General features: G+C 35.3%; 1 protein-coding gene across 1 annotated transcript; it reads right to left on the bottom strand.

Annotated features, from left to right (window-relative positions):
• Positions 1-18,436: 18,436 nt before the first annotated feature.
• LOC130240243 (melanin-concentrating hormone receptor 2) lies at positions 18,437-36,834 on the bottom strand. Its single transcript, XM_056471674.1, has 2 exons — positions 36,157-36,834; positions 18,437-19,737 (listed from the first exon to the last, which is right to left on the bottom strand). The coding sequence occupies exons 1-2, from the start codon at positions 36,555-36,557 to the stop codon at positions 19,098-19,100; spliced, it is 1,041 nt and encodes a 346-aa protein (XP_056327649.1). The 5' UTR covers positions 36,558-36,834; the 3' UTR covers positions 18,437-19,097.
• Between the last annotated feature and the right edge of the window lie 35,255 nt (positions 36,835-72,089).

The raw sequence follows: 72,089 nt of genomic DNA on the forward strand, positions 1-72,089 counted from the left end.
CAGTTCAGTTGAGCTCAGTTCAGTGTGGTTTAATAATCACTACTGAGAGTCCAAACACTGAAGAGCAAATCCAACGATGGGCATCTCTACAGATCCCGAACCATGTAAGCCAGTGGCGACAGCGGAGAGGGAAAAAAAACTTCACTAAAGGCGAAAGTGAAGAAAAAAAACCTTGAGAGAAACCAGGCTCAGTTGGGCACGACCATTTTAATTTCTCCGCTGGCCAAACGTCTTGTGCAGAGCTGCAGTCTCAGTGGTGGAGGCTGGAAGCTGGCCTCAGCGAAGACTCGTCTGTCTCTGGAGCGTCACAGGAATCAGTCTCATGTTCTCCACTCTTCCATGACCACCACAGTAGCTGCTCAGGATATGGCCCGGTCCAGGATATGGAAACCTTGGGATCATCTCGTCGCTGGTCTTGGATCGAATCAGTGACTCTGCATAGTCTGAGGGCCTCGGGAAGAGTATCCCCAGGAGGAAATGGAGAATAAAGAGAATAATTAGTGTAGCTTCTGTTCACAGTGTATATCAACAAGATGCAGAACCTGTGTGGAAACCCGCTAAGTGGTGCACTAAGTGTATGCTTTACTGAACAGATAGGTCTTTAATCTAGTTTTGAATTGGGAGAGTGTGTCTGAGCCTCGGACGTTATCAGGAAGGCTATTCCAGAGTTTAGGAGCTATAAATGAGAAGGCTCGACCTCCTTTACTCGACTTTGCTATTCTAGGTACTACCAGAAGCCCTGAGTTTTGAGATCTTAAAACAGTGATTAAGGAGAACTAAAAGCAAAAGAAAATAGACAGGTCTTTAAAACAGACTTAAACACAGAAGTGGAGGGGGAAAGTCTAATGTGAATTGGTAGACTGTTCCAGAGTTTAGGACCAGCAACAGCAAACGCTCGATCACCTCGTTTTTAAGGTGTGTTTTGGGCACGATGAGTAAATTGAGATCATAAGACCTCAATGATCGAGAGGGGGCATACGGACAAAGCAAGTCTGAAGTACTGAGGAGCAAGATTATTGACTGCTTTGTTAACTAATTATAACACTTTAAAATCAATTCTGTATTTAATGAGTAAGCAGTGAAGTGCAGCTAAGATTGGAGTTACCGACTCATGCTTGCGGGTGCCAGAGAGCCACATTTTGTACCAGCTGCAGACGAGAGAGAGAAGACTGAGAAATGGCAAAATAGAGAGAGTTCAAGTTCAGCGGACATTCGTGCTGCGTTAACCAATCAGGAGCTTGCTTTTGTGGGGGCGTGATTATGACGTAGCACCTGTTGTTGGTATCCTGGGGGAAAATCCTCCTGCCTACACCAACAACAGTTCATCAAACTGGGCTCGGCTCAGTCAGAAGCACCGCTAAATGCTTCCATCATCCAGGTTAAGTTTCAGGAGGAGTTTATGAGCTCACAGAGCTGGCTGCACCTCTGAAAGGTTCTAGTGGATTCAGACACTGCTCCAAACAAATCGACGCTGTTTATCAGCCTTCATAAAGCACATAAACAGTTATTCTCTCAATAAAATCCATGTTAGCCATTTAGCAACAAAGCTAGAGTCACTGGGCAGACAGAAGCCCTGCCCATGACACAAATCCGCGTCTGTTCTAAAGTGAATTTGACGCGCAAATGAAGCAGATTATGATGCCTGAATGAAGCGAGTACACTCAAATTTCACGCATATATTTACACACGAATATATTTACACGCAAATTTATCTGTGCGTTCCGCATCTGGTGTGAACGCAGCATAAAACGTATTACCACCACCCCCCCCCCCCTCCGCATTTCAGATACGTTGCGCAACCGGCCCCAAACACCCACCTCACACCCCCACTCTACTGATATGTCATGCACCAAATATGTTGCGCAGCCCCCGCCCCCGCACTTCAGATATGTTGCGCACCCACCCCCCTTCTGGATAAGTGCCGCAAATAATCTATGTCCCACTCGGAAATTACTTTTCCCAACTTGGGATTTCGGACACACAGACACATACACGCACACACACAAAGCGCGCGCGTTGTAATTTATTACAAACATGCACTGATTTAAAACATTTTAGGCTTGTGAAACTCACTCTTGATCACATTTGATGATGATTGATGATCACAGACAGCTGAACAGATCTTTTAATCTCAGTTTCTTTCGCGCACGTCCTGTCTTGTTGATATGATTTTATGCGTTAGTATGAAGACATGTTAATGCGTGGCTGTCAATCAATTGGTGGGTGGGGAAGAGGGGTTGCTTGGTAATTTCCAAAGATCTAATCCTTTTTATTAAACTATATTTTATCCATAACCTACTGAAGAACAAAATAGTAGTTGGTAGTTACATTTAAAAAAAAAAAACAACAAAAATAAATAAACAACAGCATGCAAATAAAAAGCCATCAGCATTTAATAATTTTTTCCCCCTCTATTATTGTGACTCCTGAGATGATAACGTTATATTAAAGACACAGCCATAGCATCAGATGCAGCAGATTGATTTTTATGGCACCAGGTTAAAATGTCGGACATTTTTATGGCACTCAGATACATTCAAGGGGGCTTATAATATTGACCTTAAAATGCTTTTAAAAATATTAAAAACTGCTTTTATTCTAGCCAAAATAAAACAAACAAGACTTTCTCCAGAAGAAAAAATATTATCAGACATACTGTGCAAAATTCTTTCCTCTGTTAAACATCATTTGGGAAATATTTGAAAAAACACTTAATTCATAGTTCACAGGAGGGCGAATAATTCTGACTTCAACTGTACTGTATATTTGAGACTTTTGACTTGATCTTGATCCACAACTCTGCTCAGCGTATCCAGCCGTTTTTATGAGGAGATTAACATGCCGGAAAAGAGAAGAATGTTTACAACTTCAGCCGCACCTGGCTCTGTTAAATAGCTTTTACAGGATTAAGCAGAGCAATTACAGGACGTAATGAGCTTCATAAAATGTTCTGCCCATATCATTACGAGTGAATTATCTCACCATGGATGAACTGAACAGGTAATAGATGTACAGTGTGACCAGAAGATCAGTCGTCAGACTCTATTTGTACATCATTATATAATGTAAAATCCTATCAAATTTATAGGAAATAAATGACACCTTATTAAAAAATGGCTTTAACGGTAAAAATGCTACAGTAAAAATGTAACCTGGTTAACGGTAGACTGAAAAAATGATTAATTGAATTTACTAATTGGTTTAAGGTATGTGGTTGCGAACAATTGATATATTTTCAGTGTATTTAAGTTAATAGTTAGCTAAATATTTCCACTTTCGTAAGTCGCTTAGAACCAAAACCTCTGTTATATGAATAAATGTAAATATATACGGTAAATACCCGTAAATTTACTTTTTACAAAATTCCCTCGATGACACTTCCCTTTTTATTGAGCTTCATAAATGTTGAAACTGGACGGACACAGTTTCAATTTACTAGAACTTCTATGTTGAGCTGCTTTGACACAATCTACATTGTAAAAGCGCTATAGAAATAAAGATGAATTGAATTCAAAAGTTCTGCCCATATCATTGTGAGTGAATTATCTCACAATGGATGAACTGAACAGGTAATAGATGTACAGCATTACCCGAAGATCATTCTTCAGACTCTATTTCTACATTACATGTGAGGAATAAATGTGAAGCTGTAAAAATGGCACATTAAAAATCTGTAACCTGTTCAACAGTTTTTACATTAATATTGTATATATACATTCAATGCAATTTAAGATTATTTCTATGGGGCTTTTCACAATAATTATAGTTTTGATAATATTTTCTAGATCTGGTAAGAACTCTGGCAGCTGCATTTTGCACTAACTGAAGTTTAATAATAGAGGATGCTGGGCAACCAGCGAACAGAGCATCACAGTAATCCAATCTTGAGGTCATAAAAGCATGAACTAGCTTTTCTGCATCTGAGATAGATAGCATGCTTCACAAGTTTTGTAAATGCTTCATAAATTTTGAAAATGTGCATAAAAACATGTGCATAACTGAGTAAGATAAACTTTTTATTCGATAAGAAAAGATGCGCGTGTAAAACTACGATGGAAACACTTTTACAAAACAAGTTCCAGTATGGTCATGTAATTTTGTTATAAGAGATCATGCGATTGATAAAAATGTGTGTGAATGGACAAACCAGCAGGCCGAGCACATTGTAGAACATCTGAAATGTTGCTTTGGGTATTCCAAAATGCTGTAGCCATTTCAGTATTAGTGTTATTATATTATTAATGACCTCTAGGATCAAAAGCGTCCGTGCTACGCATTTCACACTTTTAAATGCCACCGCATGTTCAATGTGTGTCAGCATTGACTACGTTTAAGTAGACATCAGTAATGCAATGATTTGCCTTAATCTGAATAAGACAATAATATGATTAAGGTGTTTACATGAGTTGCTTATTGAATGTTCCTTTCATGATCCAAGTTTACATGTTAAAGTACATAGATTGATTATTGTCATTGTGACATCAGGCTATTACTCAGAAGTTTCATGTAATTTCAGGTATTTTATTTTTCATTTGTTGACTAACTGCAGTTTGGCACTTTTACTTTCATTCAGGAACATTTCATGCATGCCCCCTGTGAAAAAAGAGATGTTGGATGCGAGTTTGAACTGCTGGAAGAGTGTTGTTCTAATGAATTTTGATACAATTAGAAAAAAAAACTCTGCATTTCGTGATGTAGGTGTCTGTGGTCCTTCACTGACTCAGTAGGTGCAGACAATAGTGTCAAACAGACATCTGTGTACACACTATCCTGTCACAAAATGCAGTAAAAACCCTACAGTACACAAAGGTAATAATTTGATTAAAGTGTTTACTTTACTGCACTTCAATAATGCCACTAAAACAGGAATACTCCACATGTCTTAATCCACTTTTAGTTCGATTTTGACTTTAGTCGGATTAAGGGGATCAAAAGTCGCTGTTTACATGGTAGGCTCTTAATCAGAGTATTGTCTTAATTGTATTAAAACTGTATTGGTGAGTATTGAGTATTGGTGTCCATGTAAACATACTCATTGTCCTCTGAGGCACAAGCAGGGCCGGAGCAAGCTGAACTGCCGCTCTAGGCAAAGGAAGATCACTCAAGCCGAAAGTGAAAATGAAAGTGACCCATTAGCAAAGCGGTGTGTCGTGGATATAACTGAGGATACGGGTGTTGAGGGAGGTGTCACTGGACGCCACCCTCTCTATTCTGCCGCCCTAGGCGCGGATATAACTGCTGAGGATGCGGGTGGTGAGGGAGGTGTCGCGGACGCCGCCCTCTCTATTCTGCCGCCCTATGCATGGATATAACTGCTGAGGACGCGGGTGGTGAGGGAGGTGTCGCGGACGCCGCCCTTTCTATTTTGCTGCCCTAGGCGGCCGCCTAGGTCGCCTCTATGGACGCGCTGGCCCTGGGCACAAGTCTCATCTAATTTTCAACTGCTCTTCCGGGGCCGGGTCGCAGGGGCAGCAGAACCCCAGACTTCCCTCTCCCCAGACACTTCCTCTAGTTCCCCCAGGGGGATCCCGAGGCGTTCCCAGGCCAGCCAAGAGACATAGTCCCTCCAGCATGTCCTGGGTCGTCCCCAAGGCCTCCTCATGCTGGGACATGCCTGGAACACATCCCTAGGTAGGCGTCCAGGAGGCATCCGAAACAGATGCCCGAGCCACCTCAGCTGACTTCTCTCGATGTGGAGGAGAAGCGGCTCTACTCCAAACTCCTCCTTTGTGACTGAGCTCTTCATCCAATCCATAAGGGTGCCCTGCCACCCTGTGAAAGAAACTCATTTCAGCCGCTTGCATCAGAGATCTTGTCCTTTCGGTCATGACCCAAAGCTCATGACCATAGGTGAGAGTTGTAACGTAGATTGACCGGTAAATCTAAAGCTTTGCTTTTCGGCTTAGTTCCTCCATTACCACAACGGAGCAGTACATAAACCGCATTACCGCTGCTGCTCCACCGATTCGCCTGTCAATCTCACATTCCACCCTTCCCTCACTCGTAAACAAAACCCCAAGATACTTAGTTCTTTTGGACTCATAGACTCTGCTTTATTCGCACGTCTTTTATGTGATATTCCAGAATTGTGCATACATTTCATTTGCATCTTTGGAGGAAAACATAGCTAATGTCATTCACATGACTACTAACACCATCATAGTATCACACACAATTAAGGTAATGCAATAAACATTATTTATCAACATCAGATGTAACCTAAAGCTCTAATGTGCATTACTGAAGAGCAAACAAAACTAAAAAGGACCACAGTCATGTCAACAAAGAAGCATAAAATGTGAAGTGTCATGCTGGGAATTCTGTGAAAGTGAATTTATGGTTATTCGCTGTACGTTAACCAGGTTACAGAATTTCACTGTAGCATTTATACTGCCATTTTGTACGGTGTAGCTATAGCAGATTGAACAAATAAACTGGGGATAGGAATAAAAGATGCATTGTGTAATCAATGGCATAATATACCATAGGATATGTTTAAAAATGTTACTATAGAAGCTTTGTCTTCTGACCTTTTTCAGCAGCACTGCTTTCAGATGTATTTTTACCATTCGTTTTGCCTCAGGGGGTTTAAAGAAGTCTATTTTGAGAGCTTATAGAGACTCAACTATGCCTTTAATGTTTCATTATGTAATGCTTCGTGGAAATGGGCGGAGCTGAAGTTGTTTTTTGGTGCACTTTTCTTGCTGCAGCTCTGATTGGTGGGAATATCTGCATGGCATCATGGGTAATGTAGTTTTTCCAGCACAAGTTGTGCTGTTAAATATGATATGTGATCATGGGCTGGCATGGTTCCTCAGTGGTTAGCGCTTTCACCTCACGGCAAGAAGGTCGCTGGTTTGAGTCTTGGCTGGGCCAATTGGCACTTCTGTGTGGAGTTTGTATGTTCTCCCCATGTTGCCGTGGGTTTCCTCCGGGTGCTCCAGTTTCCCCCACAGTCCAAACACATGCGCTATAGATGAATTGGATGAACTAAATTGAACGTAGTGTATGAGTGTGCGTGAATGTGATTGTGTATGGGGTTTTTTCCAGTACTGGGAAGGGCATCCACTGCTTAAAAACATATGCCGGAATAGTTGGCTTTTCACTGCGCTGAGGCGACCCCTGATATATAAGGGATAGTGCTGAGCCACCATGCAGCCCTTTACAAGTTATTCATTCATTCATTCATTTTCTTTTCGGCTAAGTTCCTTTAATAATCAGGGGTCGCCACAGAGGAATGAACCACCAACTATTCCAGCAAATGTTGTACAAAGCGGATGCCCTTCCTAGCCACAACCCATCACTGGGAAACACCCATACACACTTATTCAAACACATACACTACGGCCAGTTTTAGCTTATTCAATTTACCTACATTATATCGCATGTCTGTCGGGGAAACCAGAGCACTCAGAGAAAACCCAAGCCACCACGGGGAGAACATACAAACTCCACACAGAAATGTCAACTGACCCAGCCGAGGCTCCAACCAGTGACCTTCTTGCTGTGAGGCGACAGCACTACCCACTGCGCCTCTGCACCGCCCACAAGTTATTATTAAAAAAAAAATTTCCTATAGAAGTTTTACATGCAGGAACGTAATTGTTTTTGAATTGTGCGTATCCTCAAATCATATTTGCAAAATCTAATACTTTTATGGGTCACACTTTATTTTGAGGTATAATCCTTGCTATTACCAAACAATTACCTAAGACTTTTACCTCAATAAACTACTAACTAGCTGCTGATTAGCAGTTATTAAAGGTTTAAGACTCCCTGGAGTACTTTTTTTGAGAGTTTAACAGAGTTTTGAGTGTGTTGAGCATCAGTGAAGACAACGTTAGCACCTGTCAGCTTTAATTGAGGGGAAAACTTGATCATTTGGAGCTTTTGTCAGCTATTTTCATCATCCGAGTTGAAAATAATTATTCAAAATCAGTGACGTAGCGCACATCTGCTAGTGGAGTGGTGACGCGTCGGTTTCTCATTGTTATTCATAGCTGAGTTTTCTTATCCTATGAGAAGACCCTGCTTCTTAATTATTCATGACTACCAGTGCTTTCTGATGAGAGACAAACCACATACCTGCCAAGCTTTGAGACCGCACACGACACGTAGCATTTAGCCCTCTACCACATGGTGTTGCCATATGGCAACATGATATTTATGTTCATTTCCCTGCCCCTGTTTCTTTAAGACCAACATTGTATTTTTTTGTTTGAAAGACAAGACCTTAGTGTAGCCAATGATGTGCTTTGGTTAAGTCACATGACATGCAGTGTTTTTCTGTGGCGCGATTTCAGACTGGCGTTTATTGTGAGTAGTTGCTAAATACAAATGTAAATGTCAATAAAAACAAAAGATCAAATTATGTCAGATTCACAAAAAATCTGAGACATCACCTCCAGTAAGTTACGATGACATATTCACAACTCAAGTTTTTATTTTAATCAAATTAGTTTTTTTAAATCGATCAAATGTATGAGCTGCCAAATGGCAACAATGTGCAAAAGTGGAACGTGCAATATTGCGATAGGTTTGCTAGCTAGCAAGGTCAGCGGTGAACTTTTGAGTTGTAACAATAACAACATGAATGCTAGTAATATAATTCTGATTAGTCATATGTTAATAGCAATTGCATTATGGGTAAAATTTAGTTGTATTGGCAATACTACTTTTGAATAGATATGAATACAGGGAACGGTGTATTAGCGAGCACCACCATGCTCTATGGTGAGTGAAACAAGAAAAGGACAGATCTGGCTCTTCCTGCAGATGAAAGTGAGGATGAGATGGGTTTTAGTGACCAGGGGAATTATGTAGATTGGACATTTGATAAGATCAGTGATGAAGACAGTTCAAGTAAGTTAGCTCTGATGCAGATAAGACAGGCGTAGTATAGTATATAGTATAATATATAAACATTGTTAGCTAGTAGCTACATTATTCTGATGCATCTGGATATACCAGACTTGTTATTAATATATTAATAATATTTATATTCACTATGTTGTATACATTGTGACGCTTTGCACCGGATAGCCGCTGGAAAAAAGAGCTTCGAGACGATAATATCATTTCAGACTCAAACCTTTATAGTCAGCCTCCTTCAGCGTCACAAGAATTACAATTCAAAACACAAAATAAAAGTAAACAATATTTAAAAGTAGAGCATTTTGAGGGGAAGAGCAGCGCACACAGTCCTTTCTCCCTCTCCTCACACACGCAGACTGCCTCCCGCAGCGCACACGGGGTGCAGCTCTTAAAGGGCAACACACATACATAATGTGATGCATACACATACAGCAGTGGAGAAAACTTTTTAAAAGTAAATACAAAGGAAATAATCTTTGATCCCAAGTGTGTTGTCGAGCATTTACCAGTGTTTGTACATAATCTAGAAATCACTCAGGTACGGTCATACAAGTATTTGGGAATTTACATAGACAGGTCTCTAACATGGGACACTCACGTAAACTGGATCTGTGAAAAGCTTCACCTAAGACTGTATTTTCTACGAAGGTTATGGTTTTATGGTGTTGATAAGAAAATCATGTACTTATTTTATCAAGCTGTATTTGAAAGTGCTATCAGGTGTGGTCTATCTACATGGTATGGCAATCTTTCTGTAAATCTGAAATCAAAAATTTTCTATATTGTCAGAATTGCTACAAGACTAATAGGATCTGAAACTTTTACTTTTATACAAACACTCTACGAGCAATGCACTCTAAATGAAGCGAAAAGAATTTAAGTAACCCATCTCATGTACTCTTTCCATTTTACGATCTTTTACCTTCTGGTAGAAGATGCGGAACAGACTGAAGAACTCTTTTATTCCAGTGTCAATCAGACTGTTGAACACTGATCGATTATGCATGTAATTCTTTAGCATGTTGACTTATTTTTAATTGTTATTATGTCAGAACCTGCTGATGTGCTGTGTAAATCCACAGAAAATTTCCCCTTGAGGGACAATAAAGTATACAAACAAACAAACAAACATAGTAGTTAAAGTTTGTTCATGTTTTATGTTGCAGAAAGCATCATTTGCTGCTGTTTTTCTGGCTTCTCTTTTCTTATTTTGCACTTCACTCTTGCGTCTGTCCATTTGTGAAAGGATTGGATATCAGAGCGTTTCAATGATCACAAGCACGTTATTAATATGAGCTCAAGAAGTTCGTTATTGTAAATATTGACGTGCGGCAAGTGCACACGAGAACGTGAAACCGCTCGCACTATTAGATGGCCTTGTAAAACAACAACAGGACACGGCAGATTTTGTTCTTCTTGGCTTTGTGGCTGTTCATCAAGATGACAACAAGGTTTGTTTGAGCTCGGATCAACCATGGCTTGTTATTATATTTATATATTATTACAGTGTAATGTCTCAGCTGTGTGTTTAAAAATAGCACTTTTGTTTTCATGCTTCTGCGAGTGACGTATCTCTGTAAACCAGTAGCTTTCAGTTACGTGTGTAGCTCCGCCTTTTGGTACCCTTTTGGCGTGCTAGGTACCCTTTGCAAAGGGTTACCAGAAAGTGGTACTGTACGTTTGCTTTAGGTGTTCCCTTTGACAGTGAAAACAGCCATAAAAGCATACCAAACCTAACTGAACTGTACCGTACCACTCAGTGAAAATGGGCCATTTAGGTATTGGGTAGGATTAGGGATACAGAATAAGAACATTATATACTAATAAACGGTCAATGTTATAATAATACGCAGAACAAGCTGGTATTAATAGTGAGAATTGATATTAAAATTAAAGTGTTACCCTTTTATGTTTTACAAAAATAACAAAAAATGAAGATTAGGCGAATTAATAAGTGATTTAATCATTTATATTGTGGTTATTTATTTACAAATACACACCAAAGTGATACGAAAACCCACACCGAAGGTTTATTTAGCACATTAATAGCACATAAACTGATGGTACAGACAGGGAATATAAAGATGGTACAGTTAAAGTCAGAATTATTCACCCTCCTGTGAATTTTTTATATATTTTTTATATTTCCCCAATTACATTTAACAAAGCAAGGATTTTTTCACGGTGTTTCCAATAATATTTTTTCTTCTGGAGAAAGTCTTGTTTGTTTTATTTCGGCTAGAATAAAAGCAAAATTTTAAAGCCATTTTAAGTTCAATATTATTAGCCCCTTTAAGCTATATTTGTTTTCAGTTGTCTGCAGAACAGACCACTGTTATACAATATTGTGTCTGACTCCATCATGAGCTTGGAGGACTGCATCCATACATCTCTGCACTGACTCAAATCACTGATTAATAAAGTCATCTGGAATGGCAAAGAAAGCCTTCTTGCAGGACTCCCAGAGGTTATCAAGATTCTTTGGGTTCATCTTCAATGCCTCCTCCTTTATCTCACCCCAGACATGCTCAATAATGTTTATTTCTGGTGACTGGGCTGGCCAATCCTGCAGCACCTTGACCTCCTTTGCTTTCAGGAACTTGAAGTATGAAAAGGAGCGCTATCCTGCTGAAGAATTTGCCCTCTCCTGTGGTTTGTAATGTAATGGGCAGCACAAATGTCTTGATACCTCAGGCTGTTGATGTTGATCATCCACTCTGCAGATCTCCCGCACACCCCCATACTGAATGTAACCCCAAACCATGATTTTTCCTTCACCAAACTTGACTGATTTCTGTGAGAATCTTGGCTCCATGCGAGTTCCAGTAGGTCTTCTGCAGTATCTGTGAAGATTGGGATGCAGTTCAACAGATGATTCATCTGAAAAATCCACCTTCTGCCACTTTTCCAAATGATCAACTAGAAGTCCAGTTATTATTTGCTCCTCTTACAACTGGGATCGACGACAAGACTTTTATCAGTTAGTGTATGTTAATTTCTTCTCCCTGAGTATCAAATGACCTAAAAATTTGTCATCTGCATCCCTGCAAAAGCGACTGTTGTCAGAATAGAGATTATTAGAAATAATGCGGGGTGTTTGGTTTATTTTCCAGGCATCATAATATGTTGATTGAGGGTGAAATGTGACCAGTCACACATAGTTTAAGTGTCACACGTTAACAGTGAACATGACTGTTCTCAGATGAGCCGCAGGGGCTTGGTTAAAAAAAATATAGAAAATATGGGAAAACAGAAGCACACGAGGAATTTCACACTGGGTATCTTTGTGAATTCATCTAATAAGACGCTTAGAAGCATACAGTTATGGATGTTTAATCTGAGTCAAGATGAGACGGACATGCATGACAGAAAACTGAGGCAATAAGTGACAATTAAATGTGAAGTACTTTTAAAACACAATGCCAGGTGTATCTTATATTAGGTTTGTGTGTTATATATTTGCTTATTTACTCACTTATAGACTTCTACAATGCAGTACATACTCACAAAAACACTGAATTTATGTTATTACACATATATGATTTCTTTGACAGGCCCGTAGCCAGCCTGGTGAAAGGGGTGGGTCTTTTTTTTTCAAGAAGTCAACGTTTTTGCACTCATTTGACTCGTTTTCTATTTAATTATGAATTAAATACTGGATTTTAGTAAATGCTGACATTTTAAGCGCTATTTATTAGCTGCATTAGCTTGCCGGGTGATCATAACAACACTATTTGATGTATAAAATATTTTATTAAGATTTATAATGAATAAATATGTATAAATACTGATTTAAATACTAATTTATCACATAATATATCATTAGAAAGAATTAGGAATCTGTTAGTTTTAGATTAAAAACTGTAGCCTATAGGCCAGCACATTCAACTTTCCTCAGTCAGAATTTGGCCACTTAAATAATAAAAAATTAAAACATAATAATAATAATAATTACATTAGGTAACACTTTAAAATAATGGTTCATTAGTTAATGTATTTACTAACTTGAACAAACTATTAGTTATATATAGGGATGTCCAGATTCAATCACGTGATCGGAAATCAGGCCTGTTTAGCCGGTTTCAGATTCAATCGGAATCGGACGTTACCTCCCATTCAGGACTCGAATATATACGTGTGTGTTTGTGTGTGTGCGTGTGTGCGTGCATGTGTGTGTGTGTGTGTGTGTGTGTGTATAGAAATCTTTCTTGACTTCACACAGAAACAGCAACATGTGTGGCATGACATCACTTTGTTTCAGAGATGCTATTGGTTAAATGCCGGCAAAGTAAAACACGGAAGCAGCTTGAAGTGGAAAGCGCGAGTCTGTCTGTGGTCTGGAGATTGATGACGACAGCATTGCCATAGCAAACTGTGAGATATGTAAACTTGGGATTGCCTGCCGGGTGTTTTAAGTTGAGGTGCTATTTTTTTTATATATTAGATTTGTTTTATATTTAGTGTTGCACTAAAGTCCAAAAGTGAAGAATTGATGTAATTTATTACTTGATTGTTCAAGCTACCTCACAGAAGTGCTCTGTTTGTTACCAGAGTTGTTGAATGTTAAAATAAGGTGAGTTAAATAAGAAATCAGGAACATCCTGGATTCGTTTCTTCACTCTTATTTTATTCTTTTTTTAATGTATTATAGAAGTATCGGATCGGGTTTCAGCATTGGTGGATACTTAAAATCAAATGACTCTGACTCAGACTCAAGGGCAGGAAAACCTGATCGGGACATCCCTAGTTGTATATTTATTACAGTACTTATTCATCTTTGTTAATGTTATTTAAGTTAAATAACGTTAGTTCATGTTAACTAATGGACCATTATTCTAAAGTGCTACCTAATAATAATAATAACAATAATAATAGTAATGTAGAGCTTCACAATTTTACATTTGAAAATTCATGCATAACAAAAATAGCCAAATTAGTATTCAAATTATCTTTAAAATGGGCCGCTTTTGGTGCTTCACACCTTTTTATTGGTCATTTTTTTTGTTCCAAGAATAAGGTCCAAGATTTAGAATAAAAGTTAGCTGTATAATGTTTTTTTCTTTTTAAAATCAATACATTAGGTCAGTAGTGAAAGATGATTCACTTATGTCAGATTATATTTTTCTTGCACAGCTGGATGTTGGACTAAAAAACAATTGTTTGCATTGGTTAAAACTGGTTAGCTGAAGTCACGCAGAAGTGACAGTCAACAGAGAATTTGGCTTGCTCTAAAAGCCTATTTTAATGGGGTTTTTTCCACAATTTATGGTGAAAAAAATACTGTACTTATTCTGTCAAGACAAATGAGCTCATGTATGGGACAAATTCTGGGTCAGTGAGGGCTAGGTTTTTCAAACCACCCAAACCCCCTCTGGCTACGGGCCTGTTTGATGTACATAAACATCAATTCAGATATTTTTTTTTTCTCATTTGGTTTATCAATTGCCAACCATGCAAACAGAAGCCAGCTAAAATGATTAAAAAAACAAGACATTTAGTTGTCTTTAAAGGGATGGTTCAGATAAAATACAGGTTTTGTCATCATTTACTTACGTATGATTTGACATTTTTAATGAATTTTTAATAAACGGTCACTTAGAAGAATAATAGTGACATTCACTGTTCACATTCAAAATATACAAATATACAGTTTGGTGTAGAAATATATTTCCTTCAGCAATTGCTAGAGAATTTCATAATTAATTATAAAGAAATGGCAAGTAACAAACTGAATAAAGTGTGACATTGTAAAAGTAGAAAGGTTTAAAGGGCACCTATGATGAAAATCAACTTTTGTAAACACTTTGGACAGAACTGTGTGTAGGTAGAGTGTGTCCTCAGTCATACTGGAGTGATATAAACACAACAAGTCTCTCTTTTTTTTAGTTTCCTGACATTAAAATAGGATCCAAATCCCAGTGATTTTGAGGTCCACCACAACGTGATGTATCCCCGCCCACTGAATTGATTGACAGGTGTCATGTTTCCATGATAACATGTGTACACATACCCACAAAACATTTTTTGCAAGGAAACTGAGATTAAAACATCCGTTCAACTCTCTGTGATCATCTCCACGTCAAGTTTAAGATGTTTGTAATAAAGATAGTAAAGTCATTGTAATTCCTAACAGATATAATCACCACGGCTGCATGGTGTCAGTAAATATGCTGTACGTACGTGCATGCGTGCGCGTGCGCGTGTGCGTGTGTGTGTGTGTGCGCGTGCGTTTGTGTGTGACTCATAGTTTCAGAAAGGCTTGAATAAACTCCACCACAAATACATGGAATAAACTTACTTGGTAAGTTTTTTTATCACTGACTGCTGTTTATCTGATGTAATACATTATGAGAAGCAGATGCGCATGTGGGAGCGATGGGCGGGAAGAAGCAACTCATTTGCATTTAAAGCCACAGGTTACAAAAACAGTTACACTGTACTCAGACACCACAATGGGCAGATTCTGGAGGCTATAATAAATGATCTGATGAGAATTTTGAGCTGAAACTTTACAGACACATTCTGAAGACACCAAAGGCTTATCTTACATCTTGTAAAAGAGATAAAATCTTCTAAATCTTTTCCTGTAAAACTGAGTCAAAAGGATTATTCGTATATTGAAATATTTAAAATATTTAATTTTTAAAAAATTATGTATTTATTTTTATATAAAAATAGAAAATATGACTCAATGCACAACATTTTACCATCTTTTCTTTTCTGAAGTTTAATAAAAATTCACTCAAAACAACAAATAAATGTAAATGTATGAAAGTACATATAGAAACACTTAAAAAGGAAATCCTTGCACTCGATTAATCTTTATTTACAACTAGTCTCTAATTATTACCTCATAAAAAAACTTGTTTTTCTTATATAAGACAATAAACTCTTAAAAGTAGCTAAAGGTACTGTCTCGAGAAAATTTTTTGCTTGCACAAAGAACGTTTAGTGAATTGTTAAATGTTCTTGGAGCCACTGATGACAGTAAAGAACCCTTTAATATTTACCCTCTTATTTTTAAGAGCGCTGAAATATACCACATTATATAAGGGCGACATGGTGACTCAGTGAAAATGAATGAATACATGACATACAAGATCATATTTAGATAAAAACTGTTATTGTATGCAATATAAATATTTTTTCAACTATTGAATTTACAAATATACATTAATCAACATTTTGAAGTGGATCAAAAATGTTTTTCAAAATTACCGAAGACAAAAATGGGTGTAGTTCAATTGTTTTAGGACAAATTTGATGAAAGGTAATGATTCACTTCAAATGTTGACCACTGTATGTTCAAATACATTAGCTATAATTTCATGTTGGTTCATATATGGTCATAAATAAATATGTGTGAGCATATATTTGAACACATATTTACATATTCGTAACTCCAATGGTTGGGAAATAATATTTAAAAGCGGCAATTTCCAAATATATATTGTTTATATGACATATTTTAGAAATGTGAAATCCAAATATGGTCAAATATGAAATGTGCAAATATCATGGGTCTCAGACTCAATTCCTGGAGGGCTGCAGCTCTGCACAGTTTTGCTTCAACCTTAATCAAATACAGTCCAACTAATCAAAGTGTTCAAGACTACTAGGCTGTTTTTCAATATGCGTTCTTGTCTGTACATGCGTTCTTGTGTCCTCGTTAAGCGTCACATCAACCGTCGCCAAAGTACTGTTCCAATTCAAAGTTCACATCTTGCCAAGTACAGATAAAATTCCTGAATGTGTACTTGCTCCGCCCATTTTGTCGAGGATGCATCGAGAGGTGACTTGTGCAAACTTGCAAAGCGCAGGTTTCCCAGAATGCATTGCAGCCCAACCCAACCAGCAAAAGCTAATGGCGAGGAGAAAACCCGCACGGTTTTAAAAATACTCCTCTGTTGTGTTACAAAATAGAGTTTTTCAGGTGAGAATTTTGTTGTTTTAAACTCGAATTGGAAGTTTATTCACAAAGATAGAAGTCTTTGACGATGTGCCTCAGCTTGTGCAGACTGACCCCCAGCCTGCCAGCCGGGGCTCTGTCATCACCTCCCTCACTGAGAGCAGCTTTGCTTGGCCAGTCCATCAGGGATGTACCGCTGGATTGCATCTGTTCATTGTAGTTATAACACGATATTTAATACGTCTTGTTTATGTCTAATGGACTGTTTTTGGCTTGTAAATCTGTTATTTGTTCTCAGGTGTATTATTTTGGCCGTGTTTGTTATGTTTTATAATTGCCTTTAATTATGTTACTGAGTTGTATGCTGTTTGTCTTTGTTTACCAATTATCTTAATGTTATCTTTATTTCCTATTATTTACGTTTTGTACTTTATGCTTGTGTAATGTCCGTTGTAGTTTATTATGTCTGATAATCAAAGACACAAGTCTGTGTATAATAACACAATTTACTTCACATTTTTAGTCATTTATGATGACATTTTCTTAAAACAAAAATATATATTTATAATATCAATAAAATATTAATTAGGCCGTTCTTTATATAATTAAAGAGCCCCTATTAAGGGTTTTTGAAAATGACCTTACATGTAGTGTGCCACACATCTCTAAGTGAAGTAAAATATCCAGCTAAGGCTTACATCTGAAAGTGCGTTGTGTTTAAAACTATTGATTCATTTATAAAAGAGTCGACTCGATGCTTCAAATGAATCATCTTGATAACAAGTCTTTAGTCGTTTCGTCGTGAGGTTGACATGAAACTTAAGCCCCGCCCAGCTGTTGCACGTGCAAACCCGGGAAAATTGAAACCTGCAGCCCCGCCCACAAACACTGTAGCAGATCCCAGTTGAATCAAGTCATGAAGACGCTGTGCTCAGCTGGATATTATTGGAAGTGTGAGGAGAAAGATAGTGTTGTTTTCCCTTCCCAAAGATGAAATTGTGAGGAGTCAGTGGTTGAGTTTTATTTTTGCAAAAATACCTCAGCATTATAGCCCAGCCTTGTGCTGTTCCTGTCATTTTTCTGAGGAGTGCTTCAACAATCTACACGCTTACAATGGGGGATTCGTTGGCCGTTTGTTAAAGGAAGGATCAGAAAAGACTATTGATGTATGGGACTTTGTCAGAGCTCGACAGGAACTTTATCAGTACACAGTTCATGGATCAGCTTCTTCCTCCATTTCACAAGTGTAAGTAAGTGTGATTAAAATGGTTGCCTCATTGTTTTCTCTAGCTTGCAAAATATGTATTTAATTGTGTTTTGCTACTTGTAACCACTTGTACTGTATCTGGTTAACTGTATCTCTATACACACACCTGCCAACATTTGGTCCGGGAGACCAGGGGATTTAGGTAAGGAGGTGTGGTGTCTGTTTTCCGGGATTAATAACTAAATGGGTGGATTGATGTAGATCTGAAATATGAGAGACTCCAGGCAAAAGCAGGAGTATTGGAAGGTATGCTCACACATATACTGTGCACTCTGACTATCCAATTAGGGCAGATTAGCTTTGCACTAAGGAGGGGTTTGGGAACAAATGAATCTCTGAACTAATCCTATGGGATAATTAGGCAAAGATAAATGCATATTTTAAGACAATGAAATGGTTTTTTTGACCTTGCATGCAAAAACAGGGGGTCTCTTGTTGTTGGAGACCCCCAAAACCAAAATATGATCCCTTTAAATGTATAATAGGGGCTCTTTACATAATTTTATAGTTAATTTACAGTGAAACCGAATTCACGGTGAGGTAAGTGACGTTACAAAGTGCACTGCCGTTGCATTTGAAGAAGTACCCGATTTGTGTCCTCCATAGTTCGTTCCTCAAAGTCTGAACTTGGCATGTCTGAACTTTGTGTACTTGGTATTGAGAAACGTCTCTAATGTCTTGCAGTCGAGAACACCTTGTTTAGTTGGATCACCTTGATTAGTTGGATTAGCTGTGTTTGACGAGGGTTGGAGCAAAACTGTGCAGAGCTGTGGACCTCCAGGAGTTGAGTTTGAAACCCATGGCATATATTATCACATTTCTATATAAGCAATAAAGAAATTTTAATTCTATGACGATCCATAAATGATGACAGAACTGTCAATTTTAGGCGAACTATTCAAAAAACCAACGACAACAAATAAATTAACAGTATACAACAAACAGCAGTCACTTTTCCAGAGTGCTGATCCACTCCTTTAGCATGGGAGTCATTAATTTCACAGTTTTCCCCTTTGAGAATCATGCTGTATTAGTGTTTCTCCTGGTTTAGATGACTGTGCAGCGATGACTGGTGTCTGGACTGACGCTGGAGCCGCCGTCGGTTTTTACCGTAGTTTTAGACGAGCTGATCTGCGAGCGTAACTCTTTCCGATGACAGAGCCGATCTCTGTAGTTTTGGGCGAAAAGCAGTAGCATAAGCGGGTTGATGCAGCTGTGAGAGTAGCTCAGGCAGATGCTGATGTTGTATGCGTACACAAATGCACTGGTGGGATGCTGGATACTCAGATTGATCACTTGGATGACGTGATATGGAGACCAGCAGACTAAAAACAACGCGATCACCATCAGAACGGTTTTGGTGGCACGTTTGGCCCAGACTGACTGCTTGCGTTTGACACGACGGATGGAGCGAAACACATGGTACAGAGTCAGAGTGTAAAACGTGCAGATTATGATGAGCGGGATCATAAATCCCAGCATGGACTGGTAGAGCGTGTACCAATACATATCCTGAGGCCCGTCCAGGTTAATCATACAGATGTCCATGCTCTTCTTGGAGATCACCTTGGCGTAAATCATGACCGGGATGCTCAGGAGGAAACTGCCCACCCATACCATGATATTAATGATGATGGTCCACTGGATGGTTCTCTTTTCAGACGTAGGGTGTACGATTGCGATGTATCTGAAAGAAAAAACATTTTTAAAAAATTATATTGTGTGTTATAGCAAAGATTATAGAAGTCACAAGACGTGTCACTCGGATAGGTTTCAATGGGGATAAGTGTAACGATCAATATGGGGATTAAAGCCCCGCCTTCTAGTACAGGAGCCAATCAGCGATCGCTATAGACTCAGGAGGGGAACATACGTGAGATTCTGCAGATTTTGTGTAATTCGAATGTTTAGAAATGAAACTAAAGAGACAGTTGTTGTTTAATTTTATTGGCGATTCCTTTATTCAAAATGTAATCGTAAGCTTGACAAGCAGTTTTGGAGGATTTGATGTTCCCCGATTCAAACAGAATGCCAGAGAGGCATTTTAAAGATGGCCACTGAGTAAAATGACTTGCCTTAAAGGCACTTTGGTTATACTATGTAACTTTTTGATTCTAATTGGATGATGATCATTATATGGTGTGCTGTTATTTTCATATAAACACTCAGCTTAAGTAGTTCCAGACTGGTTTTGAGCACATCGCAGTTCATTATTACATGGCAGTCTGGAATACTTGATTCTGAATGGTCAATTGTTACATTTCAAGGTATGTTATTCCCAGATAACAACCTCTGAAACTAATAATGTCATCCATTTATATGCTTGTCTGTCAGTTTTGAACAGTTTGTCACCATCTTGTGAATAAATAATGCATAGTTTAATGTATACTCCATTTTTTTCTGTCAGCATTACCTTTAATTAAAGAATTAATCAATTATTTCTGATCAGAACAATGTTTTGTGTCGAATTTCACATTTGTGAAAGGTGGCCACAGTAACTAGTGGTGTAACGGATCACAAAGCTCACGGTTTGGATCACATTATGGTTTTTTAGTCACGGATAGGACCGTTTTTTGGATCAACCAAAAAGGGGAGGAGACAAATGTAATTTGCTTTCCATTTATTACAAAAACAGTACCGCAAGAAGCCTTTGGTTTTAACAAACAGAACATAGAACCTGTAATTATTGAAAATAAAATGAATAAAAAATCAGCTAAATAAAAATAAATAGTAAAATATTTGGTACAATGAAAGATTCACTGTTACTACTACCGTTGCTGATGACACTAAATGTAGAAATCTAACATTATAATTTGTACAACCCATATTTATTTTAGTCTCATTTTCAATAAATAATTCAGTAACTCATAAAACATCATGTTTCATTGCTAGATGGATTATTTTTAAAGAATGGCATATGTGGCATATTTGTAATGGCTGTTCATCGCCACCAATGTCGCCATTGCTGCCTAAAACTTTTATTTTCGAGTGTCGTTAAATGCATATGATTGTAATTTTGTTCCTCATCCTAAACATCAGTGGTTTTATCTAAATTATAAACTGTTATGCCAGTAATTCTGTGTTATTTGACTGTTTATGACTTCTTAACTTACTCAAAAGACTAAAGACTGAATCTTGATTTTTGCGTTTTCAGATTTGAATGCAGCGATTCAAAGGTTTATTAAACATATGCAAATCACCATCAATCATAAATTATGTTGCGTGGGTGTTGAGATCCTGATCTTTTAATGATTAATTGTGCTGCTTACACTGAATGCATTGACACAGGCTAAACAAATAGTGACAGAAAACACCTTTAATAACCTAAGAAACCCACCACATCCCCAATAACCCACCACAACTTCTTCCATCATCATTATATTTTACAGGAAATCCTAAATGCCTTCATACATGTGATTTGAATGACACAAGAGGCGATCTTTCTGTTATTGTTACAAATTTATGAATAATCTACCAGTAAAAAAATATATTAATCCGCGGGCCATGTGTGTTCCAAACCGTGGGTTGTGCTCCTTTTCACCCCTACTATTAACTGTAGAGTCTACAGGAACTTACAGGCAGCAGTTCGCCAGTAACTTATTATAAACCAATTACAGCAAAAATACTGTATTTACATTTAACTTGCTATAAAATATACAGCAATTTCCCAATGCAACTTTAAAAAATAAGTACCACATTGCATAACTGTAAATACAGTAAAATACAGCTCATATTACAGTTAAACAATGTGTAATTTACAAAAGTCGCTAACAGTGCATGCAATAAGCAGGAGACAGTACATTCATGTGAATGATTAACAGAATAAAGTATTTCAGGGTTATATATAAGTGATCTGCTTCAGGTTTGGCTGTTGATAAACCTGTCTTGCTTGATTCTGCAATAACAATCACCTGGATGTACTTTATAACTTGCATATAACTATGCTGAATGATTTGAGTTATTTCACAGCTGTCAAAAATCACATCAAACCACAACAGGCTTTGGATGAGATGTGTGAGAAACTAGTCCTAAAAAACCTGACAAATGTCTGAAATACAACATCTGAACAGTGACTTTGGCTGTGGGAACTGGAGTATAAGCATAATAACTCTGGTCTGTTGAATTCACCTCTGAATGAGCCTTCAGAAATCTTAAATGCTGATTTGGTTGCACTACATAAGAACTGCTCTAGAACAAGTCTATTTCTAACATTATTAATGCTAATCTAAACACATTAGCCAATCTTTTCCCTAGGGTTTCCTCTCCATTTTATGAAGAATTTGTATTATTTTTTTGATAGTAAGATTAGGGATCTTTGGCAGGGGGTAACTCCCTCTTAACCTGTTTACCCCTCCTTATTCACTATATGATTTAATCGGTTTAAACTAGCACTTTAGATTAGTGTGTTTGTATAAAGGGTGTAGCTTTAGATTAGTTTAACTTATATTTTACAAATAAGAGCTTTTCAGTCGAGCTGGATGAGCATGACTCAGTAATGCGTTTTGCCCCGTGGGGTTCCCCAGGGCTCTGTTTTGGCTCCTTTGCTCTCTATGCTCACTCTTGGCTCAATTTTTAGAAAACATGGTTTGTTGCTTCAATATTATGCAGATGACACCCAGGATTATTTGCCTGTCAAACACAATTCTGTGAATCTTGAATCTCTCATGACATGCTTGACAGATGTAAAGGCTTCGCCGTCATTAAACTTTAATAAAATGCTTAACTTCAGTGAAAAGAATCTAAAACTTTTTTCAGTCTGTCTGATTACTTGAACTCCTCAATATTGGATGTCTCTATATTTGAAACCAATTGTAAAAATCTTGTTTTATTTTTCATGATAGCCCATAGTTTGACCGACACATAAATTCAGCTATCACTTTTTTATGTTCACTACACTGGCTGCCTGCGCATTTTACAGCTCATTTTAAATGTTTTGGCTTCTTTCAGCTCCATTTGCTTTCAAAGCAAAGCCTTTTTCTCCATTTTGAAGGTATTAAAAAAATATATATATACACACTTTTATTTTATTTAGGCTGGACTTCTCCAGCTAGCTTAATTTTGGTATAAGCCAGAGAGCATTATTCCAATTGCATGCTACTGGGGTAAAGAAGATGGAGCATATCACTCTTTTATGTTCACTACACTGGCTGCCTGCACATTTTACAGCTGATTTTAAATGTTTTGGCTTATTTGAGCTCCATTTGTTTTCAAAGCAAAGCCTTTTCTCTTTTTTTTTTTTTTTTGAAGATGTATTTGAAAACTATATATACAAGGCAAGGCAAGTTTATTTCTATAGCACATTTCATACACAGTGGCAATTCAAAGTGCTTTACATAAACGGGAATAAAAGAAACAATTATAAGAGAAATAAAAACAAATACTAAAAATGCAAAAAAAAATTTAAATAAAATAAAATAAATAAGCATAAAGGCAGATAAAATGTGTTATAAAAGAATTAAAAAGAAGAGAAAAACATAATAGTGCGATCTGTGGGACGTAGCACAGTGCTCATTCAGTAAAGGCACAGCTAAACAGATGTGTTTTCAGTCTTGATTTGAATGAGCCTAATGTTGAAGCACATCTGATCATTTCTGGAAGCTGATTCCAGCAGCAAGGGGCGTAGTAGCTGAAAGCCGATTCACCCTGCTTTGACTGAACTCTTGGGATTTCTAATCTATTTGATCCTAAAGATCTGAGTGATCTGTTAGGTTTGTATTCAGTGAGCATATCTATAATGTATTGAGGTCCTAGGCCATTTAGTGATTTATAGACCAGTAATAATACTTTAAAATCTATTCTGAATGTAACTAGGAGCCAGTGTAAAGACCTGAGGACAGGTGTGATGTGCTCTGATTTCCTTGTTCTGGTCAATATTCTGGCTGCAGCGTTCTGGATGAGCTGCAACTGTCTGACTGTCTTTTTGGGAAGGCCAGTGAGGAGGCCGTTACAGTAATCCACCCTGCTGCTGATAAAAGCATGAACAAGTTTCTCTAAGTCTTCACTGGAAACAAAGCATCTGATTCTTGCAATGTTTTTGAGATGATAGTATGCTGATTTACTAACTGCTTTGACATGACTACTGAAACTCAGATCTGACTCCAGAGTCACACCAAGATTCTTGACCTTATTTTTTGTTGTTTGACCCTTAGAGCCAAGGTACGCATTCACCTTGAGAACCTCATCTCTGTTCCCAAACGCAATCACTTCAGTTTTCTCTTTGTTTAACTGAAGAAAATTTTGGCACATCCAATTCTTAATTTCATCAATGCATTGGCAGAGGGTGTCAATGGGGCTGTAGTCATTAGGCAGTAAGGCTAGGTAGATCTGAGTGTCATCAGCATAGCTGTGGTAGGAGATTTGTTTTTTTGTCATTATTTGGCTCAGAGGGAGCATATAAAGGTTGAACAGGAGAGGTGCCAGAATCGAGCTGATACAAACAGTTTTATTTTATTTAGGCTACATTTCTGCAGCTAGCTTTATTTTGGTATAAGCCAGAGAGCATTATTCCAATTGCTGCTGGGGTGAAGAAGAGGGAGCATATCACTCTTATTTTTTACAGCTCATTTTAAATGTTTTGGCTCCTACTTATCTTTGAGCTTTTGACTGGGCATCAACCCATATTGTTTACTCCTCTCTCAAGGCTACATTTAGGGGACATTGTGTTGCTTTTGTGTGTGTGTGTGCCTTATCACTGTTTATAAGAAAAACTTCTACTCTTAGCATCTTTAAGTCCAGTTAAAGACTGTTTTATTTTTATAGCATATGATAATAATACATTCACACATACATTTAATACACTTAATTAAACATGTGCGCATGGACATCACCTATATAACTGCAGGTTAACTATGCTTAAATATAATAACTGTTAAAGCTATTAGTTACTAATTAATTAGTTCAAGTTATTAGTAACTACTAATACCACTTTATAGTATGGTATAAAACACTATAATATTTACCATAGATTGTTGGGAGGGTTCAAAAATAATTGTGCTAAATCAGTCAATTGCACTTTTGATCAATTTAATGCACTCTTGCTTAATTAAAACTAGGAATTTTGTTTATTAAATCTTTCTTAGGCCATGTTTTGAAGAGTATTAGTCATCATTCTTGCTTTTGTCTTGCCCACATTTGTCTTAATCTTGCTCACTGGGGGTATTACTTTACACAAAGTCACATTCTGGCAATACACATTGTGAAAACATCTATAAAAATGAAAAAGGCTGACTTGTCTTGACTCTCGGAAAGCAAACAGATCACATGCTGCAGAGCAAGTGACAGATTTCCAGCAATTGCATTTGCTCTCTTTGTATTCTTCGAGATTTACATCTGATAAGCGCCTTTGTATAGAATCAGGAGATGTGTACTCCACTACTATGACTATTTTTTTCTTCATCTATGCTGCTTTGATACAATCTACAATCTAAAGAAGTGCATTTGCACTTATTTTTTTTTATGAACGAGCAGATGCAGCCATTGAATCCTTATTGTCTCATTCACTTCCTTTGATATTTAGCTCGTTATGCTGCTTGATGTTGCAAACTTCATTCATTCATTTTCCTTCGACTTAGTTACTTATTTATTAGGGATTGTCACAGCGGAATGAACCGCCAACTATTCCATCATTTGTTTTATGCAGCAGATGCCCTTCCAGCCGCAAACCCAGTACTGGAAAACACCCCTACACTCATTCTCACACACATTCATACACTTCAGCCATTTTAGTTCATCCAATTCACTTATAATGCATATGTTTGGAATGTGGGGGGAAGCGGAGCACCCGGAGGAAACCCACGCCAACATGGGAAGAACATGCAAACTCCCTACAGAAATGACAACTGGCCCAGCCAGAACTTAAACCAGCAACATTTTTGCCGTGAGGCCACAGTGCTAACCACTGAGCTTATTCTATTACTTCTACTTTTATGCGTTTACATACACAGCAAGTAGTTTGACTGTTTACTGTCATTTATTATTTCTTGTCATTTCCCTATATGCAAATGAATCTCTAGTTTTAAAACAATTGCAGAAAACAGCACTCATCTGCATTACAGAATAACAACAAAATAAATTAAAGATGACTTTATTCATGTAGAGTCCAAAACAGATCAGCATCATGATTACTAATTACTTTAATTACTAATCATTACATGATTAGCATTGCATTTAAATGACTTTTCTAATCATTATGTCTGAAAAGCAATTTGAATAAAGTGATAATGTAGTTATTATTAATTACTTAAATAAGGAATTTACTTAAGGAATTAAATTACTTGACTCAAAACTATTTAAATGTCTATACATCTCAACACATTGAAAATGTAAATTAAACTCTTAATTATTCATATTTTTAGTCAAGCATGGCCTTTTGGCTTTAATAATGTTAATACTTCACCTTTTTTTTATAACAAATATAAAATTATTTAGTTAACCAATAGAATTACACTCAAAAAAAAAAACATAATATGTATCAAAACATGATTTCCAACTGGAAAACTGGATGGGAGACCACATGAGAAAGCTGGGTTGCTGCTGGAAGTGGTGTTAGTGAGACCAGCAGGGGGCACTCAACCTGCTGTCTGTGTGGGTCCTAACACCCCAGTATATTGATGGGGACTCCATACTGCTCAGTGAGTGCAGGATGAGACCCAGGATGTCCTTCAGAAAAGTGTAGCGGTTTGAATGGGCTTTGAGTGTCCAGAAAAGCGCTTTCTAAATGTGCAAAATTATTATAATTACTATTTAATAACTATCATATATTGTCATTAACTAATTTCTTACTCAATTCATTGTCAATGCATGTGCACAAAAAAGGTGATCTTTATTTAATAAAATGGATGATACATGTATCGCAATATTTTTAATTGCATTACTGCATAATATATGAATATAAAAAAATTAATGAATCTAATTTTATTTCATCAGTTTATTGCTAGAATCTTGTTTAATTGAAAAATTGAATTATTCTGCAAAATATACTCATTGGCCACTTTATTAGGTACACCTTACTAGTATTGGGTTGGACCTCCTTTTGTCTTTAGAATTGCCTATCGTGGCATAGATTCAACAAGATACTGGAAATATTCATCAGAGATTTTGCTCAATATTGACATGATAGCATCACACAGTTGCTGAAGATTTGTCTGCTGCACATCCATGATGGGAATCTACCATTCCACCACATCCTAAAGGTGCTCTATTGGATTGAGATATGGTGACTGTGGAGGCCATTTGAGTACAGTGAACTCATTGTCATGCTCAAGAAACCAGTCTGAGATGATTCACGCTTTATGACATGGTGTGTTATCCTGCTGGAAGTAGCCATCAGAAGATGGGTACACTGTGGTCATAAAGGGATGGACATGGTCAGCAACAATACTCAGGTAGGCTGTGGTGTTGACACCATGCTCAGTTTGTACTAATGTGACTCCTCTGTAGACCTCGGTTGTAACGTGTGGTTATTTGAGTTACTGTTGCCTTTCTATCAGCTGGAACCAGTCTGGCCATTCTCCTCTAACATCAACAAGGCATTTGCGCCCACAGAACTGCCACTCACTGGATAATTTCTCATTTTCAGACCATTCTCTGTAAACTCTAGAGATGGTTGTGCGTGAAAATCCCAGTAGATCAGCAGATTCTGAAATACTCAGACCAGCCCATCTGGCACCAACAACCATGCCACGTTCAAAGTCCCCTAAATCCGCTTTTTTCCCCCATTCTGATGCTCGGTTTGAACTGCAGCAGATCATCTTGATGTCTACGTGACTAAATGCATTGAGGTGCTGCCAAGTGATTGGCTGATTAGAAACTTGCGTTAACAAGCAGTTTGACAGGTGTGTCACGGTTGGTTGCAAGAAAGCAGACCCAGTTGCAGCAATGAACTATACTAAGCGGTTCATTGACAGAATAAGGCACAAGTGGACAGACAAGGGGATGACAAGGTCCAAACGGTAGGGGCAACAACACAGGGTGTTACACAGCCAGTGGTAGAGACAAGATGGTACTAAAATGAACAGCCAGCCAGGAGTAGGAGCAACAGTAGTAAAAAGCAGAGTTAGATCCTGGAGCAAGCCATGTAAACTCCAAACTGGCAGGCCAGGACACAGGACTGGAAAATTATAAGACACAAGACAACAAACAGGCAGCAATAATATACAATAAAACTAACTAAATCTAAAATCGCAAGATCACATATAAATACTAGGAGAACTAAACTGACTTGGGCAATCTGATAAAACAGAAATGAAGACTTCTAGAATCTTAAAGAGAGTAATTAAACAATCAAACAACAACAACTAATAATCAACTTCTAATAAGACTGCGACTGACAGAAAAATGAAACAAAAATGGTTAAAGCAAAATAAAGATTAGAACACAAAATTAAGAAACTAGGAACAAACAAAAGAAAGTAAGCTACAAACAAACAATCAGTAGACAAAAGAAACTAGAACAGGCAAGACAAAAGCTCAGTAAAGATACAAGGCAAGGTTACAAGACAAGTTCACATGGAACAAACCGGCAAAGAATTGAGAACACACAGCACAATATATAGAACAAAGCACATGAGAGACAGGTGAAAGCAATCAGGATAACTAGGTCTAAATAAGAGGGCTGGGTAACTGAAAACAAGGAGGAAAGACAAGAGGAGCACATGGCCAACACTAATTAAAGCTGCGGTCACACCGGGCTTTGTGTGTGCGAAATTCTGTCGTGCGGCGCTGCAAAAAGGGGCGGGATTAAACAAGATGATCAGACATTAATAAAGCAAGCGATTGCTCCATGTTTAAAATTTCTCTCCAGAGATGTCATGTTTTGATCCTCGATTGGTCTCACACAGTCAAGTGATGCGGTTTCGCAGGTCAGAGTTCACCAAGCTTGAACTTTGCACCGCAGCGAACTGTGAAACCGGTCTGACGCATTCGCGTGCGTATGAATGGAAGTCTATGGGAGGAAAATCCCAGTGTGATCACAGCTTAAGGCACTGCAATGTAAATAAGCGCTGGACAAACAGGCATTAAACACAGACAGGACGGACGAGACTGTCAGGTCAGGACCATGACAAGGTGTACCTAATAAAGTGGCCGGTGAGTGTATATTTGTATGAGAAAAAAACAATTACTCTGCTTTTCTGAATGGATTTATACAGAATTGTTGCACTTATTTGCATCATTTAAACAAGTATTTTATTAAATAACTAATTATACCTAAAAATAAATAGTAATGCTTTACTTTATTTAATGGATAAGTCATTTACTGTCCCAGATACTAATTAAACCCAAGACTGTACATCAAATAATACAGAATAATCTTTGATATTTACTTAAAAAGGGAAATGAATGTGCCTGTACAGTATAATGTATTGTTCACAGTGACTCTAAGGTTATCTTTAAATAGATGGTTGGGTCATTCAGTACATGACTTAGCAAAAGATCATGAAAATGTGCAGCTAAGATGCTTCATCCCAGTAACTCTAAGCATGTGACGCAGTGAAAATAAAAACAGCAGGATCCCTTTTGGGAAAACAGCATTGACGCTGTATGAAGAAGTGTTATAATAGAGCTTTATCATCTAATCACACTGAGGCCTTCTGGGAGGCTCATATGCCTTTGACACACACACACACACACACACACACACACACACACAGCTAAGCAAAAACTCTCCTCTGCACTCCACATTGTGCGTACGTGATGAGGTATTGTGTGTTAAAGTGCTTTTGTGAGCCATAAATATAAGCAAGAGGGAGTTTCAAAGTCACACAGCAGTCCTTTCTCGCAGATATAAAGCAGAAAGATGATCAATATTAGCTTGCTTCATTTCTCAAGGACATGTTGTGTGGATCACACTCTTGACAGATGCATTGATTTCTGCCTTTTTTGCATAGAGGAACGTCCAGATCAGTGTTTAGACAGTAATTCGGTGGGAATCTGCTCTGTAATTAAGTTTTCAATGAAGAATGCAGTGCTTTTGACCTCAGCGCTGATGTTCTTTGTATTATTTAAAGGGATAGTTCACCATTAAATAAACATTTAGGCACTATTTGCTCAGCCTCAAGTGGTTACAAACCTTTATGGGTTTCTTTTTCTGTTGATCTCTAAAGAAGATATTTTGAAGAATGCTGAAAACCTGTAACCGTTGATTTCCATAGTAGGAAAAACACATAATGTGGAAGTCAATGGTTATAGATTTGCATCTTTCTTCAAAGTATCTTCTTTTTTGTTCAACAGAAAAAAGTCAAACAGGTTAAGGGTTTTTGGGAGAACTATTTCTTTTTACACCGTTCATTTTCTGAAAGAAACCTATATAGAACATTCATTCATTCATTCATTCATTCATTCATTCATTCATTCATTCATTTTCCTTCAGCTTAGTTCCTTATTTATTAGGGGTCACCACAGCGGAATGAACCGCCAACTATTCCAGCATATGTTTTATGCAGCGGATGCCCTTCCAGCCGCAATCCAGTACTGGGAAAAACCCATACACACTCAATCACACACGCACTCATTTACTACGGCCAATTTAGTTCATCCAATTCACCAATAGCACATGTGTTTGGGCTGTGGGGGAAACCCACACCAACAAGGGGAGAACATGCAAACTGCTCACAAAAATGCCAACTTACCCAGCAGGGACTTGAAGCAGTGACCTTTAAGTATTTAAGTAATTTTAATACCTTTAAGCTGTAAGTATTGTGTAGGATTAAAGATATAGAATAAGATCATACAAAATATGTGCTTTATAATACTAATAAAAAGCCGATATCTTAATAATAGACAGGTAATAAGATACTAGTTAATAGTGGGAATCAGTAATTAAGCTAAAGGCTTACCCCTTATTTCTTCTGTCAAACACAAAGGAAGATATACTGAAGAATGTTGGAAACAAGCAGCCACTAATATCCACAGTAGAAACAAAACAATGGAAGTCAATGTCTGTTTTTTTTTTCAACATTCTTCAGAATATCTTCCTTTGTGTTCAACAGAAGAAAGAAACTCAAACAGGTTTGTAACAAGCGAGTAAATAATGACGGAATTGTATTTTTTGGGTGATTTGTACTTTTAAGGTACCAATTATATGAACCATTTATATAAACGTGTGCTTTCTGAAAAAATACCATGGTGGGTCAGCTTTTGTACTTTTATTTTCCCTTCACCTTCAGAAATGAAGGTACAAAAGCTTACTCTGGGCTGATATCATTTCAAAAAGTACATTTTGTACTTTTCTACTAGGGCTGGGCCGATGAATGATTTTACATCAAATCGCGAAAAAATTGATGTCAACAACAATCAGCTCTGGATTTTTTTACTCTTGGGGAGAGCGGGGCACAAAGTAACTCTTTTTGGTTTTGGCCAAATAATGAACAAAGTAATGGGGTTAGACAAACCATTTGTTTCTTACCAACAACACACAAGCCTCTCCTACAAATCAGCACTGGTTGTATGATCGCCGGACTTATGGTTTCTGTGCAGTGCTGCCAAAAGTGCCATGAGTATAAATGTTACTATTTACCCCACATGCAGGGTAAGGTCCAGTTTACTTTAAACAGTAGCTATATTTCCTCAGTACTTAACTCATTTTTTATTCTGCGTAGCACAGTATGTTTATTTATTTATTTATTTATCTATTGGATAAACACATGTGGATTTATTTGCATTATCCATTATTATACATTGCATTTATTTGCATTATTAGCAATGAAATTATTATTTTTTTTGTCTATTAAACATATTTTCTATTAAAAAACATTTTATTTAAAAAGTCAACATTACACTTAAAATTCAACAATTATTTTGTTGGTTTAGTTGGTGTCCAACACTGTGTGGCTTATTTGTAACACCCTGTTACAACTAACCCCGCTGTGTCGAGTTTTCCTCAAAACTGGCCAGCAGTCACTTTGTTTTTTACATCTTTTAAAATGGTTTCATCTTTTAGCCTAGAAGACGTAATCACAGCAATATCAGATTTTCCGTTTATACTTTCACAGGTATTTAAAAAAAAAAAATAATATTAACTACAATAAAAAATACTTTTATGCTGCAAAAAAAAAATTTTTCTCGATGTTTTGTCATCCAAATTTTCCAATCAAGCTTTTAGAAATGTGCAACAAAGTGTGTTGATATTAGAGATGTACTGTTTCGGTCATCGAAAATTTATCGGCCGAAAATGTTATGTCGTTTAGTGGATTCAGTCATTGTTGAGGTACTCTTTTAAATCTGGAAGCATTAACAACTTATATTAAAATATATATCCTTATCATTCAACATGGAAAATAATTATTAAGACTGTATTTTTGCACCTTAAAAGTAGTAAGTAGGGCTGGGCCCTTTAGAAATTAAGATGTCCTTTAAAAGGGATAGTTCACCCAAAAAATGTACATTTACTCACTACTTACTCGCCCTCAAGCAGTTCCAACTATATGAGTTTTCTTCTGTTGAACGCAAAAAAAGATATTTTGAAGAAAGCTGAAAACCTGTAACTTTTATAGTAGGAAAAACAAATACTATAGAAGTCAATGGTTACAGGTTTCCAGATTTCTTCACAATATATTTCCTCATGTGAAACAGATGACAGAAACTGAAAGAGATTTGGAACAAGTGAGTGAACTATATCAGAATTTTCATATTTGGGTGAACTGTCCCTTTAAGATACCACAATAGTGTGCCTTCAGTGACAGCTTTTATACACTGTAAAACATGCTGGGTTCCACACAGTCAATTTGTGTTGGGAAAACATGAGGGAATGAAGTTACTTATAAGTAGGCCCACACGGAATCTGCGCACACAGAATTCTGCAGATTTTTAGCCCATCATTGATTCTGTTTATTTACTTGTGTAAATGTGTGTGAATTTATATTTATTCAGTATTTAAATTAAATACAGTAATATTATTGACTAATCTGAAAATACTCATTTGATTTATTTACAATACAGTTTATAAAGTCATATTTTCTGTCTTTTAGTAGAGATATTATATGAGAGACTTGCTTTACCAAATGAAGTGGATCTAATTGGATCTAATTAAATACAAGTTAAAAAAGGTATTACTTTTAATTCATATATTAAGGTTTTAGTTATAATACTCCCAAAATAATTCTGCATAAATCTGCAGATTTTTAACACAATTTTGTGCAGAAATAGCAAAACAATGTCCTCAGATTCCATCTGGCCCTACTTATATAACTTATTTGTTTATTTTAGTGTTGGGGGTATTGCATTACAAGTAATGCAGGTTACATAATAAAATTACTCTTCTAAGTAGCGAGTTAAGTAATGCATTAGTTTTAAAAAAATTAGAAATAAAATTTGAGCTACTTTTTAAAAAATGTAATGTGATTTACTTTTTAGTTTAGTTCACGTTTTAAAAAAATGCTGAATTAAAATGATCATCGTCACATTGAATCCCGGGCTCAATGTTAGAAAATACAGGAACAGACAGAAATGAAGACGGCAAAGCCTTACATTTCTGTGATAGAAATATTCTCATTATTTTGAGCGCATTGAAGAAAAAGAAAAAAGGATTATCTAAACGGACAGTGATTTGACTTTTTAATGAGACATAAAGTACAAAAGTAGCAAACGCATTGCTTTAAACTTCTTATTAATTCGTATATATGACATGTAGAGCTCTGGGGTCAGGAAGTTCTCCAAAGATAACATTATCCTGCATTAATGTTTTCTTATGTTTTTTAAAGGTAAATGAAGGTTATACTGTGTGTTTTCAACTCTTCTATAAAAAAAAAAAAAAAAAAAGAAGAAGAAACCCCCCTGAAAGAGATCAAGCCTCGGCCAGGTCATAAAATATAAGCAAGTAATGCAACTTGTTACTTTTTTGAGGAGTTACTCAATATTGTAATGCATTACTTTCTAAAGTAACTTCCCAAACTCTGGTTTCATTTTTAGTTAGTAGCTTGAACAAACGTCATTTTATTGAGTGCACACTGTAAAAAAAAAAAAAAGTTTTATTGAGTTTTATTGAAACAACATGAAGGAATTCAATTAATGTATTAGTTTTTACAAATTTAAGTGGATTAAAACAACTAAGCAAAACAAACAGTAAGAAGTGTGTTGTTTCAGCTTATTTTAAATAAGTAATTTGAACTAATATTTTTGAGTGTACACTGTAAAAAAAATGCTGGGTTCCACACACTTGATTAAGTTAGCGTATAGTTTTTACAAATTTAAGTGGATTGAACATGAAACAACTAAGTTGTCGCAACAAAAATAATAAGAATTGTTTCATCTTATTTTAAATAAGTAATTTGAACTAACAGCAAACACTTTTGAGTGTACACTGATAACAATGCTTCCACACTCTTAAGTTAACGTATAGTTTTTACAAATTTAAGTGTGTTGAACATGAAACAAATAAGCTGTCCAAGAAAAACTCTTGAAAATTGTGTTGTTTCATCTCGTTTTAAATAAGTAGTTCGATCAAACAGCAAACATCATTTTGTTAGTGTACACTAAAAAAATGCTGGGTTCCACACAATTGACTTTAGTTGGGACAACATGAAGGAATTAAATTAACATCATTTTTTACCAATTTAAGTGGATTGAACATGAGACAAAAACTGGAGGAAGTGTGTTGTTTCAGCTTATTTTAAATAAGTAATTTGAACTAACAGCAAACACTTTTGAGTGTACAACATGCTGGGTTCCACACATTTAATTAGGTTAATGTATAGTTTTTACACATTTAAGTGGATTTACTGTTGCATAAAACAATTAATTGTCCAAAAAAATCCTCAAGAATTGTGTTGATTCATCTTAATTTGAATAAGTAGTTCAAACAAACAGCAAACATCATTTTTTGAGTGTACACTATAAGAAATGCTAGGTTTGCACAATTGATTTTTATTGGAACAACATGAAGGAATTAACTTAATTATTAGTTTGGTCACACTTTATTTTGATGGTCCGTTTGTTGAATGTAAAATATTCTAATTCTCATTAGATTACAAGTAGACTGTTAGATTGTGGTTAGGGTTGGTGTAAGTTGGCATGTACTTGCAAAGTTTCTTATAGTCAGTTAAATGTCTGTTGAAGGAGCAGTATCAGCAGATATTAAGCAGACAGTCTACTAATACTCAAATGGATCATGAAAATAAAGTCTTACCATTAGTTTTTACAAATTTAAGTGGATTGAACATGAAACAACTAAGTTGTAGCAGCAAAAACAGCAAGAATTTTGTTGTTTCAGCTCATTCTAAATAAGTAATTTGAACTTAAAGCAAACACTTTTTGAGTGTACATTGTAAGAATTTACTTAATTAAGCTAATGCATAGTTTTTACAAATTAAAGTGGACTGAACATAAAACAATTAAGTTGCCCCCAAAAAAACTCTAAAAATGCTGGGTTTACACAGTTTTTATTTGGGACAACATGAAGGAATTAAATTAACCTATTAGTTTTTACAAACTTAAGTGGATTGAGCATAAAACAACTAAGTTTTCACAACAAAAACAATAAGAATTCAGCTTATTTTCACTAAATAATTTGAACAGCAAACACTTTTGAGTGTACACTAAAAATGCTGGGTTTCACACATTTGATTAGATTAATGCACGGTTTTTACAAATTTAAGTTGATTTAGCATAAAATAATTAAGTTGTCTCCTCAAAAACAACTTAGGAATTGTGTCATTTCATCTCGTTTTAAATAAGTAGTTTAAACAAACAGCAAACGTCATTTTTTGAGTGTACGCTGTAAAAAAATGCTAGGTTTACACGATTGATTTTTGTTGGAACTACATGAAGGAATTAAATTAACGTAATAGTTTTGTACAAATTTAAGTGGATTGAAAGTGAAACAAATAAGTTGTCACAACAAAAACAATAAGAACTGTGTTGTTTCAGCCTATTTTAACTAAGTAATTTGAACTAACCACAAACATTTCACTGGAAAAAAAAGTTGCTGGGTTCCACATACTTGATTAACAAATTTAAGTGGTTTTAAAATAAAGCAAAAAAAGTTTTCCCCTCAAAAACAACTCGGAAATTGTGTTTCATCTCATTTTAAATAAGTAGTTCGAACAAACAACAAACGTCCTTTGTTTTGTTTGTGTATATATATTTCTGAGAGTTTGCATTCATGCAGATCTCACCTGTCAATGCATAGCACAGTCACGATGCCCACTGTGGTAAACTGGTTACTGACGTCCACCACAACCACAGCTTTACACATGAAGTGCCCAAACACCCACTGCCTGTCTCGGACCAGCTGATGGATATTGAAGGGCATCACCAGCAAGAACAGCAGGTCTGCGATGGCCAAATTCAACACGTAAATATCAGACACCATCTTCTTCTTGCAGGACGCCACGGCGTAAATCACGAGGCTGTTGGCCAGAACCCCGACCGAGCACAGGACGCCGTAGATGGTGGGGAAAATGTGCATGAAAGACGCGATGTCTATGATGCTGTAGGACGGGACGGTCCGGTTCACGCACGAAATGTTGGAGGAGTTTGCAAAATCGGAATCGCAAAAAATATCCGAAGCATTCATGTTTAATAATAATAAAAGAGTTCGCTTAAAAAAGAATAAATAACTATTAAAAAAAAGTTGTTGCGCGCGCAATTACGCAAGGTTTTACGCGGCGCTCTACTTCATATTCACAGCGTTTAAAGTTGAAGTTAAAGTTTCCCTCTGGTGTCGGTGATCGACCAGTTAATAGTCGTCGTGCTTTTCATTCAGTTTGCCGAACACTCCGTCTCTTGAGATGCTTTTTTTTAGTGCATGTATGCGCGCGTCTGTCTCCTCCAGTTCTGCTGTTTGAAGACACGCGTGTGTCTCCACCCTTTCAGAGCTCCCCTCTGCTCTCCATCACACTCATATCCGAGAGGAAAAGAGCTTGATGATTTAATTATGCACCGCAGGACGATCCGACGATAAAAATATATGGTGTTTTTCAGCCATACCATTTATTTTGCACATATTATAGTACTTACAACTCTTTGTTAGTGAATGCTTCTGCACATACTGTAGTTTTAACTATAGTGAACTGATAGATTGTAGTATACATTAGTTCTTATAACATTAAACTGTGGTGCTATAGTGCTTTTAACCATGCTATAGTAAAGTATTTGAAGTTTTGGTAATTCGATAGTTGCTATAAGCTAGTAACACAGCAACTACTATAAACAAATGACCCAATATTCTAGAACTACTCTCAGAAATAAAGGTACGAGCTGTCACTGGGGCGGTACCTTTTCAATAGGTACACATTTGGACTTAAAGGGTCAATGTTGGTATCTCAAAAGTATATATTAGTACCTACACATTTAAGAGGAAGACTTTTGTACTTTTTAGGTACTAATATGTACCCTTGAGGTATTATTATGGAACTTTTAGGTACAAACTTGTACCTTTTGAAAAGGTGCCACCCTAGTGACAGCATGCTTACCTTTATTTCTGAGTGTAAGGTATATTATACATTGTAGTTTTATTTAAGTAATTTTTATAGCTTCTCTGCTCTCCATCACACTCATATCCGAGAGGAAAAGAGCTTGATAATTTAATTATGCACTGCAGGACGATCCAAAGATAAAAACATATGGAGTTTTTGAACCATACCATTTATTTTGCACATATTATAGTACTTACAGCTCTTTGTTAGTGAATGCTACTGCACATGCTGTAGTTTTAACTAGAGTGAACTGATAGACTGTAGGATATGTTTTTATTACAGTAAACTGGTATTTCTATAGTTGCTAGTAACACAACTATAAACAAATGACTCAATATTCTAGATCTATACGATAAACTAAACTACAATACATTGTAGTTTCATTTCAGTATATTTCAGAGCTTCTCTCTTCTCTCCATCACACTCATATCTGAGAGCAAAATGACTTGATGATTTAGTTATGCACTTCAGAACGATCCGAAGATAAAAATATAGGCTACTATGGAGTTTTGGAGCCATACCATTTACCATTGTACATTTTTTAGTACTTACAGCTCTTTGTTAGTGAAGGCTACAGCATATACTCTAGCTTTAACTCTAGTGAACTGATAGATTTTAGCTTATACGTTCCTTTTTAATACAGTAAACATTGCAGTGCTTTAACCATGCTATAGTAAAGTATTTGACGTTTTGGTAATTCTATAGTTGCTATAGGCTAGTAAAACAACAACTATAAGCAAATGACCCAATATTCTGAATCCAGGGTATATTATACTACAATACATTGAATTTTCATTTTAATACATTTCAGGGCTTCTCTGCTCTCCATCACACTCATATCTGAAAGGAAATGGGCTTGATGATTTAGTTATGCACGGCAGCATGATCTACAAATATAGGCTACTATGTTTTGAGCCATACCATTTATTTTGTACACATTATAGCACTTACAACTTGCTACAGCACATACTGTAGTTTTAACTATAGTAAACTGATAGATTGTAGTATACATTAGTTTTTATTACAGTAAACTGTGGTATTAGTGTTTTTAACCAAACTATAGTAAAGTATTCGACGATTTGGCAATTCTATAGTTGCTATAGGCTTGTACAGTGTTTCCCAACCCTGTTCCTGAAGGCACACCAACAGTACACATTTTCAAGCTCACCCTAATCAAACACACCTGAATCAACTTATCATAACATCAGAAGAGACTCCAACACCTGAAGTTAATGGGTCAGATAACGGAGACATCCAAAATATGTACTGTTGGTGTGCCTCCAGGAACAGGGTTGGGAAACACTGGGCTAGTAACACAACAACTATAAACAACTTTCATTTCAATCCATTTCAGAGCTTCTCTTTGCTCTCCCTCACACTCCTATCTGAAAGGAAAATGACTTGATGATTTAGTTATGCACTGCAGAACGATTCGAAGATAAAAAAATATAGGCTACTATGGAGTTTTTAAGCCATACCATTTATTTTGTACATATTACCAGTTCAGTTCAGTTTCAGTTTCCTTTATTTTGTCATTCAAAACATCACAATAAAATTGTAATGCAGAACGAAATTACGTTGCAACAGACCCAACAAGAACATAAAAAACATCACTATACAAACATTATAAAATCCTAACATGATAGACAAGCTTTATAATTTAATAAAAATATAGTTATATAAGATACAGTATAACTAAGACATATTATAGTAGGCTACTTACAGCTCTTTGTTAGTGAAGGCTACAGCATATACTCCAGCTTTAACTTTAGTGAACTGATAGATTGTAGCATACATTTGTTTTAATACAGTAAACTGTAGTACTACAGAATTTTAACCATGCTATAGTAAAGTATTTGAAGTTTTGGTAATTCTGTAGTTGCTTTAGGCTAACACAACAACTATAAACAAATGACCCACTATTCTAGAACTACAGTATATTATATTACAATACATTGTATTTTCATTTCAGTACATGCCAGGGATTCTCTCTGCTCTCCATCACACTCATATCCGAGAGGAAAAGGGCTTGATGATTTAATTATGCACTGCAGGATGATCTGAAGATGAAAATATAGGCTACTATGGAGTTTTTGAGCCATGTTATTCATTTTGTACATATTACAGTACTCTCTGTTAGTGAATGCAACATCATACTGCACTTTTAACTACAGTGAACTGAAAGATACATTAGTTTTACTACAGTAAACTCTGCTGTATTGCAGTATAAACCAACCTATAGTTGTTGAAAACTAGTGGTGGCTCATTTATTTATATTACTATAGATGTTGTGTTGCCATATTAAAAATAATTACCCCAACAGAATAGTTTACTATAGTATGGTTCCAAACACTACAGTATTTCTATACAGTATTTCGATATAAAGTAATAATGAACTTTAAGAAGCTACTTGAGGTATACTTTAGTTTTTACTACAGTAAACTGTGATGTACTTAGTAGCCTATGATATGCCCTAGAAAACTACAGAATTGGCTCATTTGTTTATATTACTTGTGTTACTGCTAAATGACTAAATGTAAATGTAAATGTGTTACTTGTGTTGCCATATCAAAAAGAATAACCACAACATAATCCAAGAACTTAACTATAGTATGGATCAAAAACACTGTAGTATTCCCAGTAAACATTAGACATCTGACGGACATGCATATCATGTCTATATTGTGTCTGCCAGTGTAATAGATGTCCTTTGGGTGTACTTTAGTTTTTACAGCAGTAAACTATGGTGCATTTTAGTAGCCTATAACACACCCTGTAGTTGTATAAAACTACGGTATTGGCTCATTTGTTTACATTACTATAGATGTTGTGTTGCCATATGAAACAGAATTGCCACAACAGATTAATTAAAGTACTTTACTACAATATATAGTTCCAAAACATTTGTATTTACTATATAGTATTTCTGTCTGCTGTTATAATAACTTTTACTTGAACTTTGGCATACTTTAGTTTTTATTACAGTAAACCCTTGTGTATTGCAGTATAATACACCTTATAGTTGTCGAAAACTACAGTGGTGGCTTATTTGTTCATATTACTATAGATCAGGGGTGTCCAAACTCAGTCCTAGAGGGCCGATGTCCTGCTGAGTTCAGCTCCAACTTTCCAAGTTTCTAGTATATCTAGTAAGAGCTTAATAAGCTGGTTCAGGTGTGTTTGATTATGGTTGGAGCTAAACTTTCCAGGACACCGGCCCTCCTGCTGGACTGAGTTTGGACACCCCTGCTATAGATATTGTATTGTCATATCAAAAAGAATTACCACAACAGAATAATTCAAGTATTTTACTATATTCAAAAACACTATAGTATTTACTATATATATATATATATATATATATATATATATGTTATGTTACTATATATATATATATGTTATGTTGGCATATCAAAAACCACAACAGATTAATTCAAGTACGTTACTATAGTATATGGTTCAGAACACTTGTATTTACTATATAGTATTTCTGTCTGCTGTTATAATGAACTTTGATAAACGTAACTTTCTGGATAATGTGTGTTTAATACATATAAATTAGAATATTATGTAAGTGTGTTTATAAATGCAGAATATATATTCAATATACTGAAATATCTGCATGGATTAGGTGTGACTATATATTAAAACAAATAGGAAACAGCAGTGAACTCACATGAAAAATACTAAAATCAAGTACACTGAAAAAAGGATTCAAAGATGATTCCTTGGATTTACTCAATTTTTTTACGTTAAGTGGTTGTAAACAATTTATTTGGGCTGAATTTAAACAAACAAACGAAGTTGAACATTGCTCAATTTAATTTGTTTGTTTAAATTCAACACAAATAAATTGTTTGCAACAGTTTTGCATGCAACACTTTTTTCAGTGTACTTGTACAGTGTTTTTAATCATACTATAGCAAAGACTTTAGAATACTTAAAGGATCTTTGGTTATAGTAAAGTATTTGAACTAATCTGTTTTGGTACATTTATACAGTAGTTGCTATGGTAACAGAACAACTGTAATACTAAACAAATAACCCAATGTTCTAAAACTAGGGTATATTTTACTACAATACATTGGTTTACTGTTGTAATAATAAAGTACACTACAGCATCTTATACGGTTTATCAATTCATTATAGTTAACACACATGCTGTTGCATTCATTAACGAAGTGTCATAAATAGTACAATATATTCAAAACCACTAAGGTTTTTATCATTAATTACTATAATTTTTTTCAGAAAGAAGACAAAAACAACTGCCTGATGCAATGCTTTATTAAAAGAAAATCAATAAATGTATTTCTCTTTCATGTGTTTATGCCTGAGTTTGCATAAAGCTGAGCACATTTTCATAAACCTGCTTCTCATTTGCATATTTACACACTTATATAATTAGGATAGTTGGATATCTTGTTTTAGTCTTGTCAAAATGGTGGGAAAATGATATTTACAAATATAAAACCGGAAATATGTCTTTAAATGGGGTGACATAGTGGCTCAGTGGTTAGCACTGTTGCCTCACAGCAAGAAGGTCGCTGGTTTGAGCCTTGGCTGTGCCAGTTGTCATTTAATGTCATGTGTGTTTCATTCAGGTTTCCCCAACAGTCCAAACACATGCTCTAAAGGTGAAATGGATAAATTAAATAGGCTGTAGTATGTGTGAATGAGTGCATATGGGTGTTTCCCAGTACTGGGTTGCAGCTGGAAGGGTATCCGCTGTGTAAAACATGCTGGATAAGTTGGGGGTTCATTCCGCTGTGGCAACCCCTGATGAATAAAGGGACTAAGCTGAAGGAAAATGAATAAATAAATGAATAGGTCTCCAAATCATCATAGCTGTATAAGTTCTCATGTCAATTCAAAGATATTTACATGTTCAAATATATTTATACACACACAGTACCATATTTTATCACTGTAAGTAATGTATTGTATTATTGTTTGTTGTTGTGGTTTTGTGATATGTATTGTATTAATGTTATCATATATTGAATCCTGCACATTTTATGCATTCACATTTATGCGTGTACAGATGCTTTTATCCAAAGATGAACAAAGAAATGTGCCAAGGAGTCAAGAAATAAACACTGCCAACTTTATTGCACTCTTTCTTAAAGGGATTTATTCACTCTTCACTTTAATCAAAGTCTAACTGAGTTCTGTTAAATGCCAAAGAAGATATTTTGAAAAATGCTGGAAACCTGTAACCATTGACTTCCATAGTAATTGTTTTTCCTACTAAGTCAATAGTTACAGGTTTTCAGCTTTCTTCAAAATATCTTCTTAAGAAAGAGGATATGCAGAGAATTTGTATTCAGATCCTCTTTTTGTACCAAAGTTAACTTGTTTACATTTGCATTCTAGTCCCTAAATGGTACGTTTTAGAACAGAATGGTGGATAAGTGGTTAGCATTGTGGTCTCACAGCAAAAAGTTCGCTTGTTTGAGCCTCGGCTTGCCCAGTTGGCATTTCTGTGAGGAGTTTGCATGTTCTCCCCGTGTTGGCGTGGGTTTCCTCTGGATGCTCCGGTTTCCCCCACAGTCCAAACACATGTGCTATAGGGGAATTGATAACCTAAATTGGCTGTAGTGTATGAGAGTGTGTGAATGAGTGTGTATAGGTGTTTCCCAGTACTGGGTTGCAGCTGGAAGGGCATCCAATGTGTTAAACGTGCTGGATAAGTTGGCAGTTCATACCTCTGTGGCGACTTCTGATTAATAAAGGGACTAAGCAGAAGGAAAATGTATGAATATGTCTCTAAATCGTCACATTTTCCATGTCTCCTTAACCAAACACACCTTATTCAGATCATCAGCTCATTAGCAGAGACTGAAAGACCTGTAGTGGGCATGACAGACAAAGGAGACATCCAAAACATGCAGTGCTGCTGGTCCTCCACGAACATGGTTGAGAAACACTGTTTACACAACCTCCACTTCACTAATAATTCTGACTTCAACTGTGTGTGTGTGTGTGTGTGTGTGTGTGTGTGTGTGTGTGTGTGTGTGTGTGTGTGTGTGTGTGTGTATATGTATATGTATATATATATATATATATATATATGTATATGTGTGTGTATATATATATATATATATATATATATATATATATATATATATATATATATATATATATATATATACATACACATATATATATACACATATATATATATACATATTTCTTTATTTTATTTTAATTTATTATTTTTTTATTATTTATTTTTGTTTCATTTTTATTTTAGTTCATTTTATATTATTTATTTATTTTATTATTTTTATTTATTTTTGTTTTTTTTATTATTTATTTATGTATTTATTTATTTTTTTATTTTATTTCATTTTATACTATTTGTTTTAATTTATTTTTAATTTATTATTTTTTTATTTTTTTATTTAGTTTTGTATGTATTTTTTGTTTTTTATTTTATTTCATTTTATATTATTATTTTTTTTAATTTTATTATTATTTTTATTTTATTTAGTTTTTTATTATTTATTTCTGTATTTATTTATTTTATTTAGTTTTTTATTATTTATATATTTCTGTATTTATTTTATTTTATTTAGTTTTTTATTATTTATTTATTTCTGTATTTATTTTATTTTATTTAGTTTTTTATTATTTATTTATTTATTTATGTATTTATTTTATTTTATTTAGTTTTTTATTATTTATATATTTCTGTATTTATTTTATTTTATTTAGTTTTTTATTATTTATTTATTTATGTATTTATTTATTTTATTTAGTTTTTATTTTATTCAATCAGTCTATTTGAGTTTCTTCTTCTTCTTTAAATTAGGTTGCAAAACTGGCTGAAGTTGACTTAATAAAGCATTTTTTTACATATAAATGAACTATCAGTGTATGCCTGAATAATAAGATATGTGAATTTTAATTTGAATAGTTTATTAATCATTTACCTATGCATTGTGAATGATCTTAAAAAAGCACCATCTTAAATAATTAGTTTGTAAATGATGCAATACTTAATTAATACAAAGATAAAATTCAGTTTGAAAATACAATCATTAAGCACATTTAAATATGCTTTTAAGTCAAGAATACAGCATTTGTAGCTCTATTTATATACTGTTTACTCATGTCTATTAATGTAGAGTTAATGCTTAACAGATAATGAATTCACTATTTGCTAATGATTCATATTATTATAAAGTGTTATGCTATCTTTAACTACAACAGAAGTCACATGAGTTCATGTATGTGAATGAGTGTGTGTGTGGGTGTTTCCCGGCACTGGATTGCAGCTGGAAGGGTATCCGCTGCATAACAACATGTGCTGGATAAGTTGGCGGTTCATTCAACTGTGCGACCCCTGATGAATAAAAGGACTAAGCTGAAAAGAAAATGAATGAATGAATATGCATACTTTATATAATGCATTCTGTTATAAGCCAAAAGAGATTTATTCCCTGCACAGCATATAGTTTGTGTGTGTGTGTGTGTGATTTATGATGCAGTTCTTCAGTCTGAGGCCAGGACTAAACCTGTCACAGTGACTGCAGATCATTGCTTCACCTGTCCAAATCACAAGACATACAATCAACCTCAGCATAAGCCAGCGGAACCAACAAATGCTTTTCAGCCCGTTTCATTTTATGGAGACATAAACATGAGCTCAGACTCACACACACACATAAACACACACAGCGTTCCCTACAGATTCACTCACTGTGAGAAAGACTGTGTGTTTTGATGATCTCCTCATGAAAAATGGTGTGAAAATGGTAACATCTGAACAGTTTTGGAGGCTGGTATGGTGGATTTATGGTGTGTGTGTGTGTGTGTGTGTGTGTGTGTGTGTGTGTGAGAGAGAGAGAGAGAGAAATTATTATTATTATAAAATGTCGATCATTAAATGTTTAAATGTACAGTTTATTCTGATTTATTTATCTTGTTCATATTTTTATTTAATTCTTCTCGTTATTTTTTATTTATTTATTTATTTGTTTTTAATACTACTACTATTTACTTGTTTACTATATTTATATTTGTTCTTTTTAATGTAAACTGTATAAATGCTTTGACAATACATTTGTAACATCTGTCATCCCAGTAAAACAATTATTGAACTGAATTGAGAGAGAGATCAATGTGATAAATTGAATATGATTTTTTAAATTTAATTATATATATATATTTGGCAAGTTTTAGTATGATAGTTTGTTCTGTAGACTATCGAAAAAATATATATATATATATATATTTGACCTTAAAATGGTGTTTAAAAAAATTAAAAACTGATTTTATTGAAGCCGATATAAAACAAATAAGAAGAAAAAATATTATCAGACATACTGTGAAAATTTCCTTGCTCTGTTAAACACAATTTTGGAAACAAAACAAATCAGAGGGGGCTAATAATTCTGACTTCAACTGTGTGTGTGTGTGTGTGTGTGTATATATGTATGTGTGTATATATATATATATATATATATATATATATATATATATATATATATATATATATATATATATATATATATATATATATATATATATATATATATATATATATATATATATATATATATACACATATATTTATATATATACATATATATACATATATTTATATATACACATATTTTTTTATTTTATTTTAATTTCTAATTTTTTATTATTATTTATTTTTGTTTCATTTTTTATTTAATTTAATTTATATTATTTATTTATTTTATTATTATTTTTATTTAATTTTGTTTTTTATTATTTATGTATTTATTTATTTTATTTAGTTTTTTATTTTATTTCATTTTATACTATTTGTTTTTAATTAAATTTTAATTTATTATTTAAATTGTTTTAATTTAATTTTATGTTAATTTTATTAATTTATTTTTAAATTTAGTTTCACATTATCTATTTAATTATTTATTTATTATTTTTACATTTAATTTAATTGTCTTATTTAAATTTCTGTTATATTTCGTAAAACACTTTTTAACGTAAACTCACATTTGTGCTATATAAATTGTTATTATTGATATTACTATTATTATTAATGATTTAAAAGGTCAAGTAAGCGTCTTAACATATGTAATGAATCTCGGTCTCCCTGAAAAAGTTTATAGACCCCCATCATGGCCTTTCGCTGTGACAAGGTCAGGTGAAAAACAGATCTGACCTTGGCATTATTGTGCTCTGAAATGAATAATTCACTGAAATCAATGAGCTTCAAGGCGAAGGTGAAGGCTTTGTTCAAGGAGCAACGTAATTACAGAAAACTCGTCAAATCTGCAGCTCTGCCTGCCACTTCAGTGCGACTCATTACTTCACAGTTGGTTTATCCTTCTCTTTTCCAAGTCTGCTGATTATGAAAGGTAATTTGCAAATGTTGATACATGTGGATTCATTGATGTTATTAATGCATGTCCTCATTCGCAGCAATCAGCGTAAGCAGATTAGTTTACTTCTGTGATTCAGTATAGGCTACCGCAGCTCTTCTTTCACCTTTATGGTCTTTTATAAAAGAAAGAATTAAAACGGCACATAATTTGCATTTTGTGACATATATTTAATAGCAACATAGTCAGTCCTTATTATTATTTGAGATGTTGCAAAATATATTCTGCATCTAATATTGAGATGATCAAAAAACGTTGATATTCTCTCTTTAATCGACTTGCAACTTCGTTTTTTAATAGCAGACGGTGCTCTAGGCTAGTTTTAAACAGCTAATGGTGCTCTATCCTAATTTTTAATGGCTCTAGATTAGTTTTTAATAGTAGATGGTGCTCTAGGTTAGATTTTAATAGTGCTCTAGGCTAGTTTTGAACAGCAGATGGTGCTCTATGCTAGATTTTAATGGCTCTAGATTAGTTTTTAATAGTAGATGGTGCTCTAGGTTAGATTTTAATGGTGCTCTAGGCTAGTTTTTAACAGCAGGCGGTGCTCTAGGCTAGTTTTAAACAGCAGATGGTGCTCTATGCTAGTTTTAATGGCTCTAGATTAGTTTTTTATAGTAGATGGTCCATTAGGTTAGATTTTAATGGTGCTCTATGCTAGTTTTTAATGGCTCTAGATTAGTTTTTAATAGTAGATGGTGCTCTAGGTTAGTTTTTAATGGTGCTCTGGGCTAGTTTTGAACAGCAGTTGGTGCTCTATGCTAGTTTTAATGGCTCTAGATTAGTTTATAGTAGTAGATGGTGGATTAGGTTAGATTTTAATGGCGCTCTAGGCTAGTTTTGAACAGCAGATGGTGCTCTATGCTAGTTTTTAATGGCTCTAGATTAGTTTTTAATAGTAGATGGTGCTCTAGGTTAGTTTTTAATGGTGCTCTGGGCTAGTTTTGAACAGCAGTTGGTGCTCTATGCTAGTTTTAATGGCTCTAGATTAGTTTATAGTAGTAGATGGTGGATTAGGTTAGATTTTAATGGCGCTCTAGGCTAGTTTTGAACAGCAGATGGTGCTCTATGCTAGTTTTTAATGGCTCTAGATTAGTTTTTAATAGTAGATGGTGCTCTAGGTTAGATTTTAATGGTGCTCTAGGCTAGTTTTGAACAGCAGATGGTGCTCTATGCTAGTTTTTAATGGCTCTAGATTAGTTTTTAATAGTAGATGGTGGATTAGGTTAGATTTTAATGGTGCTCTAGGCTAGTTTTGAACAGCAGATGGTGCTCTATGCTAGTTTTTAATGGCTCTAGATTAGTTTTTAATAGTAGATGGTGCATTAGGTTAGATTTTAATGGTGCTCTAGGCTAGTTTTGAACAGCAGATGGTGCTCTATGCTAGTTTTTAATGGCTCTAGATTAGTTTTTAGTAGTAGATGGTGCATTAGGTTAGATTTTAATGGTGCTCTAGGCTAGTTTTGAACAGCAGATGGTGCTCTATGCTAGTTTTTAATGGCTCTAGATTAGTTTTTAATAGTTGATGGTGCTCTAGGTTAGATTTTAATGGTGCTCTGGGCTAGTTTTGAACAGCAGATGGTGCTCTATGCTAGTTTTTAATGGCTCTAGATTAGTTTTTAATAGTAGATGGTGCATTAGGTTAGATTTTAATGGTGCTCTAGGCTAGTTTTGAACAGCAGATGGTGCTCTATGCTAGTTTTTAATGGCTCTAGATTAGTTTTAAATAGTAGATGGTGCATTAGGTTAGATTTTAATGGTGCTCTAGGCTAGTTTTGAACAGCAGATGGTGCTCTATGCTAGTTTTTAATGGCTCTAGATTAGTTTTTAATAGTAGATGGTGCTCTAGGTTAGATTTTAATGGTGCTCTAGTCTAGTTTTTAACAGCAGATGGTGCTCTATGCTAGTTTTTAATGGCTCTAGACTAGTTTTTAATCGTAGATGGTGCTAGATTTTAATGGTGATCTAGGCTAGTTTTGAACAGCAGATGGTGCTCTATGCTAGTTTTTAATGGCTCTAGATTAGTTTTTAATAGTAGATGGTGCATTAGGTTAGATTTTAATGGTGCTCTAGGCTAGTTTTGAACAGCAGATGGTGCTCTATGATAGTTTTTAATGGCTCTAGATTAGTTTTTAATAGTAGATGGTGCTCTAGGTTAGATTTTAATGGTGCTCTAGGCTAGTTTTGAACAGCAGATGGTGCTCTATGCTAGTTTTTAATGGCTCTAGATTAGTTTTTAATAGTAGATGGTCCATTAGGTTAGATTTTAAAGGTGCTCTATGCTAGTTTTTAATGGCTCTAGATTAGTTTTTAATAGTAGATGGTGCTCTGGGTTAGATTTTAATGGTGCTCTAGGCTAGTTTTGAACAGCAGATGGTGCTCTATGCTAGTTTTTAATGGCTCTAGATTAGTTTTTAATAGTAGATGGTGCATTAGGTTAGATTTTAATGGTGCTCTAGGCTAGTTTTGAACAGCAGATGGTGCTCTATGCTAGTTTTTAATGGCTCTAGATTAGTTTTTAATAGTAGATGGCGCATTAGGTTAGATTTTAATGGTGCTCTAGGCTAGTTATGTACAGCAGATGTTGATCTAGGCTATTTTCACATGCAGATGGAGCTCTCAGCTTGTTTGTAACAACAGGTGGAGATCTAGGCTAGTTTTTAACAGCAGAGGGCGCTTATGAAAATGTGGTATAACCAATATAGTTTTTTTATCTTTGAAGAAAATTATTAGAAGCAACATTAATTACATCTGAAATATCTTTGCTGTGATATTCTGAAATTGGCATCCAGATGCTGTCCACGGTGTTGAGAATGATGTTTAGATGATAAATAAAGTGCTGCAGGGTTAATACAATAACCACAATATTGTAAAACCATGCTATTAGTAAGACATCCGCATGGGTTTGAGAGTAACCGCAGCAAATGCAATGATGTTTTTCCTCTCTCTCTACATGAGGCTTTGCCCTTTTTACACTAGTGTTTTATTCTTCATGCATGTGCACTGAATGTTAAATAAATTAATAATGAAGACTAGAGTGAGTGTAGTTTTTTCCTGCTGTGTGCATATGGTGTTTTGTTGTTTAAAAGGGAACATGCAGTCTAGAGAGAAAAAGCAAAACAAATATTGATTTAAATGGGAAGCAAGAGAAAGACCGAGAGACAATTAAATGCAATTAGGAAATGTGTAGTAAAAGTTTAGTATAACCAGAATAATTCACACGGGTCCATTGGATTGGTAAAATAATGCACACCAAGGGTCACCAGCTCCGGTGCACTATTTTCTAATAATCCAAACCCATTGTCAATTATTCCTTACTTTGAATTCATAATTTGGCATCTGTTTGAACATTATAAATTGTTTATAATGTGTTATGAATAAAACAGGGTGGCACATTTGCTAAGTGGTTAGCACTGTTGCCTCACAGCAAGACGGTCGCTGGTTTGAGTCCCGGCTGGGTCAGTTGGCATTTCTGTGTGGAGTTTGCATGTTCTCCCCGTGTTGGTGTGGGTTTCCTCCGGGTGCTCCGGTTTCCTCACAGTCCAAACACATGCGCTATAGGGGAATTTAGTAAACTAAATTGTCAGTAGTGTATGAGTATGGGTGTTTCCCAGCACTGGGTTGCAGCTGGAAGGGCATCCACTGCATAAAAAACATATGCTGGATAGGTTGGTGGTTCAACCCCTGATTAATAAAGGGATTATATATATATATATATGTATATATATGTATATATATGTATATGTATATATGTATGTATGTATGTATATATATATATATTCCAAAATTGGCACACGCGCTCTAACCGAAAGCGGGAGACACGTCTCTATAGCAACCTCACAACCTCTACAATGCGGCACCTCGCGATATTTGCAAACAAGTATATATATATATATATATATATATATATATATATAACATACATATATATAACATATATATAACATATATATACTGCTGTCCCACCATGTCGCCATCTGCGGTTCCGAGAAACTTCTTACAGTGATACTCGGCAGAACTACAGTTCGAACCGTTATACGATTCTTACACAAACATGCTCTGTCTTATATCACAGAGAGTTGGAACAAATATTTTAATCTCACTTCATTTGCAAAAACCACACTCCTAAGTCACATTGTGGTGGGCCTCAAAATCACTAGGAATTGGGTCCTATTTTATTGTCAAGAAATAAAAAAAGAGACTTGTTGTGTTTATATGACTGTGGACACACTACACATGCACATCGTTCTGTCCAAACAGCTTACAACAGATGATTTTCATCATAGGTGCTCTTTAACATTATTTTTTCAAGCAATATCTGATATCCTGTGGTCAATTGTTATAAAAATGTATAGAAGCATCAATGCGTCTCTAATAAACAGCAAACCTCCAGCCTGAAACACACTCCTCAAATATCACCCGGAAAGAACTGAGGAACGAATGCTTTCAGGGCGAATATTTCTCTCCATCGTCACTAAAACCAATACAAAAAGATAACAGAGAAAACATGAACATGACACAAAGATAAATGACCCAAAGGGAAAAGATGAAATAGAGAGTATGGCTGTTTTCCTTTACGGTCACATGCCTACAGAGATCATATGATGCCTTGTAGTTCTGGAAGATGTTTGGCTGGATAACAGACTTTTTTCACATCTTCATCCATGCACCCTCTCTTTTTATGTCTCTAATACTCTACAAGAGTTGTTGCTAGAAGGGATACAGCTGTGGTCAGAAGTTAACAAGAATTATTCATATTTGTTACTAAATTATCTAATTTAGTTGTGTTTTATTAACGTCTACCTCCACCCCAACCCTAAACCTAACCATCACAGTAATGTAAAAACAGTATTTATACAGAATATTATTCATACTATTTATTAAATTACTCATTAAATGTATTTTATTAATGCCAACCCTAAACCCAGCCATCACAGTAATGCAAAACTGTAATTATAATAAGTATTATTCATATTATTTATTAAATTACCATTCAATTGTATTTAATTAATGCCTACCCCAACCACAACCCTAAATCCAATGCTCACAGTAGTGTAAAAACAGTATTTATGTAGAGTATTACCCATATTATTTATTAAATTACTCATTAAATGTATTTTATTAATGCCTACCCCAACCCTAAACTCAGATAACACAGTAAATTATAACAGTTATACAGAGTATTATTCATGTTATTCATTAAATTACCTTAAATTGTATTTAATTAATGTCTACTTCTAACCCAACCTTAAACCTTCCCCTCATAGTAATGTAAAAACAGTAATTACATAGATTATTATTCATATTATTCGTTACATTACTTAATAAATGTATTTTATTAATGCCTACCCCAAACCAAACCCTACACCCAGATATCTTAGTAAAGTAAAACAGTTATGCAGAGATTTATTCATATTATTCAATACATTTAATGATTCATTAACTACCCCTACCCCAACCATAAACCCAACCCTCACAGTAATGTAAAAGCAGTAATTATTCATTAAATTCATTTTTAAGTTACCCATTAAATTGTTTTTTAATTAATGCCTACCCCTACCCCAACTCTCACAGTAATGTAAAAATAGTATTTCTACAGAATATTATTCATATTATTTAATAAATTACTCATTAAATGTATTTTATTAAGATCTACCTCTACCCCAACCATAAACCCAGCCATCACAGTAATGTAAAAACAGTAATTATAAGGAGTATTATTCCTATTGTTTATTAAATTACTCAATAAATGTATTTTATTAAGATCTACCCCAACTATAAACCCAGTCATCACAGTAATGTATGAACAGTAATTATACTGATTATTATTCGAGTTGTTTATTAAAGTATCCATTAAATTGTATTTAATTAATGTCTACCTCTAACCCAACTCCAAATTCAACCCTCACAGTGATGTAAAAGCAGTATTTATACAGAGTATTATTCAAATTATTCTATAAACTACCATTGAGTTGTATTTTATTAAGGTCTTCCTCTACCTCAACCTTAAACCTACCCCTCATAGTAATGTAAAAACTGTAATTACATAGATTATTATTCATATTATTCGTTACATTACTCAATAAATGGCTTTTATTAATGCCTACCCCAAACCAAACCCTACACCCAGATATCTTAGTAAAGTAAAACAGTTATGCAGAGTATTATTTATATTATTCAATACATTTAATGATTCATTAAATACCCCTACCCCAACCAGAAACCCAACCATCACAGTAATGTAAAAGCAGTAATTATTCATTTTATTTATTAAGTTACTCATTAAATTGTATTTAATTAATGCCTACCCCTACCCCAACTCTCACAGTAATGTAAAAATAGTATTTCTACAGAATATTATTCATATTATTGAGGTCTACCTCTACCCCAACTATAAACCCAGCCATCACAGTATTGTAAAAACAGTAATTATTCATTTTATTTATTAAGTTACTCATTAAATTGTATTTAATTAATGCCTACCCCTACCCCAACTCTCACAGTAATGTAAAAATAGTATTTCTACAGAATATTATTCATATTATTTAATAAATTACTCATTAAATGTATTTTATTAAGATCTACCTCTACCCCAACTATAAACCCAGCCATCACAGTAATGCAAAACAGTAATTATAACGAGTATTATTCCTATTGTTTATTAAATTACTCAATAAATGTATTTTATTAATGCCTACCCCTACCCAACCCTAAACCCAGCCATCACAGTAATGTATAAACAGTAATTATACTGATTATTATTATTAGAGTTGTTTATTAAATTACCCATTACATTGTATTTAATTAATGTCTACCCCCTACCCAACCAAATGTAAAACATTAACGTCTACCTCTAACCCTACCTTAAATAAACACTCACAGTAATGTAAAAGCAGTATTTATGCACAATATTATTCATATTATTCATTAAATTACCATTACATAGTATTTTATTAATGTTTACTCCAACCCCAACTATAAAGCCAACCATAACAGTAATTTAAAAGCAGTAATTACATATATTATAATTGATATTATTTATTAAATTGCCATTAATTAGTATTTAATTAACATCTACCCCTACCCTTACCCTAAATCCAATGCTCACAGTAAAGTAAAAACAGTAATTATATAGAATATTATACATATTATTCATAAAATTACTATTAAATTGTATTTAATTAAAGTCGATCTCTACCCCAACCCTGAAACCAATCATCACACTAACGTAAAAACTGTATTTATACACAATATTATTCATATTATTTATTAAATTAGTCATTAAATGTATTTTATTAATGCCTACCCCAATCCCAACCAACCATTACACTAATGCAAAACAGTAATTATAACAAGTATTATTCATATTATTTATTAAATTACCATTAAATTGTATTTTAATAATGTCTACCCCAAAATATTAATACAATAATATAATAAATAATTATTGTATGATGCATTAGAATAATGGTCCAATTAGTTCATGTTAGTTAATGTGTTTACTAACAATAACTGAGTGTGAATAATCTTGCAAAGCATTTATTAATCATAGCTCAATGTTAACTAATGCATTATTAAAATCCAAAGTTGCACATTAGTTAATGCAAAGTGCTAATGAGCTGATGTTAGCTTAATTATTAACTAAAATGATGAATAGATACTGTTATAAATGTTTTACTAATTGTTTGTTCATGTTAGTAAATATGCTCTATTGATATGGGTATCTGCAACTGTATCCCTTTTAGACTTTCCCATCTACAAGGTTATAAAGAGTCAGTGTTTGAGATGAGTGTGGAAGAGAAGTGTCCAGCAGAGGGCGCAGTGAATGCTCAGTGAACACAAACCTCTTTCACAATCCGTCTGATAGTCTGTAAACAAACTGGCCTGCGTTTCTGTCACTTCTGATCCATCACTTCATCCGCCTTAGTTGAACTCGACAGCGAAATTCAACTTTCTAAACTGTTTCTTTCAGCAAAGACGCGCTTCATCTGCAATCTAATGAACATGCTGGCAGAGTCAAGTGTTACCGGTGCATGCAAAAGAAAATGCCGCTGTAAATGTTGTTTTATTTGGATAATTGAAATGCGTTTCATGTCTAGACTTAGTATGATGTGCTGTTTAGGTCAATAATGCTTCATTAGTTAATGTATTTGAACATATATGAACAAAAATATATAGTATTTTAGGGTATATTTACTGTAGAACCCAAATTATAGTCACTTCCAGTAAATATAGTGTTTTACTGTATAGTAATTGTATTTTGACTTATTATTTCTTAAAACAATACAATTTTTTTGCTTGTCTATAAAATGCTTCTTGATTAAATTTTTTAAAAAGATATTTGGACTAAAAATAAGACAAAAAACTCAAGAAAAGCTTCTTCTTCTTTTTTTTTTATTTATTTTTTTGCATTGTAGGTCAGTAATGTTCCTTTAGCCAATGTATTTACTAACATAAACTATCCATTTAAACGAAATATATAGTATTTTAGAGTATATTTACTGTAGAACCCAAACTATAGTCACCTCTAGTAAATACAGTGTTTTACTGTATAGTAAATGTAGTGTATTTTGACTTATTTTTTCCTAAAACAACACAGTATTTTTGCTGGTCAATAAAATGCTTGATTTATTTTTTTTAAAGATATTTGGACAAGAAAAGCTTCTTTTTGCATTGTAAAAAATGTCCCATATAGCTAATGTATTTACTAACATAAACTATCCATATAAACAAACATATATATTATTTTAGGGTATATTTACTATAGACCTTAAATTATAGTCATTTCCAGTACAGAATTCTACTGTATAGTAAATGTAGTGTATTTTGACTTATTATTTCTTAAAGCAACACAATGTTTTCTTTACTTGTCTATAAAATGCTTCTTGATTAAATAGTTTTTTTTTTGAAAGATATTTGGACTAGAAACAAGACAAAAACTCAAGAAAAGCTTTTTTTTTTCTTGCATTGTCAATAATGTCCCATAGCTAATGTATTTACTAACATTAACTATCCATATCAACAAACATATTTAGTATTTTAGAGTATATTTACTGTAGAACCTAAATTATAGTCACTTCCAGTAAATATGGTGTTTTAAATGTAGTGTATTTTGACTTATTATTTCTTAAAGCAACACAATATTTTTTGCTGGTCAATAAAATGCTTCTTGATTTAATTATTTTAAAAGATATTTGGACTAAAAATAAGACAAAAACTCAAGAAAAGCTTCTTCTTCTTCTTCTTTTTTTTTTTTGCATTGTCAATAATGTTCCTTTAGCCAATGTATTTACTAATATAAACTATCCATATGAACAAAAAACTATAGTATTTTAGAGTATATTTACTGTAGAACCCAAATTATAGTCACTGTATAGTAAATGTAGTGTATTTTGACTTATTATTTCTTAAAACAAAACAGTATTTTTGCTGGTCTATAAAATGCTTCTTGATTTTTTTTATAAAGATATTTGGACTAAAAACAAGACAAAAACTCAAGAAAAGCTTTTTTTTTTCATTGTCAATAATGTCCCATAGCTAATGTATTTACTAACATAAACTATCCATATGAACAAACATATATACATAGTATTTTAGAGTATATTTACTGTAGAACCCAAATTATAGTCACCTCTAGTAAATACGGTGTTTTACTGTATAGTAAATGTAGTGTATTTTGACTTATTATTTCTTAAAGCAACACAATATTTTCTTTACTTGTCTATAAAATGCTTCTTGATTTAATAGTTTTTTTTTTAAAGATATTTGGACTAGAAACAAGACAAAAACTCAAGAAAAGCTTCTTCTTTTTTGCGTTGTAGATCAATAATGTTCCATTAGTTGATGTATTTACTAATATAAACTATCCATATGAACAAAAATATATAGTATTTTAGAGTATATTTACTGTAGAACCCAAATTATAGTCACTGTATAGTAAATGTAGTGTATTTTGACTTATTATTTTTTAAAACAACACAGTATTTTTGCTGGTCTATAAAATGCTTCTTGATTTAATTTTCTTTTTAATATTTTTGGACTAGAAACAAGACAAATGCTTTGTGTGTGTGTGTGTGTGTGTGTGTGTGTGTGTGTGTGTGTGTGTGTGTGTGTGTGTGTGTGTGTGTGTGTGTGTGTGTGTGTGTGTGTGTGTGTGTGTGTGTGTGTGTGTGCGTGCGTGTGTGTGTGTGTGCGTGTGTGTGTGTGTGCGTGTGTGTGTGTGTGTGTATGTGTGTGTTGTAGGTCAATAATGTTCCATTAGCTAATGTATTTACTAACATTAACTATCCATATGAACAAAATATATAGTATTTTAGCTTATTTTTACTGTAGAACCCAAATTATAGTCACTTATAAATAAATACTATATAGTAAAGTAGTTAATCTGTTGTGGTACTTCTATGTTGCAAACATCTACAGTATAGTAATATACAAATTACCCAAAACTGTAGTTTTTTTTTTTACAACTATAGGGTTTATTATACTACAATACACCACTGATTGTATTAATCTACTTTATTAATTGTATTACAACATGTAGAAATCTGTGGCCATCTAAAAACATATACAGTGGGGAAAATAAGTTTTGAACATGTCATCATTTTTCTCAGAAACATATTTCTAAAGGTGCCGTTGACTTGAAATTTTCCCCGGATGTTGAAAACAACCAGAGAAATCTATACATTCAAAGAAAACAAAACTAATTAGTCTACAAAGAAAGTAAGGTATAATAAAATGAAATTGCGCAGGGAAGAAGTATTGAACACATGAGGAATGGGAGGTGTAGTTCGGCAGTGAAAGCGCAAACAGCAGCTGAAATCTCTCAGTAGTTCTTCAACAATCTTTTGCCCTTCCTCAGTGTGAATGAATATCAGCTGCTTCAGTCCAACATCTACATTAGCAGGAGGATGAAGATTAAACCAGGATGGACATTTCAGCAAGACAATGATCCAAAACACAGCCAACGAAACTCTCAAATGCTTTTAGAGAAAGAAAGTCAAGCTGTAGAATGGCCCAGCCAATCACCTGACTTGAATCCAATAAAAAACGCAACGCATGTGACTCCATTCTCCACATGAGAGGCGTCTTTAAGCTGCCATCATTAAAAAGCCTTTTATTGAATAAATGTCAGTAGTCCAGTGCTTTCTCATTGTGTCATTTCATTGTTATTGCTCATTTTTCAGAATTTGTTGGTGTTTGTTTTATTTTTATGTTTGTCTTGTTTGGGTTTTGCCAAAATCTAATTCAATTCCATGTCAATTGTTTCCCAGGAAAAACATGACATGTTCAATATTTATTTTCCTCGCTGTATATACAGTATAATTCACATATATGTTTAAACATATATGTATACAGATATATACATATTTATATTTCCAATAGCTCAAAATTATTATCTATTTTAGAGATAATTTCGCAGATAGATTACCTATCTGCGAAATCCAAACATGAACTTGTATGTTAAATATGTGATTCAATATGCTGTACATCCAATTTCTATATGGGCAAAAGCAACAATCAATAATGTTATAATATTACAGCTTCGCACTGTAGTGACTAATCGTTTTATATGCATAGAATACAGCATTCATCAGTCTGTTGAAAACTATTTATATTCTGACTGAACTAATTTGATTAATATAAGCATTTCACATAAATGTCCACACATTCAGATAAAAGGGTAAATAAGAAAAATGTCCATAAAAAGATAACAATGCTTCTGGAAATCAGTTGCAGTGAGCAAACATTTAGCCTTTACTGGAAGATAACATTTCTGTTCTGGTATTGACATAAAAGCAGTGTAAATATTATTACACTATATAGACTTTATTCATAACTTGTTGTGTCTTTATTGTTATTATACAGCTGAAATAAACATTGAATATCATTAACCCTACACTCTCAGAAATAAAGGTACGCGAGCTGTCACTGGGGTGGTACCTTTTCAAAATGTACATACATAAAGTTTGTACTTAAAGGGTCCATATTGGTACCTCAAAAGTATATATTAGTACCTAAACATTTTAGGAGGAACACTTTTCTACTTGGGTGACGCGGTGGAGCAGTAGGTAGTGCTGTCACCTCACAGCAGGAAGGTCGCTGGCTTGAGCCTCGGTTGGGTCAGTTGTCATTTCTGTGTGGAGTTTGCATGTTCTCCCCGCGTTCGTGTGGGTTTCCTCTAGGTGCTCTGGTTTCCCCCACAGTCCAAACACATGCACTTTAGGTGAGTTTAATGAACTAAATTGGTCGTAGTGTATGAGTGTGTGTGAATGAAAGTGTATGGATGTTTCCCTGTACTGGGTTCCAGCTGGAATCGGAAGGGTATCCGCTTTGTGAAAGATATGCTGGAATAGTTGGCGGTTCATTCCGCTGTGTTGACCCCTGATGAATAAAGGGTCTAAGCCGATAGAAAATGAATGAATGAATAATATGCAATGATATAATGTACCTTTAAGCTCATTGCATCTCATTTATCTTTCTTTCATCATCCCTAAAAAATCAATAGAACGTCAGTGATGAATATTACATGAAAAATCAACAATATTCCCACCCTTTGGCTTTGATAAAGTCTGAGTTTTATTATTTTATTTCCATGAATGACAGGCGGATGATTGTGTGTTTGGGAGCTGAAGACTTCATCTGCTTTTCATCTGAGGTGTTTTGTAGAGAAAGAAAAAAGACGCTAGTCGAGATGTCCGAGGAGATGCAGGGAATATAAAGTGAGTTTGGCCTAAAATTATTTAATTGTATCGATTGGATCGCACGGTTTGTTGTTTCAAAAGCTGTAGCCAAGTTTAATCAATCTAATCGGGGTGGTACTGGAGAAAAATTGAATAATGCGATCTGACAGGTTTGGTGCTTTCACATTAGAGCTTATGAGACTCCTGTAATGCAGAGGAGAATATAAACGAGGCTTTTATTTGGCATTTAAGTGATGCTTTTTTATTTAAAAGACACAATGTATGGTGGATTTTAGGAGTTTCTTCCCATTTCTATTCTTCAAAAACAATCTCATGCTCTCTGCTCCTTTGTGCCCACCATAGCATCTGCTCAGGATACGGCCTGGTCCAGGATTATGGAGACCTTGGCATCATTTTTTCACAGGTCTTGGTTTGCATCAATGGTGCTGCATAATGTCAAGAGGCCTCGGGATGAGTATCCCCAGGTGGAAATAGAGAATAAAGAAAATAATTAGCTGCTGTTAATAGTGTTATTAAACGAGATGCAAAAATAAAGTGTTATAAATGGAAATAGTAGTTATATAAACAAATTCTGAGAAAATAAGTCAGAATTGCATTAAAAATAAAACATTTTAAAACCTTTTTTATTTATATTTACAATTGTTGTGGGGGAAATGTGTATACAATATACTGTATAGCTCAAGTCAGAATTGTTAGCCCTCCTGTGAACTTAGTTTTCTTTTTCAAATATTTCCCAAATGATTTTTTAAAGAGGAAAGAAATTTTCACAGTATTTCCTATAACCGTTTTTTCTTCTGGAGAAAGTCTTATTTGTTTTGTTTCGGCTAGAATGAAAGCAGTTTTAATTAATTTATATATTTTTAACTATTTTAAGGTGAATATTATTAGCCCCCTTCAGCAATATTCGTTTTCGATTGTCTACAGAACAAACACTGTGTATGTTTATATGGACACCAATAATCTGATTTAATACGATTAAGATAATACTCTGATTAAGAGCCTACCATGTAAACAGAGATTTTTGATTAATTTAATCTGATTAAGGTAATAATCGAGCTAAACAGAAATCAAATTAAGACACGTGGAGTATGCCGATTTTAGTGGCATTATTAAAGTGCAGTACTGATAATTCGCCGTTTTTGAGACAGGACAGTCTATACACACACGGCTGTTTGACACTATTCTCTGTGCCCACCTACGAGTCAGTGAAGGATCACAGACACATGCATTGTGAAATGCAGAGGGTTTTTTACTCATAAGGCATGTGGTATCAAACTTCATTAAAACAGCTCTCTTCCAGCAGTTCATACTCACATCCAATATCTCGTTTGTTATCTTGTTTACCTGCCAAACTGCAGGTAAAGCCGTCAAATTAAAAATGAAACACCCGAAATTACATGAAACTCCAGAGGAAATGTGGGTAGCGTGGCGATGCAATGACGTTAGTCGATCAAGAAAGCAACATTCAAAAAGCAACTCATGTAAACACCTTAATCATATTATTGTCTTATTCAGATTAAAGGGCACATAGTTGACCTCTTTTTTTTTGATTTAATATTAATATTATGGTTCTTCTGAGTGTGCCAGTTTAGCTTCAGTTTAAAACACAATTCAGATTTTTTTATTATAATGTGTTAAAAAGTGTCATGTTGGGGGCGTGTCCACAGTTCGCTGATTTACGGGTGTGTTGCTTCACATGTAGACTAGTTTCGGCTTCCCGCCCAACGTAATAAGGGGGCGGGGCCATGAGCTCACCCGCTCTGTGTTTGAGGAGCAGGAGTGAGAGGATCCGCATTCAGTCGTACATGTACGACTCGGACACAGACCAAGCAGAGAGTACAAAATCATTTGTGTCTTTGTACAGTTTTACAGCCAACTGTGTGCTAGTTTCAAGTGCCGAGCTTGAACACCAGGACTAATAACCACGCACACTGAATTAACTTTGACTGAGGCACCGGATGCGCCGCTCGAAGCCGCGACACGGCACACCAGACACTCTCTGTAGCGGCAGAAACATGAAGTGTCCCGAATCGTCGCGCCACGCATTTTTGAATTCTAAACATAGGTTTCTGCAGCGGTCCGCGGCGCCCAGCCGTCAACTTGAGTGTACCCTGATAGAAACCTATGTTTAGAATTCTAAAACGCATGCTAGTTAAGATCAAAGGGAGCTTCTGGGATCACGAGAAATGCAAACGGCTGAAGTATAAGGTAGACTCAATGAGAAGTACACATGTTTGCAAACCTACCTAAAGATACAACCAATAATTCCGATTAGAGCGATAATGTGGAGAATATTGATCTTGTGTTGAGCCCAATGAGCCTTTCATCTAAAAATAGAGCTAGCGTGTTCCTTTAGTGATATCGCTTCGACTCACGCTGAAAATGGCGGACGTGAATCAACAAACTGAGGATATGATGACGCGCCTGTCAATCAATATTGGTGGGCGGGGGGACTGCACTCCTGCGTCAAGTTGCGGTCGGTTTGAAAACCGCTCCAATTGGTCCACCGTTTTTATGTTGTTAAATTGAAAAAAAAAGCACTGGGTGTGCTTATATCACCCCAATATGACGCTCTATACACCATACATGCACATATGTCTGTCCAAACAGCTTGAAAAGTAGATTCTTACCATAGGTGCCCTTTAAGGCAAATCATTTAGTTACTGATGTTCATGGAAACGTAGACAATGACTTGCCTAATTACCCTAATTTTAACCTAGTTAAGCCTTTAAATGTCACTTTAAGCTGAATACTAGTATCTTAAAAAATATCTAGTCAAATATTATTTACTGTCATCATGGCAAAGATAAAATAAATCAGTATTAGTGAGTTATTAAAACTATTATGATTAGAAATGTGTAAAAAAAATCCTGTTAAACAGAAATTGGGGGAAAAATTCATGAGGGCTAATAATTGTAGCTTCAGCTCTAAATATAAAAAAATAAACAGACATAAATTTTACTATGCATGAAAAAACCCAAAGAAACGTTCCTATTTTAAAAACATGAGAAGTGAAAAGTCTTTGCTTCTGCAGAAACTCGTACATCGATTAACAACCTCTGAGAGCACAGTCAGGCTGTCTTCAGAGGTTTATATGTTATCACTAAAAATCAATTTCCATATATTCACTTCCGTATCCCGACTGTCGAAATTTACTGCAGGGTTGAGAGCCTTGCTTAAGGGCACAGTCATGATGGTATATGGATTGAGGAGTGCAGATTATTAATCATTAGTTTACCACCAACCCGATGCAGTTCGCACTTTGCAGATTCCTGCTGGTTATGCTGGTCAACAAAGTAGTTTATTTGCATGGTGAGGACAGTAAAATATTAAAATAATAATAAAAAAAAACTTAATTTAAATAAAATAAAAAATAAAATAAATCAAATGTAAATAAATCTAATAAAATTAAATAAATAAATACATACATACATACATTATCAAATCAAATGTAAATAAATCAAATAAACTAACTAACTAAATAAAATAAACAATTTAAAATAATTCATTAAAATAAAATAAAATTAATTAAAAAAATTAAATAAATACATACATGCATAGTAGTGTTTTTATGACATTTAAGTGCAACATTTGTATTATAAATGGATGTTAAATAATAGATTTTTGTAATTTGCAATAATTTAATGTGGATAATTAATTCGACAAATCAGAACAAATATGCTCAGGGGTACATCTAATATTAATTCATTAAAATAAGTTAAATCAGTTAATTATAAAAATGTATAAATAAAACAATAAATAAAACAATAAATACTGGAGCCTGTTTTACAAGAAATGTAGATGTCAAAAGTGTATCTTTATTTTAGTCCTTTAGCTCTTCTTGAATAGTGCTTATTTTTATTTATTTATTTTTTATTTGTTTGTTTGTTTATTTTATTTATTTATTTATGTACTTATTTATTTATTTATTTATTTATTTATTTATTTATTTATTTATTAATTTGTTTGTTTGTTTGTTTATTTTATTTATTTATTTATTTATTTATTTATTTGTTTGTTTATTTTATTTGTTTGTTTATTTATTTATTTATTTATTTATTTATTTATTTATTTATTTATTTATTTATTTATTTACTTACTTACTTATTTATTTTATTGTATTTTTAAGCACAATGGAACAAACAAACCACATTGTCTCAGAATGTACACATCTTACAGGTAATCATATTATCCTTAAGCATGCATTTGGTTTGAACGTTTTGAAATATGCTCAGGGGTACTTCTTAAATAATTAATTAGAATAAGTTTCATCAATTAATGATAATCAGTTATAAATAATACAATAATAATTGCTGGAACCTGTTTTACAAGAAATGTAGATGTCAAAATAGTGTCTTTATTTTTCTAGTTGCTGTTGAATGGTGCTTTTTTATTCATTTATTCATTCATGCATTCATTCATTTTTATTTTTAAGCACAACAGAACAAACAAACCATATTTAGGCAGCTAGCTCTCTGAAACTCTCCTATGATTGCACACTGAAGCTAAGCAGGGCTGCGCCTGCTCAGTGCCTGGATTGGGGAAAGCTTGGTTGCTGCCGGAAGTGCTGTTAGTGAGACCAGCAGGGGGCACTCAGCCTGCAGAGTGTGTGAGTCCTAATGCCCCAGTATATTGATGTGGATGAAGGTGAAGTGGGTTGGGAGTCTGGGAAGAAAGTGGAAAGTGGGCTGGGGATGCGTGTGAGGAGGGGGATTGGTAAAATGAGCATCCTCTTTTGGATGAGACGAGGTCCTGACTCCCTGTGGTCGTTAAAAATCCCAGGATGTCCTTCAAAGAAGACCCTGGCTTCCTGGCCAAATTTGCCCACTGGCCCTTGTCCATCATGGCCTCCTAAGCATCCCCATATCACAATTGGCTTCATCGCTCTGTCTCCTCTCCACCAATCAGCTGGTGTGTGGTGTGCGGTCTGGCACAATATGGCTGCCATCGCGTCATCCAGGTGGATGCTGCACACTGGTGGTGGATGAGGAGATTTCCCCCGGAAAATGTGTAAAGCGCTTTAAGTGTCCAGAAAAGTGCTATAGAAATGTTAGGAATTATTATTATTAATTCGGCTCCGAATTTGGTAAACTACCTGGTGGTGCAAATATTGGTTACTTAAAAAGCGGAGACAAAGGTGGTGGAGTCGAGAGCCCCTCGTTGGCCCTCGACGGCGTAGACGTTCCCATCTCTTCACCACCTGCCTCCGACGGATCAGGCAGTATTCGCAGGAAAACCAATTCTTTATAAAGCACATCTTTTAATTCTTGTTTTGAAGCCTTATGCAGCACCACAACTTTAGAGAACTCTGCAATTTTAAAGAAGTCATCCTTACGGCAGCGATCAAACTGCTCCGTGCTCAGAGAAAGTGCGAAGGCAGTCAAATCAAAATCCATATTAACACTATTCGCTACTCCTTCCCATACCAAAAAGAAAGCAGCCAAACAAAGAATAAATTGAAATGACTTACCCACTGCGTGTCCACAAGAAGGATTCAAAATAAACGTTTTTTAAAAATACAAAAACAAATGACGAGGCTCCGCTTTATGTTATGACCCTGGTCTATGGTCAAGGCCGCAACATAAAAGAACACCCGACAAATAAAATTCACCCTAATGACCCTTTGCTGTCGGGTCTCTTTATTTGTCTTTTTTTTTGTCTTTTTTCTTTTTTTATCACCCAAAAACGTGAAGCCAACTACCTCAGAGTGGACCCACAGAAAAATAATAAACAAAAAGTACTCTCTAACTAAACACCCAAATGAAACTAACTACACCTAATAAAATAACAGAATTAAAAATACAAAATCTACACCTACCTCCCTGACTAAGAACAAAAAACAGGAGAAAATATTGACAAAAAGAAAAGTGTGGTGTCCAACCCCTACTGCCTCTTACCGTGTACAATATTTACAATATTAACAAGCAACAAACAAACCAAAAACAAAATAATAGGAAGGGGAAACACGGATGGATATACAACACAGAGCCGAAACGTTGCAACAACATGGGAAACACAATCAACGATAACACTTAGCAACCGGAATAATTTTATCACACAAAACTCAAATACAACATGTCAACAATACTCGCTCTCCCGCCCCACACCTGTTGTTCCCTTTTTAAAAGATGCCCTGGGTTACTTCATCCAATCCCAGGACACGTCTTCTGAGTGACTAAGGTGGGGCCTGCAGATGGAAAGAGAGGGAGAGAGAGAGACAGACACACACACACAGACACAACTGTCAACGCAACAATGTAGTGCTACAGGGTAAAGTCATCAAAACATTTCTAGAAGGTAGTGTGTTGGTCAAAGATGCACTGTTGGAGATTGAGCAGATCTTAGGTCTAAGAATCCAAGAAAGGGTCTCCAGACAGCCAACAACTTTCCACTCTATTATTGTTCCTCATAAATCAGATCTTTTTCATTTGAATGCCATTAGAAATCTCTCTTTAACATTAAGGGCCCTATCATAGACCCGGCGCAAGGCGCGACGCAATTGTTGTTTGCTAGTTTCAGCTTGGCGCAAGAGTCGTTTTGACGTTTTGCCCCACGCTGTTTAAATAGCAAATGCATTTGCGCTCATATGTGCGCCCAGAGGCATTCTGATCGAAAAAAGGAGGCTTGTGGAGGTGCATTGCTGGCGCGTTGCTATTTTGAGGAACTTAAATAGACGGTTCAATAGACCAGATCAAAGCTGGTCTATAGTCCAGAGCAGAGCACGTTAGTTGTGTGCCTTGCTTACACATTGCTTAATATACACAGGGTGTACAGCAGTACACAAATATCTTTACAAATGAAGAATAATTACAATATTAAGGATATATATAGGATATAATAAATATATATATATATATATATATATATATATATATATATATATATATATATATATATATATATATAGGATATAAATGTAAAGGATTAAAATATTACAAAAATTATTATTTTCTAGCCTACATCATTATAAAAACCATACTTTCATGCCTTCTTCATCTCGGGGGGCTTTTTCAGTTTATTCATAACAATTTGCTTTTGTATAATCTTATTATTATTAGTAGTATTATTTATTATATGCAGATTTATATTTGTTTTATTAAAAACAAGCTTAGATTTGTCCACCTGTCAGGTTTTGGACCAGATGGGGCACAGCATGTGTGTTTGGATATAACTCAGTGTTTTGACCACACTTGGTTATTATTGTTTATTTATTCGTTTGCTGGAAATTAGAACTGAATTTAGAAATAGTTTTGAAACAAATCTTTGCGCTTAGCAAATGAAATTAATTATGTATAGGCTAATAGATGTCTGTGCATACAACACGTTTCCCTATCCACGAGAGTGAAAGTGAAAGTAAATAATGAGGCTCATCTCTCATTTTTGCTCTGTAGATGCTCTGTTTAACTGTTTTATTGCTAATGGAGCGTTAAGTTTTTCCACTAACAAAGTCCGCCATGTAAATGACTCTTAAAGGGAATGGGAGATGAGACTCTGATTGGTTTATTCTCAAAAAACACCTATAACTCATTAAAAGAATAAGCTCAACCCTATTAGACCATGCACCACGGCGCAAAGCGGATTTTTCTGTCCTTAAAATAGCAAAAGTGGATTCGGACATGTCCTTAATGCGTTTGCGCCCTGCGCTTTGCACTTTGTGCATGGATTGACCAAGCTCAAAGCTCCTATAGCACTTTCTAAGAGAAAATCCTTTCTATTTTTGTTTTGTTTTTATAATCTTAGCCTGGATTGTAAACCGTCTTATCACCGTTTCCATCCAACATCCAGAAACACTGTTATCTCAGTTAAATAATATCTGGCTTGGTTTATATACTCCCTGGAAAAAACAAACAAACAAACATGTGTATTCTTATATACTTCGGATAGATGCCTCTACAGATATGTGTCGCCAATTACAGTACATATCCATGCTTTGTGTTGCATTCCTCTCCTATTTAATCAGTGAACGCTCAGATTTATGGATGTGCCACAGCAAGAACTGCTTTATTTTTAACCTTGTGTTCTTTGCATCATTTTTCATTCGTAGTTCTTGATGAATTCAGCAAGCCTTTGAGCTACTTGTCAGTAAATTAAAGGGTCATGTTATTGCACATTCATGTTAATAATAAAACACATCTAAAGGCGATGAAAAATAATAGCATACAGTGATTAGGGAAGGAGCAGTCTGTGAAGCACTGGACACGTGGCTATTGTAGCTTGCAGTGATAATTATACAAATTGAGAAAATATTACAGGTCAAAGATCTCCTGCTCTTTTCCGAAATATACAAGTCAATGCCAAAACAACAACATTATCATACATGATAGGCTCTATGAAGCTTATAGTTCACACATTTCATAACACTTTCCTTGAAGGGGTGTTCATTAGACTGTCATGAAACCTTTATTTTCATGATATGACATGCAATTTTTGCAACCCAGGCTCATTCTGAAAACGTAGTCCCGTGGACGTTTCTGGAGACTGCGAAATACGTAGCCGGGGGTACGTACGGCTGCATTTAATTTTTTTTAAGTGAACGCTGCGGGCGGTGTGACGCCGTTCCTTTCGACGCTTGCCGGCCAACCGCTCGCCTCCGTGTGGAGGGCTTTCCTGCTGCAACCAGTTTGTCCGGTTAGCTCTTCGTGTACTTTGCTGGACTCAAGGCACAGAGAGGGGCTGACTGCGACGACGACGACCGGGTTAGAGTCCGGGGAAGAACGGTTCCAGAAATCAGGTAAGAAAACAAAAACAAAATCCAAAAAATGAAGCGAACAAGTTCGTCACAGGGTGAGAATGTGGTCAAAATCCGAAAACGTGGTAAAAATCAGACGAGGGCTTTTCTTTTTCTGGACGGCTTTTGTGAATCGTCGTTGGTTGGGTTTAAGGATGGAGGAGGGTGGGTCAGCCGATTGGCCGGTCACACGGTCAATCATTCTGTCATCCAGGCAGACAGGCGGAAGGTCGTTCGACAGCGGCCTCTAGCGGGTTTACGCGAGAACGGCGCGGGAAAAAGCGCTCACAGCGGCCTTTCGCGGATTCACGAAAACAAAAACTGCAAAAATACATACCTCCTGGGACGTATTTCGCGGCCTCCAGAAACGTCCACGGGACTACGTTCTCAGAATGAGCCTGGGTGGAATTTTTATGCATGCTTAGAACTGTTATTAAGACAAGAAGTTATGTTGTCTTGTTAAGGTCAAGTTGTCATAAAGCCATCATTGCATTTAAAATGACATTACTGAGTGAATGACACTTATTAACAGTTGTTATAAGCATGCACAAGACCTTTTAACCTTGAAAAGTTACTTCAATTGACATTTTTAATAGTTTAAAGTGATATATTTTCTGGGTTGGTGTTGTATATTACACTTCAAAATCCTTGTAATAAACTGTAAAAAATTTTTTTCTCTACATATTATCTCTTGTACAATATATTATACACAATATACATTCTATTATATTAATTTCAATAAAACTTTGTTAAACTGAGTTGAACTTTCAACATTGGACCGAGCAGAGATCAACATCCACAATGCATTGTTCTCACTTGATTGAATGGGCATTATCAGTGGTTATCAACTGATAGATATGGGCCAGTAGGGGCCTTCTGCGCCTATACCAAAATACCAGAATAAATTACTTAAAAAAAAAAAAAACGCACGTACTTTATACTGAAAACTAGATAGATAAGATAAATGCCAACAGTTTGTCCCTTATAGATGCAATAGACTCCCATGATACTGATAGGCTCAGAAGGCTGTTATCATCCATCCACATGGTTAATCAGCTATAGATCACATATGGCTGTATGAAGCTAACAAGAATTATTTATATTGTTTATTTCATTTCCCATTAAGTGTATTTTATTAACGTCTACCCCAACCCAAAACCCAACCGTCACAGTAATGTAAAAGCAGATCTGGATCTGGAGCCTTCTCTACTAGTATAGCTGATTAACCACGTGGTTGGATGATAACAGCCTACTCGCCCTATATATACAGCCCCTACTGGCCCATAACGCCTATTCAATCCAGTGATAGCATAGGTTTTGCATCTAAACTCTTCAGTTGTAAAATGTATCACATTTCTTCAGCACATTTCTAAACATAATAACTTTATTAACTCATTTCTAATAACGGATTTCTCTTTGCCATGACGGCAGCACATAATGTTTAGATATTTTTCGAGACACCAGTATTCAGCTTAAAGTGACATTTACTAGGTTAATTAGGCAAGTTAGTGTATATTACGCAAGTCATTGTAGTTGATTTTTTTTCGCCTTTCTCCCCAAATGTATCTTACTTCCTTTTTTCTAAATGCTACCTCCTGTTTACCTGTCTTCCCCTGAAATGTGATGTTTGTGTATGGTCGGGGTTGGGGTGTCCAATTTCTCTGCACGACAGTGTATTTGACTACATGGAAGTTAATGTGACAAATAAAGCCCTGATTGATTGATTGGTTGATTGATTGATTGATTGACTGTATAACAGTGGTTTATTCTGTAGACAATCTAAAACAAATATTACTTAAGGGGGCTAATGATATTGACCTTAAAATGTTTTTTTTTTTTTTTTTTTTTTTTTACGAAAACTGCTTTTATTCTAGCCGAAATAAAACAAATAAGACTTTCCTCAGAAGAAAAAATATTATAGGAAGTACTGTGAAAAATTCAAACCCAGGCTCATTCTGAGAACGTAGTCCCGTGGACGTTTCTGGAGGCCGCGAAATACGTCCCGGGAGGTACGTATTTTTGCAGTTTTTGTTTTCGCGAATCCGCGAGAGGCCGCTGTGCGCACTTTCTCCCGCGCCATCCTCGCGTAAGACCCGCTAGAGGCTGCTGTCGAATGACCTTCCGCCTGTCTGCCTGGATGACAGAATGATTGACCGTGCGACCGGCCAATCGGCTGACCCACCCTCCTCCGTCCCTAAACCCAACCAACGACGATTCACAAAAGCCGTCCAGACAAAAAGAAAAGCCCTCGTCTAATTTTTACCACGTTTTCGGATTTTGACCACATTCTCACCCTGTGATGAACTGGTTCGCTTTATTTTTTTGATTTTGTTTTCTTACCTGATTTCTGGAACCGCTCTTCCCCGGACTCGAACCCGGTTGTCGTCGTGGTCAGCCCCTTTCTGCGCCTCGAGTCCGCCAAAGTACACGAAGAGCTAACCGGACAAACTGGTTTAAGCGGGAAAGCCCTCCACAAAAAAGCCCTGCCGGCAAGCGCCGAAAGGAACAGCGTCACACCGCCCCGCAGCGTTTGCTTAAAAAAATGAAATGCAGCCGGACGTACCCCCGGCTACGTATTTCGCGGTCTCCAGAAACGTCCACGAGACTACGTTCTCAGAATGAGCCTGGGTTGGAAAAATTCCCACATAGCAAAATTTCTTTGGTCTAGATCTGGTCCACACACTCAGCTTTTGCTTGGCCCACATGCCGCAGTGAATTAGGGTACATGATTGGACCAATTCTGGCTTCCATACAAGAGCCAAACACGGACCATATCTGGGCCAAATCTCAGCCGAGTTAATTACCCATAACTGGGCCAGGTATGTTGGTTTGTCACGACTGCAATAAATTTGATAAACCCAGGCAGCTTTTCGCTTCATGACCACGCTTTTTCTCGAAGCATCCTGATTGGTAGATTTTTTTCTTTACTCAAAAATAATATAAATGTATTTTGAAAGTGGGTCAAGATAGGCCAAATTTACATGGCCCACATACATTTTGAACATCTTGTCCAAATATTACAGTTGTTATATTGTGTGTCGCCGTAAAGATGGTGCCACCTCTGTGAAACCCAGGCCAAATCTGGCCCACATGCAATATGCCAGTGCAAGACGAATGCCTGCTGTGCCAGCTTTATGCCAAATCTGGGCCAGAATTCTTTGCAACCTGGGTTCTATCCTCTGTTAAACATAATTTGGGAAATATTTCAAAAATAAAAAACAATTCACAGGAGAGCGAAGGAAATGAATCTGAAGGAAAATGAATGAATGCATCAATATTAAATATATTCAATTTACTCATGTGCGACACAGACAATGCAACGTCACATCAACAACCCAAATACAGAAGCGTTTCTCCAGAAAATAACTGTTGAATGAGAATCACCGATGTGAAATGAGATAAAAACCCTCACATTGGATGCACAATTCAATCTCTGATAGGTGTAAAGAGATGTGAAGCAGGAATTAGGTTTTTAAAAGCCCGTTTGGACTCAGCACAGATGTTAAATGGCAGATCCGCTGTGTGTTTTTGTGCAGGAGGACGAGGCATGTAATGCATGAGCAAAGTCATGCCAGACTGTGTCATTAATTTCTCGCTGTGGTCAGGACTTCAGCTGACCGGAAAATTGCAGATACCAGATATATCTGTGGAGTTCGGGGGACGAGATGAAAACCGATGATGAATTTCTTCCTCGGTGGTTTGAAATCAGCATGCAAGTCTCAAGAGCTTCACTCCTGGCTAATATAAAAGCTTGTGTTGTGCAAATATGTAACGCTTAATTTAAGTTGCTGTACAGTGGGGTTTGTGTGCATTAATTAT

Source organism: Danio aesculapii, chromosome 14 (assembly GCF_903798145.1).
Source record: "Danio aesculapii chromosome 14, fDanAes4.1, whole genome shotgun sequence".
In the NCBI taxonomy this organism is placed as follows: domain Eukaryota; kingdom Metazoa; phylum Chordata; class Actinopteri; order Cypriniformes; family Danionidae; genus Danio; species Danio aesculapii.

Excerpts from the sequence above, each read along its gene's own strand:
- LOC130240243 (XM_056471674.1), bottom strand. The coding sequence starts at position 36,557 with ATGAATGCTTCGGATATTTTTTGCGATTCCGATTTTGCAAACTCCTCC. Across the intron at positions 19,738-36,156 it reads ACTGTGCTATGCATTGACAG|ATACATCGCAATCGTACACC; the intron begins GTGAGATCTGCA and ends TTTTTCTTTCAG.